Source organism: Aegilops tauschii, chromosome 2, assembly GCF_002575655.3.
Source record: "Aegilops tauschii subsp. strangulata cultivar AL8/78 chromosome 2, Aet v6.0, whole genome shotgun sequence".
Taxonomy (NCBI): domain Eukaryota; kingdom Viridiplantae; phylum Streptophyta; class Magnoliopsida; order Poales; family Poaceae; genus Aegilops; species Aegilops tauschii.
Window position 1 is genome coordinate 324,686,291 of NC_053036.3, and position 72,089 is coordinate 324,758,379.

General features: G+C 46.2%; 2 protein-coding genes and 4 non-coding genes across 6 annotated transcripts; 5 read left to right on the plus strand and 1 right to left on the minus strand.

Annotated features, from left to right (window-relative positions):
- The first annotated feature begins 10,132 nt into the window (after positions 1-10,132).
- Positions 10,133-12,791, plus strand: LOC109762649 (large ribosomal subunit protein uL13w). Its single transcript, XM_020321520.4, has 3 exons — positions 10,133-10,641; positions 10,731-10,818; positions 12,455-12,791. Exons 1-3 carry the CDS (start codon positions 10,253-10,255, stop codon positions 12,596-12,598), a joined length of 621 nt encoding a protein of 206 aa, XP_020177109.1. The 5' UTR covers positions 10,133-10,252; the 3' UTR covers positions 12,599-12,791.
- Positions 11,262-11,344, plus strand: LOC120975088 (small nucleolar RNA R12). Its single transcript, XR_005770926.1, has one exon. It is a non-coding gene; the product is annotated as a small nucleolar RNA R12 (small nucleolar RNA).
- On the plus strand, positions 11,571-11,651 carry LOC120975070 (small nucleolar RNA SNORD24). Its single transcript, XR_005770912.1, has one exon. It is a non-coding gene; the product is annotated as a small nucleolar RNA SNORD24 (small nucleolar RNA).
- On the plus strand, positions 11,805-11,886 carry LOC120975068 (small nucleolar RNA SNORD24). The gene has a single exon (XR_005770910.1). It is a non-coding gene; the product is annotated as a small nucleolar RNA SNORD24 (small nucleolar RNA).
- LOC120975069 (small nucleolar RNA SNORD24) lies at positions 12,070-12,152 on the plus strand. The gene has a single exon (XR_005770911.1). It is a non-coding gene; the product is annotated as a small nucleolar RNA SNORD24 (small nucleolar RNA).
- A 25,955-nt stretch (positions 12,792-38,746) lies between the features above and the next one.
- Positions 38,747-42,302, minus strand: LOC109762650 (uncharacterized). Its single transcript, XM_020321521.4, has 2 exons — positions 40,020-42,302; positions 38,747-39,108 (listed from the first exon to the last, which is right to left on the minus strand). The coding sequence occupies exon 1, from the start codon at positions 42,228-42,230 to the stop codon at positions 40,038-40,040; it is 2,193 nt and encodes a 730-aa protein (XP_020177110.1). The 5' UTR covers positions 42,231-42,302; the 3' UTR covers positions 38,747-39,108; positions 40,020-40,037.
- Between the last annotated feature and the right edge of the window lie 29,787 nt (positions 42,303-72,089).

A 72,089-nucleotide genomic window follows, 5' to 3' on the forward strand; every position in this document is an offset into this window, starting at 1 on the left:
TCTTTGGAAATCGCCGTCCGGCGATGGTTCGACGCGCGGCTGGGCTTGTCCGACTCCTGGGGGTGCGCCGCATCTAGTAGTGCCGTTGGTTGCAGCTAGTGTGGCCAGGAACTACGCCGGCGTCGAGGTTTGGCGGCGGCCGAAGCACGGGTTTGATGGCCGCGGTGCTATGGGGCACAGCAAGAGCAACCGAGGGGATCCACGGGTTCCTGGGAGCACGTTGAGCTCAGGAGTGTTCTCGGACGCGTCGTGCGTAAGCTCTAGCCACGGCGACCTCATGGCCGGCGGCGAGAAGCTTGCGGCCATGGTGGGAGAGGCAGCTAGGGCACGGAAACGGAGGGGATGAGCCAGGGGGAAGGAGTAGGAGCTCACATGGATGCGGCAGGGCAGGTCGGCGGCCTCAGGGACGCTCTGGACGAGGCGAGCCGACGGAGTCGATCTTCGAGCACCGGAGGTGAAGACGACGACGATGGCAGCGTTACGGCGCGTCCCTGGTTGCTTGACTCGTCGAGGACGATGCAGGCGATGAGGCGGAGCTTGTGGGCGGGATGGCTGGCCGTGGGGAGGTCGGTGGTCACGACGAACGGCGACGGTGGCGATGGTGGCGCTCGAGCACGAGGTGCAGAGCGAGAGAGAGGAGGGGCAGAGCACGGGGAGAGTGAGGGAGTGGCCAGGGAGCTGCGTCGCGTCTCGAGGGCGCGAGGGGGGAGGAGAGCTCGCCGGCGCGAAGTAGGAGCTGGCGCAGCCGGCGTCGTGCTCTGGTTTGCCTCTGCCTACTGGCAGAGGTAGAAGACGGTCATGCCCCTGTGGGCTGGGCCTCTACAGTGGTGGGCTGGCCTCTCTGGTGGCTGCACAGGTGAGGCCAGGTAAGCTACAGGTCTTTGGTTCTGTTTTATTTTACTTCTGTTTTTCTATTTCTTTCTTTCTGTTTTGTTTTAGTTAGAGCACTAAAACATTTTAGATAATCTGAAACTTTTTGTGGGCTCACTCTGAAATATTTCAGAGGCCCTCTGCAAGTTTCAAATTATTTGGAGTTGTTTGAAATTATATAGAATTTAAATGGCCCCAATTCAAATAGCATAAGATTTAATCCAATGATCCAAGATATTCCACAAAAATGTTCACAAATTTTGGTTTGGAAACAAAGCCTTGCCAAGATTATGAAACATTGATGAAGGCATTTTGGGTTCATGGAATGCATTTTTTAAGCTGGACCTATTAGGATTCAAAGTGCTAGGGTTTGATCACCCCCATTTCAGGTTTCCAATAAATTTAGACATGATGCATGGATGAATATGCAACTATTAGCAATCAGATTCTAGGGCTGTGACACTTCTAGCAAGATCCGTTCTTACCTACGCATCAAAACCACAACAATTTTTCATCAAGTGTGTTGTTTTAACCTTCAACAAGGACTGGGCGTAGTCAAACTCGATTCAACTAAAGTTGGAGAAACAGACACCCACTAGCCACCTGTGTGCGAAGCACGGCGGTAGAACCAGTCTCATGAACGCGGTCATGTAATGTCGGTCTGGGCCGCTTCATCCAACAATACCGCCGAACTAAAGTATGACATGTTGGTAAGCAGTATGACTATTATCGCCCACAACTCTTTGTGTTCTACTCGTGCATATAACATCTACGCATAGACCTGGCTCTGATATCACTGTAGGGGAACGTAGTATTTCAAAAAAAATCCTACGATCACGCAAGATCTATCTAGGAGAAGCATAGCAATGAGTGGGGAGAGTTTGTCCACGTACCCTCGTAGACCGAAAGTGAAAGCATTTAGTAACACGGTTGATGTAGTCGAACGTCTTCGTGATCCAACTGATCAAGTACCGAACGCACGGCACCTCCGCGATCTGCACACGTTCAGCTCGGTGACGTCCCTCGAACTCTAGATCCAACTAAGGCCAAGGGAGAGTTTTGTCATCACGACGGCGTGGTGACGGTGATGATGAAGTTACCAACGCAGGGCTTCGCCTAAGCACTACGACAATATGACCGAGATGGAAAACTGTGGAGGGGGCACCACACACGGCTAAGAGATGAACTTGTGTGTCTATGGGGTGCCCCCTCCCCCGTATATAAAGGAGGGGAGGAGGGGGCCGGCCAGCCACAAGGGGCGCGCCCAAGGGGGGGAATCCTACTCCTACTAGGAGTAGATTCCCCCCTTTCCTAATCCAACAAGGAGGGGAAGGAAGGAGGAAGGGGAGAGAAGGAAGGAGGGGGGCGCCGCCCCCACCCCTTGTCCAATTCGGACTGGGGGGCGCCACCTCCTGGCCGGCCCTCTCTCCTCTAAGGCCCATGGTGGCCCATTAACTTCACGGGGGGGGTCCGGTAACCCTCCAGCACTCCGGTTTTATCCAGAACTCTCCGGAACACTTTCGGTGTCCGAACAACATTGTCCAATATATCAATCTTTATGTCTCGACCATTTCGAGACTCCTCGTCATGTCCGTGATCTCATCTGGGACTCCGAACAACCTTCGGTACATCAAATCACATAAACTCATAATACCAATCGTCATCGAACGTTAAGCGTGCGGACCCTACGGGTTCGAGAACTATGTAGCCATGACCGAGACACTTCTCCGATCAATAACCAACAGCGGAACCTGGATGCTCATATTGGTTCCTACATATTCTACGAAGATCTTTATCGGTCAAACCGCACAACAACATACGTTGTTCCCTTTGTCATCGGTATGTTAGTTTCTCGAGATTCGATCGTCGGTATCATCATACCTAGTTCAATCTCGTTACCGGCAAGTCTCTTTACTCGTTCCGTAATGCATCATCTCGCAACTAACTCATTAGTCACATTGCTTGCAAGGCTTATAGTGATGAGCATTACCGAGAGGGCCCAGAGATACCTCTCTGACACTCGGAGTGACAAATCCTAATTTTGATCTATGCCAACCCAACAAACACCTTCGGAGACATCTGTAGAGCATCTTTATAATCACCCAGTTACGTTGTGACATTTGATAGCACACAAGGTGTTCCTCCGGTATTCGGGAGTTCATAATCTCATAGTCAGAGGAACATGTATAAGTCATGATGAAAGCAATAGCAATAAACCTAAATGATCATTATGCTAAGCTAACGGATGGGTCTTGTCCATCACATCATTCTCTAACAATGTGATCCCATTCATCAAACGACAACACGTGTCTATGGTCAGGAAACATAACCATCTTTGAAAACGAGCTAGTCAAGTAGAGGCATACTAGGGACACTCTGTTTTGTCTATGTATTCACACATGTACTAAGTTTCCGGTTAATACAATTCTAGCATGAATAATAAACATTTATCATGATATAAGGAAATATAAATAACAACTTTATTATTGCCTCTAGGGCATATTTCCTTCAGAAACTTCCGTGTGCAGCCACAAGCCATTATGGGCTCTGGCATAGTTGAGTATGTTGTGTGACCTCCTTCAGTGGTAGGCTAGCAGATGTAGGGGAAAGTAGGTGGTACTGTCTACCCAGAGTAAAGAGTTAATGCTTCAGAAAGACTGTGTCTCGATCATCCGTTTCTCAAACATCGTGTAGTGCGAGAAATGCAACAGAGGAGATCGAGTCTTGTGGGGAAAAGTGCGCAAACCTCTACAGAGTGTACAAACTAATCATGCTTAGCCGTGTCCCCGGTTATGGACGTCTTGAGTATCTGGTACTTGAATTATTGATTTGATCTCATCACGTTACTTAATTAATATATTGGTTTATTAATAATTTGGGAATCTTGGGATTGAGTTGGAGGAACCTTCTCAATAATGGCTTAAACTTGGTAGTCAAATAAAATTTATTTCTTTGTTGTAGGGAAAAATTAGCTTTATGCAAAATTAAACTTAGAGCCTCCACCAGCCAAATATGCATATAGAGATAGTCATGATTCATCATTGTTCTATGGTGTGAATTTGCCAGTACATTCAATGTACTGACCTATATGGCTGCAACATCTCATGTTGCAGGATTCTTACGACGAGTAAGTGATACGTTAGGGTTACGATGTCTACACTCAACTTTGCCGTTGGCGTTGTTGGGAACTCCACAACTATGTTGTTACTTCCGCTGTATGGATTGAGGTAATAGTATTTATGTTACTTTATACATGTGATTTACCTCTGTTATAAATCCTCGAGTACTGTGTGTGTCAGCATACCGATCTAGGGATGACACTTAAGCACAGAGACTTGATCCATTCGGGTCGGGTCGCTACAACCGGGAGGTTACCGGAACCCCCCCGGGGAAAATAATGGGCCACATGGGCCATAGGAGAGAGGCAAGACAGCCCACAAGGGGGTCATGCCCCCCATGGGGAGTCCGAATTGGACAAGGGGAGGGGGCGCGGCCCCACTTTCCTTCTCCTTCTCCCTCTCCTTTCCCCTTTCCCTCTCCAGTAAGAGGAAGGGGGTCCGAATTGGACTTGGAGTCCTAGTAGGACTCCTTCCCACTTGGGGGCGCGCCTAGGCCGACCTCCTCCCCTCTCCTCCTTTATATACGGGGGCGGGGGGGCACCTCTAAGCACATCAATTGTTTCTTAGCCGTGTGCGGTGCCCCCCTCCACCGTTTACTCCTCCGGTCATATTGTCGTAGTGCTTAGGAGAAGCCCTGCGCGGATCACATCACCATCACCGTCGCCACGCCGCCATGCTGACGAAACTCTCCCTCGACACTTTGCTAGATCAAGAGTTCGAGGGCGTCATCGAGCTGAACGTGTCCTGAACTCGGAGGTGTCGTACGTTCGATACTTGATCGGTTGGATCGCGAAGATGTTCGACTACATCAACCGCGTTAAACTAATGCTTCCACTTTCGTCTCCGAGGGTACGTGGACACACTCTCCCCTCTCGTTGCTATGCATCTCCTAGATAGATCTTGCGTGATCGTAGGAATTTTTTTGAAATTGCATGCTACGTTCCCCAACACAGAATTGTCCTCCCTGGTCGGCGCACCAAGGGGGAAACTCCCCCCCCTTTGGTGGGAGCCCTCCCTCTCCCCTGTATCCTATATAAGCATGAGGATTTGTGCTCTTTTGGATATACAATTTTTTGGAGCCTCCTCTAGTTCTTCTAGTTCTAGTCCTAGTTGGTCCTAGTTGACTAATTAGAGCTAGACTAATCCTCATGTACTCATAATTATAAGCCCTGTGTGGTTCTAATCTCCTCCCTCTAATTCTCCGGCGATGATTAGCTCTGGATGGCGAAGCGCTGCCGAATCTTGAAGGCTGCACGATTGCAATACGATCTACACCGACATCTTCTTCTTCTGCTGCAACTTGGTGACGGTAACGATCGTGATCCCAACCCGTTATGCATCTTCATATTGATCTTGGGTGGTCGTAGGCGCGATTTTTTTTGTTTTCTACTATATTTCCCAACAATGGGTCCAATATGGCAGTGATTTCTATATCCTAGTGACAGAAATGGACAAGACACATCTTTGTATTGTTGCCACTAAGGATAAAATGATGGGGTTTAATCTTATTGCTACTTTTCTTTTTGTCTACATTATGTCATCTTGGTTATTGCATTCATTTGTTTCTTGCAAACTTAATACTTTGAGATGCATGCTGAATAGCTGTCTCCGGGTGGAGTAATAGTAGTACATGCAGTTGAATTAACAGTCTACTTATCAAGAACGTAATGCCTATGTGAGATAATGCCATGAATGTTCGTAGTTATAAATTGCCCCTATTATGTCAATTGCCCAACAGTAATTTGTTTACCATGCCACTACCTATTTTTGAGAGAGATGCCACTAGTGAACCTATGGCCCCAGGTCCATTATCCATTAATACAAAGCTCTTATAAATTTGCTCTTTTAGTTTCCTTTACTTTTAGCGCTGTGCTATTATCACTATGTATTTGCTTTTAATCTTGTAACTAGCAAGATAATGGGATTGATAACCTCCTAGCCAGGCTAGGTGCAAGCATTTGTATTGTGTTTGTGTGCACTTGTTGTTTACATTATTAGCTTGGTGAGTCATACTGGTTCGATAAATCTTGGTTCTTAACAGGGGAAACACTTTCTGTTGTGCTACATCACCTTTCTTTTCAAGGAATCCAACAACTCCTACAGGAGTAGCATTGTAGTACAATTTTTCAGAATGTCCGTCGCACATAGGGGTGATTCAATAGATTAAGATTAGTAAGACAAGTTTGAGGTGGTTTGCTGTTAAGCACACCTACGCAATTTCATCTTACTTTTTTCGATAAAAAATAGAAACTTTGGATTAATTCTTATTGCACATGTTGAGGGATTACCATGATGTTTAACTATGCTAATGATGTTGAGAGTTGACCATAGCGAAAGTATGAACCCTAGGCCTTGTTTCCACGCATTCAAACACTATTTTACTCATTTTTTATACTTGTTACCTTACTGCTTTTTATTTATTCAGATTACAAAAACCAGTTTCTACCATCAATATCACACATCTATCATTATCTCTTCACCAAATTAGTGCACCTATACAACTAACAACTACATTGAGTGTTTTGGGGGCACAAGAGACCACTTGTATTCGATTGTAGGGTTGTTTGAGAGTGACCATCTTCACCTTGCACCTCTTGTGGATTGATAAACCTTAGATCATGAAACTTTGCCGTTGTACTACAAAACTCTGTGCTTGGTGGCCCAACACAGTCTACAATTGTGCCTCCCTTCTTCTTCTTCTTCTTCTTCTTCTTCTTCTTTTCTTCCTATTCCTTCTTTTCTTCCTCTTCCTGGATTTTCTTCATCTTATTATGTCATTTGTGGACTAAAAAGGATAAATTATGTCATAAATAGACTAAATAGGCTAAATAAGAAGAAAAATGCCATTTTTGAGCTTACCGAGCTAATTATGCCATTTTTGACCTAACTAAGCATATTATGAGATATAACTTAGAGCTTACTTCATTTTGGAGAAGAAGAAGAAGAAAACTAGAAGAAGAAGAAGAAGAACTTCTTCTTCTTCTTGTTTTCTTCCTATTCCTTCTTTTCTTCCTCTTCCTTGATTTTCTTCATCTTATTATGTCATTTGTGGACTAAATAGGCTAAATAAGAAGAAAAATGCCATTTTTGAGCTTACCTAGCTAATTATGCCATTTTTTACCTAACTAAGCATATTATGCCATTTTTGATATAACTTAGAGCTAACTTCATTTTGGAGAAGAATAAGAAGAAGAAAACTAGAAGAAGAAGAAGAAGAAGAAGAAGGAGGAGGAGGAGGAGGAGGAGGAGGAGAAGAATGTCTTCTTCTCCTCCTCCTCCTCCTTCTTCTTCTTTTCTTCCTATTCCTTCTTCCTTCCTCTTCCTTGATTTTCTTCATCTTATTATGTCATTTGTGGACTAAATAGGCTAAATTATGTCATAAATGGACTAAACACGCTAATTAAGAAGAAAAATACCGTTATCACGGAGGTGTAGGAATGGTCGGGGCTGCGCCAGTGCCAGACGGAGGTGAAGGACCGGTCGGGGTTCCGGCATTGGCAGAAGGAGTGGTCGATGCTTGTCGGGAGCCATGCTGCACCAAACATCATTTACCATAATGTCTCGTTAGCAGGTTCGCAAACTGAAATGTGAATAGTAGTAAACAACGACCATTCAAATCAAACTCACCGTGGTCGCCGGAGCAATCTGGGGCATCGGCGGAGGGGCCTGACCATTTTTCTCGCACAAGCTCTGCACATTTGGTTCTCACGAGTCAGTCATATTAGATAGTAATGCGAACATTACGTGCATGATTGGGCTAATATGCACGAGAAACGTACCACGATGAGCTCGTATAGGGCCCGGTTAGCGCTGTCGTTCCGGTTCCTCTCCTCCTCCAACAGCTTAGCCGTCTTCTCCTCCATCTCCCTCTCCCTCTCCGCCGCCACCCTTTGTGCCTCCCTTTTTGCCTCCTCCAGAAGCTCCTTCGTCTTCAATCTCTCTTTCTCAACAATAGCCTGCAACACACCACTCCTCGTTAGCATTGTAATCATCGACGGACGCACACACAATGTAATGGAGGAAAGGTGAGAGAGTCCGTATAACTAACCGCCATGGCGATCTCCGCGGGTCATGCCCGAGGCGTTATCTCAGGATCAGAGCTACTCAGGCGCTTCTTGATCTGCGGGAGAGTCTCAGGACAATGTATCAGTCCATCACCAATGGCTAGAGAGCCATGGGACCTCCCGCCACCAGATATCATCACCAGCTCTGTATCAAAAGGATCCTGGCTCAGGTTAAAGTCCTCCCCTTTCCTCGCCTTCCCCTCGTGTCTGTACTTCACAAGCTTGTGGTGGGAGGTCTTGTTGGTGAAGTTCTCTCGATCTTCTTCTTCTTCTTCTTCTTAAACCTAGCACTAATTAAACTAAAACAAAACAGGAAAAAACTACACCTAAACCTAGCTATTCTTCTTCTCCTCCTCTTCTTCTAATTATTCTTAGTTTTTTTCATGACTAAACATAAACCTAAAACTAAACTAAACCTAAGACCAAACTAAAAGTAATCTAAACTAAACTAAATATAAAACCAAACTAAAAGTATTCTAAAATAAACTAAATTTAAAACAAAACTAAAAGAAATCTAACTAAAAAACAGAAAAAACAGAAAAAAAAAGAGGAGAAGAGGGCTCACCTGCGGCAGGGGTGGGACAGCCTGCGGCAGGCCGGCAGGGCCCAGGGCGGCGGGGTTGCTTGGCGGCGGAGGGGCGCTGGCCGGGCGGAGGGAGCGCCGGGCAGTGGTGGCGACGGGGCCGCAGGGCTCCGGGGCGGCGGGGCGGCGCTGGCCGGGCGGAGGGGGCGTCGGGCGGTGGTGGCGACGGGGCCGCAGGGCTCCGGGGTGGCGGGGCGGCGCTGGCCGGCGGAGGGGGCGCCGGGCGGTGGTGGCGACGGGGCCGCAGGGCTCCGGGGCGGCGGGGTGGTGCGGCGGCGGGGTGGGGCGGCGGCGGTGCTCGACGACGGCGGTGCGGGCGCGGGCGCGAGTGAGATGGAGGCGCGGGGTGAGAGAGAGGGGAGAGAGAAGGGGGTGGGGCTGGAGAGACAGAGAGCGTGCATAGGAGGAGGGAGACGACAGTTAGCTGGGCCCTTTCTTTGCCGCCCGCCAGCGGACGGCAAAGGTCTAGAGGGCGGACGACAAAGACTAGGCAGACGGCAAAGAAGCTGACTTAGCCACGCCGTGCCCTATGGGGCCCATCTGGCTCTTTGTCGTCTGCCTTCTAGCTCTTTGCCGTCAGCTGGCTGACAGCAAAGAACCAACTGACGACAAATAAGCCTTTTTGCCATCGGCCCTTTCTTTGCCGTCCGTTTTGTGGAAGCTGACGACAAAGAGCCTCTTTGCCGTCAGCTGGCAGACGTCAAAGACGTGGCAGACGACAAAGAAGTGGATTCCAGTAGTGCAAGAATAAAGTTGTGTAGTAGACATCACCCCCTGCGTCCCTCTGTGCCGACCCATATGGGCAAAGGGACGCCTCCTATTTTACATTTTTTTGCTTTTCTGTTTTCTATTTTATATTTTGCTTCTTGTTTTTTCTTTTATTTTCATACTTCTTTAAATAATTCAAAGTTTCCAAAATCTTCCAATTTCTTTTTTTTAAATGTGAATTTTGATTTTTTTGAGAAATCATAAAATATTCATGAATACAAAAAAGTTTATGGTTTTGAAAAATGTTTGAGAAATCATAAAATGTTCATGGTTTTAAAAAATGCTCATGAATTTGAAAAATGTTTGGGGTTTCATATAGTGTTCATGAATTAAAAAATGTTCACAAAATTCAAAAATGTTTGTAAATTTCAAAAACTGTTTGCAATTGTTTTTAAAAAAAAATCATGGATTCAAAATATGTTCATGCATTCAATAAAATGTCATCAAAACAATGAAAGTTTTCATGTATTTCAAAAATTATTTCTGAATTTCAAGAAAATGTTTGCCTATTCAAAAAAATGTTCAAGAGTTCCAAAAATTGTTCACAACATGCGCATGGGACTGACCCGCTTTTTTTTAGATGAGACTGACCCGCTTTCTAATAGAGACATGACATAGTGTAAGCCTATTAGGACTTTTTGTGGAGTACAGCCCATTAAAATTTTATTAGGCAATGAGGCCTATTGTTCTTTTGAGAGCACTAGCAACCGCCCGGCCCAATCTGCTACCTCCTGGTCGCCTATAAATTCATAAACCCTAACGTCTTCCTGCTCCCTCCTTCGCCGCCGCCAGCCACGACCACCACCGGAGCCGGAGGAAGAGAGGAAGGGAGAAGCCAACAGGTAACGATGGTGTCCGGCTCCGGTGTGTCCGCGCGTCGCGTGGTGGTGGATGCGCGCCACCACATGCTGGGTCGCCTTGCGTCGATCGTGGCCAAGGAGCTGCTCAACGGGCAGCGCGTAGTGGTTGTCCGGTGCGAGGAGATGTGCATCTCCGGCGGACTGGTCCGTCAGAAGATGAAGTACCTCCGCTTCCTCCGCAAGCGGATGAACACCAAGCCCTCGCACGGCCCCATCCACTTCCGCGCCCCCTCGCGCATTTTCTGGCGCACCGTGCGCGGCATGATCCCGCACAAGACGCCCCGCGGCGAGGCCGCGCTCGCCAGGCTCAAGGCTTTCGAGGGCGTCCCGCCGCCTTACGATCGCACCAAGCGTATGGTCATCCCCGACGCGCTCAAGTACGCGCCTTATCTTTCTTGCTTGCTCTCTAATGGCGGATTTAATTAGTTATGTGGTGATGATCTTTGTCTGACTTCTTGTTCGATAGGGTTCTGAGGCTGCAGCCGGGGCACAGGTTCTGTCTGCTCGGCGAGCTTTCCAAGGAGGTCGGATGGAACTACCATGAAACTATCAAGGTACGTTTTGTTACATCGACCACTCTGGTTGTCACCTCTGAACAAAAATGATGATGACGTGATGCATACATATGATTCTTTGGCTCACAGTGTTAGATGTAGTTGTCCTATGGGTTTAGTTTGTAGATGTCAACCAGATTTGTATTGAGAATTTTAGATGATAGCTTCTCACTGTGTGGCTAGGTCAAAATTAATTGCTGTCGAGCTGAAACACAGATTAGGTTATCGGTCGCCATGAAATAAGGTTTTCGATAGTGATAGGGTGAAATGCTGAATTGTGTACGCCTATGTTACTGATTTTGACAAAAAGGCAGTGTTCATGTTTCCTTTTGTTCTCAGCCTAGTAGATTCCATCAGTTCCCTTGTTAAGTGCATTGAGAACTTTTGTTGTGCCATTTGAATTTGTTGATTTTCTGCCATTGTACGTGTGCAAATTTAGCATGACTGGGATGATGCAGAAACTCAGGACTGATGTCCATTGATTTTTCATAAAGATGATGCTCACAACCAGCTACTTCTGACTAGTCATGCTATTTTGTTGACAGCAAAAACTATTTTAATTCTTCTGTTCCCTCGTGTCCAATGATAGACATGTTTTTCTTTTAGCCTGATTCTGATTAATTTTATCGATGATGATTTCTGATTAATCATGGCATTCGTCGCCACATTCCATTGTAAGATTCTCATGTAGTAACATTTGGCTGTGGTTATCATCATGTTCTTTTGTTGGTCTCTCTTGTGTTTTAATGATATGCCTATGATGTTATTATAATAATTGCTACTCTTGATGGGTGCTCCCCAATTGACCCATAACCACCAAGATCGCTGCGGACTATTTATTTTTTATTTAAAATTTCTTGGCTAGTTCGTTTCAATTATTTGAACTCGATATCTAATCATAAAACTTTGGCACCTGTTTCTCATTCAACATCTGGCTGTGGCTTTTAGCCTGCTCTTTTATTTGATTCTCCCGTGCTTCAGTTATAAGCCTATGATGTGAGATTAATATTTGCTACTCTTGATGGGTGCTCCCAGTTGATGACCATAATCACCAAGATCTCTGAGGCCTCTTTTAACAACCAGGGATTGTTTTCTTATTATTGTTTAAATCTGTTATAGTTTGCTTCAATTATGTAGTAAAGATAGCAAATCATAGAACTGGGATTGGGTCTCTTAATGCCTGTTTCTATGTAACATTTGACTTGGCTTTTACCCTGTTCTTTTGTTTGATTCTCCTGTGCTTTAGTTATAAGCCTATGATGTGAGATTTATATTTGCTACTCTTGATGGGTGCTCCCCAGTTGATGATCATAACCACCTAGATCTCTGAGGCCTCCTATGACAGCCATGGCTTGTTTTCTTATTGTTCTAACTTTGTTAGCTAGTTCGTTTTAGAAAAAAATCAAAATCAGTTTGCACATATCGTAATGATGTTAGAAAAATGTGCGCTGCTCTTGTTGCACATTTCAATAGTTAATGGCCATTGACCACCAAGATCTCCAGCGCGATGTTAGGTTCTTGATTGGGGGACTGTTTTTAATTCTTGATTTGAGCGCATGCCTTGAAAACGTATGTATATCTGCAACTAGATGTTATTTGGAAAATGACTCATCACCTCTTTTGTTTAAACTGGCAGGAACTGGAGGAGAAGAGGAAGGAGAAGGCCAAGCTGTCGTACGACAGGAAGAAGCAACTGGCCAAGCTGCGCATCAAGGCTGAGAATGCTGCCGAGGAGAAGCTGGGTTCTCAGTTGGACATCCTGGCACCAATCAAATACTAGTGTGCCGCGCAGTCATGCATCATCTGTTTTGCTGGATAATGGTGGTTATTGTTTACGTTAGTAGCCTGAGAGTGTCGTTGAGATTTGAAACCTCTGAGTATCTATACTATTCCAATCTTTGTAGCAAATGGATTGTTTGGTATTGTTGTTTTCGCCCCATGAGATTTCAAAGATGTTGCTGTTTTCTCCATCATGTTTTTGTTGTCGTCAGGAACTTAGGACGGCTCTCGCACAAGTCAAGCGTGCAAGCGAGTTAAAGCACATTTGATCCGCTGAGTCTCAGCGTGATATAAACTGAAAAAGAGGCAAACTGAGATTATCGAACGTGAAGTAAACATGTCGGAGGTTTGCGCCAAACACAAGAAAAGCTCACACCTCCCCAGCGCTGCTACCCTTCGAGGAGTCCCGGTCAATAGCAACGTTATTGTTTATCTTCACCCATACCGGTTCAGGTGTTTGCCAACAATGCCCAGCACGGCAGTTTAAGCAAAGACGAGGTTTTCTCTGCCCATTTCACTAGTACAGAGGATCGAACACCTCACCATCATGCGATCCAACGGTTTCTGGACATCCAAATCGAGTACATTATGGAGATAATCGTACACAGATCCCTGTCGCTGAACATTTGGGCCATCAGAATATCTTCTATTTCCACGTTGGGATTTTTAGTTTAAACCGATGGCGAGCTGCATTCCAGAAACTCTTCGCATGCGAGCAATGCATCAAGGGCATGCATGGTATGTTGCATCTTTTTTGGGGTCTTTTCATCTGTTGGACCTGACTGAGTAAATGTATGCCAAAAATGCATGCTGTGCACCTTGTTTGATAGCCTACATGTAGGCTGGCTACATCAGGTAACCAATTTTCCCCTGTTGTTTGGTGGCATGCGTTGGGCATGGCATAACTTGTGATCACCCTTTCTCACCAGTGGTGACCTTACCACACACGATCAAAACATCATTTCAGTCCTAGCTAGTACATAAATGGTAGTTCATCATAACTACTAACAAATAGCAGTAGAAGTTAACAGTCATATGGCTCAACAGGGAAAAGTTCACCGATGCCGAACTAGGCGAAAGTCCATCCTCTTCTTAAACACCTACTACTAAAATTGCCTTTCAGCATCTCAAAGAAGCACTTGCTGCGGCTTCAATGCTAGCTCTACCAGACTTCACAAAACATTTTGTTGTAGAAACAGATACTAGCAACAAAGAGATTGGAGTTGTGCTTATGCACGATGGTCACCCTCTCTCTTACCTCGGCAAAGCTCCCTAAGTCTCAGGCCCTATCCACACATGAAAAGGTAGATACATGGAAGTCATACTTACAGCATGCACCTTTCACCATTTCTACTAATCACAAAAGCTTGATACATTTGCTGCTGGAATTTTGTCTATTTTGAGCCTAGCCCAATAGCAGTTTCAGAAATTTCTAATAAATCCTAGAGGCCCACGCAGCCCATTCGTGCAAGGCAAGAGGTGAAACTAAAGTTTAGTCCCACATTGCTAGTTTAGAGGGAGTTGGACCTCTTTATAAGGGAGGCTCTTTCTCCACATGTATGAGGATGAGAACAAGAGGGACATCCACGCGTGCTCCTCCTTAGCCGCCCGCCTCGTCACGCCACGCCGCGCCGCGGGTTGCGGGAACGAGCCGATGTCTAAATTTTTGCCACGCACGACGGGTATATGAAAGGTCACGCGGAAGCTGAAACGTTTTTGCTGTAGTGGAGATTGAATATGAACGGCGCACCTCTTCGCCTGCTGCCTGTTCGTTTCGTCTTCCTCGTTCTCTTCAGCTCCCGGCGCAGCCTCTCGCCTCCTTCTCTTGCGCCTATAAAAGGGAGGTCGCTCCTCTCAGAGAGACGCACCAGAACTACTTCTTCCTCTCGCCATAAGTTCCTGAGCACTGCGCTGCTGCTACGTTCTTCTCCATCCCGGCTTGCGGCGTGCACCGCAGGTCGGGACAGTAGGCCTCCGAAACCGCACCTCTTTGAGTCCTGTTCGGGAGAAGGGTGATAAGGTTTTTGGGGAGCGCTTCGCGCGACTACTGACTTCTTCGTCACGGACGCCCCGGACTCCGACGTCTACTTCCCCGACGATGACTTATTCCCCGACGTCGACAACCTCCTCGACGACATGGCTGGCGAGGACACCGACCCCAAGTCCAGCGCTTCTGCTGCTGCTGTCCCGTACGCGTTCTTCCTCTTTCTATTAGAGGCCCTGCTCCTTGTTCTAGTGTTTGCCCTACATATGTTAGACTCTGTTTCATATATGCAACTTGCTATACTGTCTGCTCTACATATGTTTAGTTACAGTTCATATATGAAGATGATGTTTACCTTCTCTCTGTCAAATCGCATGACTTGTTTTATCACTGCTATAATAGTCGTGCTTTATCTAGTATTTCTGTTAATAAAATTATACGATAAATTGCTCATATTTCCAACAATACAAAAACCTTATTATAGGCAATTTACCCCGAGTGGTTTTGCTGCTTCCATGAGACCTCCTATGTTTGAGGGTATCCACTATAAGAGGTGGCGCGTGAGAGCAGTCTTATGGTTTCAAACCATGAGTTGCTATGACGCCACTCTTGGCAAACCTGAAGGAGAGCTTGATGCTCAACAGGCACAAAGCTTTTCAGAAAAATGGATACTCTGTTTAAGGCTGCTCTCTTGAGTGTTCTTGGTGAGAACATAGTTGATGCTTATGCGTCAATTGATAATGGAAAAGATATGTGGGATGCACTCGAGGCCAAGTTTGGGGTCTTGGATGCTGGCACTGAGCTGTACATCATGGAGCAATTCTATGATTATAGGATGACTGAAGAGCGCTTCGTGGTTGAGCAAGCTCATGAGATACAGTCGTTTGCTAGAGAACTTGAGCACTTCAGTTGTATGCTACCGGACAAGTTTGTTGCCGGAGGTATCATCACTAAGCTTCCTCCTTCGTGGAGGAACTTTGCTACCTTACTGAAGCATAAGAGACAGGAGTTTTCCGTCCTGGATCTCATTGGCACTCTTGATGTGGAAGAAAAGGTGAGAGCAAAGGACACACGTGCTCGAGGTATTGAGGGAGGATCTAGTGCCAATCTGGTACAGAAGAAGAACTTCCAGCCCCACAAGTTCAAGAACAAGGGCAGTTTGATGGTAAAGCAAAGTTTGATGGGAAGAACAAGGCTGTGCAACACACGAACTTCAAGAAGAAGAATGACAAGAAGAAAAGTGTTTGTCATGTGTGTGGGGATCCTGATCATTGGGCTCCTAGTTGCCCTAATCGCTATGACAAGCGTCATCCTGGAAAAGGCGACAAGACCGCTAATGTTGTCATTGGAGACACTGACATGAAGGATGCTGGGTATGGTATATTTCCCACTATTTTTTTAGTATGTCATTCTCCTGATTGGTTGATTGACACGGGTGCCAATGTGCATGTATGCGGTGATATTTCCATGTTTTTGTCTTATCAGACCGCAGGAACTTCAACCGTGCTGATGGGCAACGGTTCAAGTGCTTCTGTTTGTGGTGTTGGCACGGTCGATCTGAAGTTTATTTCGGGGAAGATCGTGCGGCTGAAGAACGTGCATTATGTCCCCTCCGTCAATAAAAATCTTGTTAGCGGATCTCTTCTGTGTAGAGATGGCTATAAGCTTGTCTTTGAGTCGAATAAATTTGTAATATCCAAGTATGGAACCTTTGTTGGTAAAGGCTATGAGTCAGGAGGCCTGTTTCGTTTATCCTTGTCAGACATTTGCAATAAAGTTGTTAATCATGTTTGCAACAATAGTGAATCAAATGTGTGGCATTCACGTCTTTTTCATGTTAACTTTGGTTGCATGTCGCGACTAGCGAAGTTGAACTTAATCCCTAGTTTCACCACTGTCAAGGGATCTAAGTGTCAAGTTTGTGTGCAAGCTAAGCAACCTCGTAAGTCTCACACGATTGCAGAAACAAGAAATCTTGCACCACTAGAGCTCATACATTCAGATCTATGTGAAATGAATGGTGTTTTGACAAAAGATGGAAAGAAATATTTCATGACGTTAATTGACGACTCCACTAGATACTGCTGTGTGTATCTTCTGAAATCTAAGGATGAGGCTTTGAACTTTTTCAAGATCTATAAAGCTGAAGTGAAAAATCAACTTGATCGGAAAATCAAGAGGCTTAGGTCCGACCGTGGTGGAGAGTATTTTTCCAATGAATTTGATGCTTTTTGTGCGGAACATGGTATAATCCATGAGAGGATGCCTCCCTATTCACCTCAGTCTAATGGGGTGGCCGAAAGAAAGAACCATACTCTAACAGATTTGGTTAACGCCATGTTAGACACATTGGGTCTCTCCAAGGCATGGTGGGGGGAGGCGATATTGACTGCATGTCATGTCCTAAACCGAGTTCCCACAAAGAATAAAGAGATAACTCCATTCGAGGAATGGGAGAAGAAAAGATTAAAACTCTCTTATCTACGAACCTGGGGTTGTTTGGCGAAAGTCAATGTGCCAATTCCAAAGAAGCGCAAGCTTGGACCAAAGACCATGGATTGTGTTTTCCTGGGATATGCTTTTCATAGCATTGGTTATAGATTCTTGGTTGTAACATCTGAGGTACCTGACATGCATGTCGGTACGATCATGGAGTCGAATGATGCGACTTTCTTTGAAGATATCTTTCCCATGAAGGATATGGCTACCTCATCTAATCAAGAGATGCCTAGTTCATCGAATCAGGAACCAGTTACAATTACCGAACTTGCCATTTCGATGGAACACTTTGAAAGTCCCGTGGAGGAGAACAATGAAGTTCCTACTAGGAGCAAGATATACAAAGGACTGCAAAGTCCTTTAGTGATGATTTTCTTATGTATCTCATAGATGATACTCCCAGTTCTATTCCAAAGGCCTATGCATCTGAAGATGCTGACTACTGGAAGGAAGCAGTTCGTAGCGAGATGGATTCCATCTTGGCGAATGAAACTTGGGAGATAACTGATCGTCCTTATGGGTGCAAACCTATAGGATGCAAATGGGTATTCAAGAAGAAGCTTAGGCCTGATGGTACTATTGAAAAGTACAAGGCTCGACTCGTGGCTAAGGGTTATACCCAAAAGGAAGGTGAAGACTTCTTTGATACTTACTCACCTGTGGCTCGATTGACCACTATTCGAGTTCTACTTTCACTAGCTGCCTCACATGGTCTTCTCGTTCATCAAATGGATGTTAAGACTGCTTTCCTAAATGGAGAGTTGGACGAGGAAATTTATATGGAACAACCAGATGGGTTTGTACTAGATGGTCAGGAAGGAAAAGTGTGCAAGTTGCTGAAGTCTTTGTATGGACTCAAGCAAGCACCCAAACAGTGGCATGCGAAGTTTGAAAGAACTTTAACAGCTGCAGGTTTTGTTGTAAACGAAGCTGACAAATGTGTGTACTATCGCTATGATGGGGGCGAGGGAGTTATCCTTTGCTTGTATGTTGATGACATACTGATTTTCGTAACAAATATGAATGTTATTAAGGAGGTCAAGGATTTCCTATATCGCTGTTTTGAGATGAAGGATTTAGGAGTGGCTGATGTCATTTTGAACATCAAGTTGTTGAGAGACTGATACGTCCCCGTCGTATCTATAATTTTTGATTATTCCATGCCAATATTATACAACTTTCATATACTTTTGGCAACTTTTTATACTTTTTTGGGACTAACATATTGTTCCAGTGCCCAGTGCCAGTCCGGCAGACATTTTGGGTGATATCCCTGCGATACTTGGTAACTTCGCATTTCCAGTTGATTTTGTTGTCTTGGAGATGTAGGATAAGAGCTTTCCTATTTTTTTGGGGAGACCTTTTCTAGCTACTGCAGGGGCTGTCATCGATGTGAAAGATGCTAAGCTCACGCTTCAATTTGGTGAGGAGAAAGTCTCATTTGACATTAGATATATCTTCCAACTCACCTTCCTCACTGTCCAGACCATAGTAAGCAATATGAAACGAGTCACTTAAGCCCTAGTAAAAGGCTACTCTTTGAATCCCCTCTTTAAGGCATATAAAATTAGTACTCTTCCTGAGCTAGCTTAAGCATATCTCGAGCGAGTGAGTTTCCCTCCATCAAGTTCTAAGCGATCAAATAAGGTCCTTGCTCTTGAGCCAATGCCAATACCAATAGAGAGGGTCTAAACGAAGGATTCAAAGGAGGTTACCGGTTAAGGGCAAATGCAATCTCTGAGCCAGTTGGAGAAAAAAGGTAATCAAAGAAAGTTTCAGTTGGACTTTCCCTGCCAACCCTACCCAAATTTCATACCCTGCGGTTTTCGTTCCTCTATTGATATTTCGTTCCTCGAACCTGTTTGTTGCATGTTTTATGTTTCACAGAAACCCCATATCAAACGGAATAAAAACGGACGGAGAATATTTTTTGAATATTTGGGAAATATGGGAGGAAGAATCAACGCGAGACGGTGCCCGAGGTGGCCACGAGGCAGGGGGCGCGCCCTACCCCCTGGGCGCCCCTGACCCTCGTGGGCCACCCGTAACTCGGTTGCTGCTCTTCTTTGGCCGCAAGAAAGCTAATTTTCGAAAAAAATCTTGGCGGAGGTTTCAATCCAATCGGAGTTACGGATCTCCGGATATATAAGAAACGGCGAAAGGGCAGAATACCAGAACGCAGAAATAGAGAGAGATAGAGAGACAGATCCAATCTCGGAGGGGCTCTCGCCCTCCCATGCCATGGAGGCCAAGGACCAGAGGGGAAACCCTTCTCCCATCTAGGGAGGAGGTCAAGGAAGAAGAAGAAGGGGGCCCCTCTCCCCCTCTCTTCCGGTGGCGCCGGAACGCTGCCGTGGCCACCATCATCATCACCGCGGTCTTCACCAACTATTGGAAATATGCCCTAGAGGCAATAATAAAATGGTTATTATTATATTTCCTTGTTCATGATAATTGTCTATTGTTCATGCTGTAATTGTGTTATCCGGAAATCGAAATACATGTGTGAATACATAGACCACAACATGTCCCTAGTGAGCCTCTAGTTGACTAGCTCGTTGATCAACAGATAGTCATGGTTTCCTGACTATGGACATTGGATGTCATTGATAATGGGATCACATCATTAGGAGAATGATGTGATGGACAAGACCCAATCCTAAGCATAGCACAAGATCGTGTAGTTCGTTTGCTAGAGCTTTTCCAAATGTCAAGTATCATTTCCTTAGACCATGAGATTGTGCAACTCCCGGATACCATAGGAGTGCTTTGGGTGTGCCAAACGTCACAACGTAACTGGGTGGCTATAAAGGTGCACTACGGGTATCTCCGAAAGTGTCTGTTGGGTTGGCACGAATCGAGACTGGGATTTGTCACTCCGTATGACGGAGAGGTATCTCTGGGCCCACTCGGTAATGCATCATCATAATGAGCTCAATGTGACCAAGTGTTTGGTCATGGGATCATGCATTACGGTACGAGTAAAGTGACGTGCCGGTAACGAGATTGAACAAGGTATTGGGATACCGACGATCGAATCTCGGGAAAGTAACGTACCGATTGACAAAGGGAATTGTATACGGGATTGATTGAATCCTCGACATCGTGGTTCATCCGATGAGATCATCGTGGAACATGTGGGAGCCAACATGGGTATCCAGATCCCGCTGTTGGTTATTGACCGGAGAGGCGTCTCGGTCATGTCTGCATGTCTCCCGAACCCGTAGGGTCTACACACTTAAGGTTCGGTGACGCTAGGGTTGTAGAGATACTAGTATGCGGTAACCCAAAAGTTGTTCGGAGTCCCGGATGAGATCTCGGACGTCACGAGGAGTTCCGGAATGGTCCGGAGGTGAAGAATTATATATAGGAAGTCCAGTTTCGGCCACCGGGAAAGTTTCGGGGGTCACCGGTATTGTACTGGGACCACCGGAAGGGTCCCGGGGGTCCACCGGGTGGGGCCACCTATCCCGGAGGGCCCCATGGGCTGAAGTGGGGAAGGGAACCAGCCCCTGGTGGGCTGGTGCGCCCCCCTTGGGCCTCCCCTGCGCCTAGGGTTGGAAACCCTAGGGGTGGGGGGGGGCGCCCCACTTGACTTGGGGGGCAAGTCCCCCCCTTGGCCGCCGCCCCCCCCCCCCCCTTGAGATGGGATCTCTGGGGGCCGGCGCCCCCCTGGACCCCTATATAAAGAGGGGGGAGGGAGGGCAGCCGCACCCAAGCCCCTGGCGCCTCCCTCTCCCTCCCGTGACACCTCTCCTTCTCGCTGAGCTTGGCGAAGCCCTGTCGAGATCCCCGTTGCTTCCACCACCACGCCGTCGTGCTGCTGGATCTCCATCAACCTCTCCCTCCCCCTTGCTGGATCAAGAAGGAGGAGACGTCTTCCCAACCGTACGTGTGTGGAACGCGGAGGTGCCGTCCGTTCGGCGCTCGGTCATCGGTGATTTGGATCACGCCGAGTACGACTCCATCAACCCCATTCTCTTGAACGCTTCCGCTCGCGATCTACAAGGGTATGTAGATGCACTCCTTCCCTATCGTTGCTAGTAAACTCCATAGATTGATCTTGGTGATGCGTAGAAAATTTTAAATTTCTGCTACGATCTCCAACAGCTCCATCACCTTTCCCCCTCTATCTACAGCGGTCCACTCCCGCAACCCGCTGTACCCTCTACTTGAACATGGTGATTTATGCTTCATATTATTATCCAATGATGTGTTGCCATCCTATGATGTCTAAGTAGATTTTCGTTGTCCTATCGGTGGTTGATGAATTGCTATGATTGATTTAATTTGCTTGTGGTTATGTTGCTGTCCTTTGGTGCCCATCATATGAGCGCGCGCGTGGATCACACCATAGGGTTAGTTGTATGTTGATAGGACTATGTATTGGAGGGCAAGAGTGACAGAAGCTTCTACCTAGCATAGAAATTGATGCATACGGGATTGAAGGGGGACCAATATATCTTAATGCTATGGTTGGGTTTTACCTTAATGAACGTTAGTAGTTGCGGATGCTTGCTAATAGTCCCAATCATAAGTGCATAGAATTCCAAGTCAGGGATGACATGCTAGCAGTGGCCTCTCCCACATAAAACTTGCTATCGGTCTAGTAAAGTAGTCAATTGCTTAGGGACAATTTCGCAACTCCTACCACCACTTTTCCACACTCGCTATATTTACTTTATTGTGTCTATATCTAAACAGCCCCTAGTTTTTATTTACGTACTCTTTATTATCTTGCAAACCTATCCAACAACACCTACAAAGTACTTCTAGTTTCATACTTGTTTTAGGTAAAGCGAACGTTAAGCGTGCGTAGAGTTGTATCGGTGGTCGATAGAACTTGAGGGAATATTTGTTCTACCTTTAGCTCCTCGTTGGGTTTGACACTCTTACTTATCGAAAGAGGCTACAATTGATCCCCTATACTTGTGGGTTATCAAGACCTTTTTCTGGCGCCGTTGCCGGGGAGTTATAGCGTGGGGTGAATATTCTCGTGTGTGCTTGTTTGCTTTATCACTAAGTAATTTTTTTTGCTGTTCTTAGTTGTTCTCTATCTTTAGTTATGGATATGGAACACGAAATACCAAAAAAAATAGGTTTACTTGCTACTCATGGAGATGGGGAACCTCCTAAAACCCTCGATGCTCGTTATGTGACAGATATTATGTACTACTTTGATAATCCAGAGAAAACCCCATTCAATCTGGTAATGGGAGACACGTTGGATCAACGTGAATACTTTAGGGATTATCGCTTGACTCAAAAAGGGAAACTTTTATGGGACCAAATTTATATGTTGAAGTGGTATGCTCGGCAAGTATGCTTGAGTTATGATTAAACTTGTTGCTCTAGGATGAAGGCTCCACACCTCCCCTTTTCAGGCAAATTTAATGATAATGAAAGCTTAGCTTCTTATGCTAATGGTATATATGATTACTATGATGTGGAACAAATAGAAGAATTTGTTGCTTTTAGGGGTGCTTTTGAAATTGAATCTGTATTTAAAGAGCGTGAAAATCTTTATGATGCTGTTTATAGACCTGAAAATTTAGCTATCCTTAAATATTGCTATGAGAATTATGAATACAATGCCGATATTGATGCATTTATTGAGAAAGTCTCCGCTGTCCAAGAAGAGACTAATATTTTGCAGGAGTCTATGGAAGAAGAAATTGATGAAACTGTGAGCTCATTGGATGAAAAAGATGAGGAGGAAAGCAAAGAGCAAAATGAGGAAGAACGGATTGATCACCCGTGCCCACCTTCTAATGAGAGTAACTCTTCAACTCATACATTGTTTAATTTCCCTTCGTGCTTACCGAAGGATGATTGCTATGATGACTGTTATGATCCCGTTGATTCTCTTGAAATATCCCTTTTTGATGATGCTTGCTATGCTTGTGGCCAAGATGCCAATATGAATTATGCTTATGGAGATGCACTTGCTATAGTTCCTTATGTTAAACATGAAATTGTTGCTATTGCACCCACGTATGATAGTCCTATTATCTTTTTGAATTCTCCCGACTACACTATATCGGAGAAGTTTGCCCTTATTAAGGATTATATTGATGGGTTGCCTTTTATCGTTGCACATGATGATTTTGATAGATGTAATATGCATGTGCTTGCTGCTCCTACTTGCAATTATTATGAGAGAGGAACTATATCTCCACCTCTCTATGTTTCCCACATGATAAAATTGCAAGAAACTGTTTATACTATGCATTGGCCTTTACTAGGTGTTCATGAATTGTTCTTTTATGACATGCCGATGCATAGGAAGAGAGTTAGACTTCGTCATTACTTGATATATGTTGCTTTGTGCTCACTACTAAATGCCAAATCATTGCTAATTAAAATTGGCTTTGATATACCTTGGGATCCGGGTGGATTCACTACTTGAGCACTTTATGCCTAGCTTAATGGCTTTAAAGAAAGCGCTGTCAGGGAGACAACCCGGAAATTTTAGAGAGTCATTTATTTCTGTTGAGTGCTTTTATAAAGTTTAAAAACAGAAAAATAAAGAGGGGAACCCAAAACTTTTCAAAAAGGAAAGTGGAAGTGAGAGAGACAAGCATTGTTGAAGTGGGAGCTAGCCTTGAACTTTGTTCATGCTCACGGAAACTTTGTGAATCTTGATTACAGAAACTATTCAATAAAAATAATTATCCCCTTGTACAATTCCATTGTATTAAAAAAATAATGTATCAAGGTTTGCCTTTAGGATGTTTACAATGTTTGTTGGTTTGTACGATGCAGGACAGAAACATTGGCTGTACTGCGCGATTTTTAATTTTTTACTGGAACGTCAAACGGTTCTAAAACTTTTTGCACTGTCTTTCTATACAAATTGTTTATTTTTCCTAATTTTGGAAGAATTTTTCAAGTACCAGAAGTATGGTTAATGTTCAGATTGTTACAGACTGTTCTGTTTTAGACAGATTCTGTTTTTGATGCATAGTTTGCTTGTTTTGATGAAACTATCGATTTATATCAGTGGATTTAGCCATGAAAAAGTTATACTACAGTAGAAACAATGCAAAAACAAAATATGAATTGGTTTGCAACAGTACTTAGAGTAGTGATTTGCTTTATTATACTAACGGATCTTACCGAGTTTTCTGTTGAAGTTTTGTGTGGATGAAGTGTTCGATGATCGAGAAGGTCTCGATGTGAGGAGAAGGAAGAGAGGCAAGAGCTCAAGCTTGGGTATGCCCAAGGCACCCCAAGTAAATATTCAAGGAGGCTCAAGCGTCTAAGCTTGGGGATGCCCCGGAAGGCATCCCCTCTTTCTTCAACAAGTATTGGTACGTTTTCGGATTCGTTTCGTTCATGCGATATGTGCAAATCTTGGAGCGTCTTTTGCATTTAGTTTTCATTTTTCTTTTATGCACCATGCTGGTATGAGATAGTCCTTGGTTGATTTATAGAATGCTCATTGCACTTCACTTAAATTCTTTGAGTATGGCTTTATAGAATGCTTCATGTGCTTCACTTATTTCATTTGAAGTTTGGATTGCTTGTTTCTCTTCACATGGAAAACCGCCATTTGTAGAATGCTCTTTTGCTTCACTTATATTTGTTAGAGCGTGGGCATATCTTTTGTAGAAATAATTAAACTCTCTTACTTCACTTATATCTATTTATAGAGATGACAGGAACTGGTCATTCAAATGGTTAGTCATAAAATCCTACATAAAACTTGTAGATCACTGAATATGATATGTTTGATTCCTTGCAATAGTTTTGCGATATAAAGATGGTGATATTAGAGTCATGCTAGTGGGTAGTTGTGTATTAGTAGAAATACTTGTGTTGAGGTTTGTGATTCCCGTAGCATGCACGTATGGTGAACCGTTATGTAACGAAGTCGGAGCATGATTTATTTATTGATTGTCTTCCTTATGAGTGGCGATCGGGGACGAGCGATGGTCTTTTCCTACCAATCTATCCCCCTAGGGGCATGCGTAGTAGTACTTTGCTTCGAGGGCTAATAAACTTTTGCAACAAGTATATGAGTTCTTTATGACTAATGTGAGTCCATGGATTATACGCACTCTCACCCTTCCATCATTGCTAGCCTCTTCGGTACCGTGCATTGCCCTTTCTCACCTCGAGAGTTGGTGCAAAATTCGCCGGTGCATCCAAACCCCCCGATACGATACGCTCTATCACACATAAGCCTCATTATATCTTCCTCAAAACAGCCACCATACCTACCTATCATGGCATTTCCATAGCCATTCTGAGATATATTGCCATGCAACTTCCATCATCATCATATACATGACTTGAGCATTTATTGTCATATTTCTTTGCATGATCGTAAGATAGCTAGCATGATGTTTTCATGGCTTGTCCGTTTTTTATGTCATTGCTATGCTAGATCATTGCACATCCCGGTACACCGCCGGAGGCATTCATATAGAGTCATATCTTTGTTCTAGTATCGAGTTGTAATATTGAGTTGTAAGTAAATAAAAGTGTGATGGTCATCATTATTAGAGCATTGTCCCAGTGAGGAAAGGATGATGGAGACTATGATTCCCCCACAAGTCGGGATGAGACTCCGGACGAAAAAAAGAGAAAGGCCAAAAAAAAGAGAAGGCCCCCCCCCCCCAAAAATGAGAGAAAAAGAGAGAAGGGGCAATGTTACTATCCTTTTACCACACTTGTGCTTCAGAGTAGCACCATGTTCTTCATATAGAGAGTCTTTTGAGTTATCACTTTCATATACTAGTGGGAATTTTCATTATAGAACTTGGCTTGTATATTCCTATGATGGGCTTCCTCAAATGCCTGAGGTCTTCATGAGCAAGCAAGTTGGATGCACACACCCACTTAGTTTCCAGTTTGAGCTTTCATACACTTATAGCTCTTAGTGCATCCGTTGCATGGCAATCCCTACTCCTCACATTGACATCAATTGATGGGCATCTCCATAGCCCATTGATTAGCCGCGTCGGTGTGAGACTTTATTTTTTTTGTCTTCTCCACACAACCTCCATCTTCATATTCTATTCCACCTATAGTGCTATGTCCATGGCTTGCGCTCATGTATTGCGTGAGGGTTGAAAAAGCTGAAGCGTGTTAAAAAGTATGAACCAATTGCTTGGCTTGTCATCGGGGTTGTGCATGATGTGAATATTTTGTGTGGTGAAGATGGAGCATAGCCAGACCATATGATTTTGTAGGGACAACTTTCTTTGGCCATGTTATTTTGAAAAGACACGATTGCTTTATTAATATGTTTGAAGTATTATTGTCTTAATATCAAATGATAGACTATTGCTTTGAATCACTCGTGTCTTAATATTCATGCCATGATTAGATTATGTGATCAAGATTATGCTAGGTAGCATTCCACATCAAAAATTATCTTTTTTATCATTTACCTACTCGAGGACGAGCAGGAATTAAGCTTGGGGATGCTAATACGTCTCCGTCGTATCTATAATTTTTGATTGTTCCATGCCAATATTATACAAATTTCATATACTTTTGGCAACTTTTTATACTATTTTTGGGACTAACATATTGATCCAGTGCCCAGTGCCAGTTCCTGTTTGTTGCATGTTTTATGTTTCACAGAAACCCCATATCAAACGGAATCCAAACGGAATAAAAATGGATGGATAATATATTTGGAATATTGGGAAATATGGGAGGAAGAATCAACGCGAGACGGTGCCCGAGGTGGCCACGAGGCAGGGGGGCGTGCCCTAGCCCCCGGGCGCGCCCCTGACCCTCGTGGGCCACCCGTAAGGCGGTTGCTGCTCTTCTTTGGCCGCAAGAAAGCTTATTTTTGGAAAAAAGATTGGCGAAGGTTTCAATCCAATCGGAGTTACGGATCTCCGGATATATAAGAAACGGCGAAAGGGCAGAATACCAGAACGCAGAAATAGAGAGAGATAGAGAGACAAATCCAATCTCGGAGGGGCTCTCGCCCCTCCCATGCCATGGAGGCCAAGGACCAGAGGGGAAACCCTTCTCCCATCTAGGGAGGAGGTCAAGGAAGAAGAAGAAGAAGGGGGCCCCTCTCCCCTCTCTTCCGGTGGCGCCGGAACGCTGCCGTGGCCACCATCATCATCACCGTGATCTTCACCAACACCTCCGCCATCTTCACCAAAATCTCCATCACCTTCCCCCCTCTATCTACAGCGGTCCACTCTCCCGCAACCCGTTGTACCCTCTACTTGAACATGGTGCTTTATGCTTCATATTATTATCCAATGATGTGTTGCCATCCTATGATGTCTGAGTAGATTTTCGTTGTCCTATCGGTGGTTGATGAATTGCTATGATTGATTTAATTTGCTTGTGGTTATGTTGTTGTCCTTTGGTGCCCATCATATGAGCGCGCGCGTGGATCACACCATAGGGTTAGTTGTATGTTGATAGGACTATGTATTGGAGGGCAAGAGTGACAGAAGCTTCTACCTAGCATAGAAATTGATGCATACGGGATTGAAGGGGGACCAATATATCTTAGTGCTATGGTTGGGTTTTACCTTAAAGAACGTTAGTAGTTGCGGATGCTTGCTAATAGTTCCAATCATAAGTGCATAGAATTCCAAGTCAGGGATGACATGCTAGCAGTGGCCTCTCCCACATAAAACTTGCTATCGGTCTAGTAAAGTAGTCAATTGCTTAGGGACAATTTCGCAACTCCTACCACCACTTTTCCACACTCGCTATATTTACTTTATTGTGTCTATATCTAAACAGCCCCTAGTTTTTATTTACATACTCTTTATTATCTTGCAAACCTATCCAACAACACCTACAAAGTACTTCTAGTTTCATACTTGTTTTAGGTAAAGCGAACGTTAAGCGTGCGTAGAGTTGTATCGGTGGTCGATAGAACTTGAGGGAATATTTGTTCTACCTTTAGCTCCTCGTTGGGTTCGACACTCTTACTTATCGAAAGAGGCTATAATTGACCCCCTATACTTGTGGGTTATCAGAGACGATGATGGTGGGATTACATTACTTCAATCTCACTATGTGGAAAAGATCTTGAGTCGCTTTGGCTATAGTGACTGCAAGCCCTCTCCAACACCATATGATGCAAGTGTGTTACTTTGAAAGAATCGAAGAATTGCTAGAGATCAATTGAAATATTCTCAGATTATTGGCTCGCTTATGTACTTAGCCAGTGCTATAAGACCTGGCATCTCTTTTGCTGTTAGCAAACTGAGTCGGTTTGTCACAAAACCAAGAGATGTGCATTGGAAAGCTCTAGAGAGAGTTTTGCGTTATTTGAAAGGCACTGTGAATTATGGAATTCACTACACCGGGCACCCAAAGGTGCTTGAAGGGTATAGTGACTCAAACTGGATCTCAGATGCTGATGAGATAAAGGCCACGAGCGGATATGTATTCACTCATGGAGGTGGCGCTGTTTCTTGGAAGTCTTGCAAGCAAACCATCTTAACGAGGTCAACAATGGAAGCAGAACTCACAACACTAGATATAGCTACGGTCGAAGCAGATTGGCTTCGTCGGCTCTTTAATGACTTGCCGGTTGTTGAGAAACCTGTACCGGGTATCCTTATGAACTGCGACAATCAAACTGTAATCACGAAAGTGAGCAGCTCAAAGGATAACATGAAGTCATCAAGACACGTTCAGAGAAGGTTAAAGTCTGTCAGGAAAATGAGAAACTCCGGAGTTATTGCATTGGATTATATCCAAACGTCTAAAAATCTAGCAGATCCTTTCACTAAGGGTCTATCACGTAATGTGATAGATAATGCATCGAGGGAGATGGGTATGAGACCCACAACATGAGTTGTTCACAGTGGTAACCTAGTCTATGTGATCGGAGATCCCGTGAATTAGATGTGGAAGACAAGCTGTTGGTCAACTGAGAGGAGAGTATCCTTACTATTAATACCACTCCATGAAGATGCAATACTCTCCTAATCTGCATGGCAGGTTGATGTATATCTTAATGTGTTCTAAGTGGCTCATTGAAGCAGAGATGTCGTCCTGCAGAACATCTCTTGAGGAACGCACTTATATGAGTCTGATTGTTACACGTCGCAATCTATGAGAGTAGAGTTCTCTCTAGTAAACTCATGAAAGGTCTCAGAGTATGACGCATAAGCTCCACCCGCGGGGAAGACCCACGGTAGCCACGTATCGGTCAAGGCTTTATGTGAAGCTAGATTCGCAGAAAACTTGCAGTTCAAGGCCCAGTCCACTGTCCAAGTTGCTCACTAGTGTAGCATAGATTTCTAGGTGGAAGTTCAACTTAACAGTCTTCACTGTAGTACCGGTATATAAAACAGTGTTTTGGAACCAAAGGCAAATTTTGTGTGCCTCTGGGATTTGCTGGGGGATTGCTGGAATTTTGTCTATTTTGGGCCTAGCCCAATAGCAGTTTCAGAAATTCCTAATAAATCCTAGAGGCCCACGCAGCCCATTCGTGCAAGGCAAGAGGTGGAACTAAAGTTTAGTCCCACATTGCTAGTTTAGAGGGAGTTGGACCTCTTTATAAGGGAGGCTCTTTCTCCACATGTATGAGGATGAGAACAAGAGGGACATCCACGCGCGCTCCTCCTCCGCCGCCCGCCACGCCACGACGCGCCGCGGCGCGGCGCGTTGCATTGCGGGTTGCCGATGTCTAAATTTTTTCCACGCACGACGGGTATACGAAAGGTCACGCGAAAGCTGAAACGTTTTTGCTGTAGTGGAGATTGAATACGAACGGCGCACCTCTTCGCCTGCTGCTTGTTCGTTTCGTCTCCCTTGTTCTCTTCAGCTCCCGGCGCAGCCTCTCGCCTCCTTCTCTTGCGCCTATAAAAGGGAGGTCTATCCTCTCAAAGAGACGCACCATAACTACTTCTTCCTCTCGCCACAAGTTCCTGAGCAGTGCGCTGCTGCTATGTTCTTCTCCATCCCGGCTTGCGGCGTGCACCGCAGTTCGGGACAGTAGGCCTCCGAAACCTCACCTCTTTGAGTCCTGTACGGGAGAAGGGTGATAAGGTTTTTGGGGAGCGCTTCGCGCGACTACTGACTTTTTCGTCACGGACGCCCCGGACTCCGACGACTACTTCCCCGACGACGACTTCTTCCCCGACGTCGACAACCTCCTCGACGACATGGCTGGCGAGGACACCGACCCCAAGTCCAGCGCTTCTGCTGCTGCTGTCCCGTACGCATTCTTCCTCTTTCTATTAGAGGCCCTGCTCCTTGTTCTAGTGTTTGCCCTACATATGTTAGACTCTGTTTCATATATGCAACTTGCTATACTGTCTGCTCTACATATGTTTAGTTACAGTTCATATATGAAGATGCTGTTTACCTTCTCTCTGTCAAATCGCATGACTTGTTTTATCACTGCTATAATAGTCGTGTTTTATCTAGTATTTCTGTTAATAAAATCATACAGTAAATTGCTCATATTTCCAACATTTGCAAGATCAGCAGTTAAGTAGCTTTTCTTCTATGCAACATAAGGCATTTCTCAAACTTTTGGGTTCCAATATAACATTGTCCATAGAAAAGGTTTGGATAATGCTGCAGTTGATGCTCTGTTAAGGCCCCCCTACACCTATGGAGTTGGCTGACATTTCCTTTTGCACACCCAAGTGGCTATCTGTGGTAACTAAAAGGCTATCAACAGTACCCTGTATACAAAGAATTGTTGCAGAAATTGGCACTTACAGGAATAAATGACAAAGGCTACTCTCTCTTGTCAATGGGGTCATCAGGTACAAAGACAGAATTTGGCTGAATCATAACAATGAAGCACATCAAGCAATTATGCTCTCTTTACATACTAGTGGTATTGGTGCACATTCAGGTTTTCGAGCCACTTATCAGCACATTAAAGGGTTGTTTGCTTGGCTTGCAATGATACAGGACACACAAGCCCATGTACAGAACTGTACCGTATGCAAACAAGGCAAGTCTGAGCACATCAAGAAACCAGGGTTATTGAGTCCACTTCCCATACCCATAGAGGACTAGAATCTGGTTAGTATGGATTTCATCGGAGGGTTGCCCAAGAGTAAAAACTTTGAAGAAATAGGATTTCCCCCCGCTTTATATTATAAAGCAACCAACACCGATTACATAGCAACTGCCGGGGCGAGCAGCACATCAAGCCCAAAAAAGGGAAAGAAAGAAGAAACAAATGCCAACAACGGCAGCTCAATAAAGGGCGGATGACCCACCGCTGCTACGCCCTCCAGATTCGTCCCACCACAGTCCAGTAACCGCCACGTACCAAGCAGCACCTTCAAGAAGGAATGCGACGTCGACGACGCTGCTGCCCGGACGTGTCCTAAGGTTTCCTTCATCACGCAGAGGGAAGTGGGGAATGGACACCACCGATAGCCTTCAGGAAGGAATGGCGGCACCCGCAAGCGTCACCTCGTCGGTGCAGGATGAACCGACAGGGATTTCTCCCGCACCCAAACTCCACTGCCCAACTGATCCGGAGCCAACTAGCCAACTTGCCGCCCACCAGCATGCGCCATCGCGGTCTTGATGCCACCCACGCCGCCTCATTGAGATCACCACCACGAGGCCTAGGACGAAGAGAGGAGAGCTAGGAATTGGGAGCGGCGGCACCAGAGCTGCGCGGGAGGGAGCCACCTCCACCGCCGTCGTGCGGGAGGCCCGTGCCTCCAGCACCGTCGCGGTCATCGTCCGGATGAGGCAGCAGGGGCATACCAGGCCACCCGGGCCTAGCCAGGCCCAAATTAGGCACGCAAAGGCCCGGCCGCCACGCTGCAGCAGGCCAGTGCCAGTGCCGCCACCACCCACCAGCCAACACCGCTCCTCCGCCTCCCAGAAGCCACGCCATCGACACACCCCGCCGCCGGCCTGCCCAGACCCAGACCCAGTTGGGGCCCCAAGGGCCTGGATTTGGGCCGAGCGGGCACCGTCGGATCGCACTGCGCGCTACCCCGCCATCAACGGCAGTGCCGCCGCCCAGCAGATCATCCGCGACCGCGATAGGCCACCCCGTCGCCGCATCGAACCGCTGCTGCCTAGGTGAACCCCACGGCTCCGCTCTGCCCCGCGTCGGCGCGTCATCGGACGCCAGCAACGACGGCGGGAAGGGAGTAACGGGGGGAGGGCTCGGGGGGGGGGGGGGGGGGCAACTAGACTCCCAATGTTGACAACTAGAGCAAAAACTTTGACACAATCTTAGTTGCCATTGATAAGTTCAGTAAATATTGTGCAAGCTCACTGACACAAAGATGAACATGAGCTCAGCAAGCCATCCTCAAACAAATGGACAGACTGAAAAATTGAGTCAATGCCTCGAGACATTCCTTGGGTATTTTGTTCATTCCACTCCAAAGAAAAGTACTGGTAGAGCACACACTATGATTCAGCTTTGGGAACAACACCCTTCTAGGTTCTCTATGGATATCAGCCTCGGCACTTGGGCATTTCTAACTTACAGTGTTCCTTGTCCAGTGACTTGTCTGGATGGTTAACTGAACGCAATTTGATTCAAGGGCTGATTTGGGAACACCTGTTGCGCGCTTAGCAATGTATGAAATTCCATGAGGATAATACGCGCTCAAACATGCAATTTCAGGTGGGTTACCGGGTATTTCTGAAGCTCCAACCGTTTGTTCAGCAGTCGGTGGTTCGTGGTTCCAATCACAAGTTGGGATTCAAATATTTTGGACCCTACCAGATCACTGCTCGTGTGGGTGAGGTGGCTTATCGCTTGGCATTACCAACTTGAAGCAAGATTCATCGTATGGTACATCCTTACATGTTTCCTTACTCAAACTTGCAGACCCACCGGCTCCTGGTTCAGACATTTCAGATTCTTTGTTCCCCCTTGGTGACAAGGTATCCAAGCCGGCTCAAGTGTTGCTGTCCCTACTGATGCGGGTGGGAGGTAATACTCGCACACAGTGGAAGATAGCTTGGAGCGGATTGCCGCTATCCATGACTACGTGGGAATGGTCCAGTGCTACGGCTGCAGGAACAATGGTCCAGTGCTACGAGGGCGAGTTTTTTTTACTGTTGTTTTTTTTGAGAAACAACGGTGAGGGCGAGCTGTTCTTACGGCCTGGGCCTGGCCCATGGCGTGAGTCCTGGCTGAAGCAGCCCAGTCCATGTGGGCTTGTAACGGTCACCTACTTAAGCGAGTGTGCGAGGATAGGAATGATCATTGTAAACACTACTTTCCCCTAAGCTTCCTTCTCCCTGCCTACTTCCTCTTCCGACCCCTCGAAAAAAACAACTTCTTCCTCTTCCCCACGCCACTTCCGTGAAGTTCGAGTCTCCACATCCCGGCGTGACGCAGGGAAATGCTACTGTCCTGTAGCACAAAGGGCTTCCCACAACTGTTGGTTTGTCGATGAAGCTTCCAATACCGTCCCTTCCTCCAAAGGGCTCTGGAAGTCGACGTCGATCGAGTTGCAAGTGGTGCTGCCCTTAGAATTGGCCCAGTCCAGTCCAGTCCCTGTCTATCTACATGATCATGGCCGCGTCTCTGCTTTCATCGGTCTCTGGCTGGGTCTCCAGTTCTCCACAATGAACACAAGCTGGACTACTCCTACGCGGTGAACGGTGAGCTGTTCGATGATATGCCTCCTCAGCATCGGGTATTTTCCCCAACCCAAGTCTACCTGCTGGTGCACCACTAACCCAAGTCTACGTGCTACCTTCACCTTTTGCAACTTTTTTTGGGGACTAAATCGTTCGTTTCGACCTGGACCCGATCAATTCATTTACCTTTGTTAGAGTAGTCATTATGATATACGACTTCTAGTCTAAGTCAGTTTTGTATCCCTATCCCAAGTCGGTTTATACCCTTTTATATACTCTTGTATGCCGCACCAAATTATCAATAAGCAACAGTTTTATTCAGCTCTCATGGTATCAGATACCGGTCCCAGGGTTTAAGGTATGGCTCCGCCAACGCCACCGCCGTCGCCCGGCTACTTCGAGCGCCGGGCCGCATTCATCGCCAAGGCTGCCAACGCCGCGGCCGCTTCTCTCTGGGCCCTCACCATAGCTCCACAAAACTACCCTGCACCCATCCTCGCCGCACCAATATCTCTTGCTGACACAATCTCCGACGTCATCCCCTACATTCCCATAGTTCTTGATCTCGCCGCCCACAACTACTACCATTGGAGACATCTCTTCGATCTCCACCTCGGCCGCTGCAACCTGCGCTCGCATGTCGCCGCCAACTGTCTTCCCCGCCCCGACGATCCGCAATGGTTGAAAGACGATCTCGCGATCATCCAGTGGTTCTACACCCGCATCACCACCGAGATCTTCAACATGCTCGATCACGACGGCGCCACCGCTGCCAACATCTGGCACTCCCTCCGTCAGCTCTTCCAAAGCAACACCGACGCTCGGAAAAACGCTCTCCACACCGAGCTTCGCAATATGGTGCAAGGAGACGCTCCGGTGAACCTGTTCTGCCAGCGCATTAAGACCATTGGTGATGAGCTCCGCGAACTCGGCGATACAGTTAGCGACTCACAGCTAATCAATATCGTCGTCGTCGGCCTCAGCAAAGACTTTGACAAGCAAGCCTCGTTCATACCGATGATACGGCCCCCTCCTACCTTCGCTGAAGTTCGTTCCTTGCTACAACTCGCGGCGAAAACACAAGCTCGCAAGGACTCTCGCCCCAAGGTCTTTCATGCTGCGGCTCGTCCTCCTCTGTCGTCTACACCAGCGCCGCCTTCCAGGCCGGCTCCTGCCGCCGGGCCGTCCGCATCGTCATCTGTTGAACCGCCCCCAGGCTGGCGTCCTAGTCCGAACTACCGCGACAAAAACCCTATCTACAGGCCGCCCTCGACTCGTTCGGTTCCGCCTACGACATCACCAGCACCGAGTCCTGCACCACCCACCAGTGCTCCATCTGCGGTTGCATGGCGGCCTCCTCATGATCCTTGGACGGGGCTTGTTCAAGCATGGCCCATGCCCTGGTCCGCTCCGTCCACCCTCGGTGCTCCGCCGGCATACTCAGGTGCTTGGCAACCCGGCCTTCGGCCGCCTACTGGTGCTCCCGGGGTTCTCAACCCCCGACAGCCGGCCAATGCCTATCACGCCGCCCCGACGTATGCTCCTTATGGTCATTACAGCACCGACGGCGGCGCCTACTACACACCTCAGCCGGCCCTGCTCCCGACGCCACCCCCACCACAGCCGGCCAATGCCTACTACACTCCCCAGCCGGCCCTACTGCCTTCACCATCGTATCCGCCGGCACCGCTTCCGACGCCACCCTCACCTGCGACGCCGAGCTGGGATCAAGATGCCTTTCTCCAGGCCATGAATAACTTTGCTGCACAAGGAAACTCAGGTACGGATTGGATCTTTGATTCAGGGGCCTCTAGTCATATGTCTGCATCTAGTAATTGGTTATCTTCTTGCACTAAATCTCCTTTCCCTTCCATTATCCTTGGAGATGGATCATCTATTCCTATATATTGTGTTGGTCAGGCTCAACTTCCCTCTTCCACCAAACCTCTTTTACTTCGCGATGTTCTAGTTGCACCCGCCCTCATTAAAAATCTTATCTCTGTTCGCCAATTTACTTGCGACAATCTAGTTTCGGCTGAATTTGACCCTTTTGGTTTATCTGTGAAGGATTACCTGACCAAGGCCGAGATCGCTCGCTTCAATAGCTCCGGTGATCTATATTCTCTTAATGGAGTTCCTGCCGCCACCCCTCCAACATCCATGCTGGCCTCCGTCGATCTCTGGCATCGTCGCTTGGGCCATCCCAACCCCGCCGTCTTAGCTTCTATGCTTAGTGAATTTACCATACCATGTAATAGGGACTCTCATAATTCTGTGTTTTGCGAGTCTTGTCAATTAGGCAAACATGTGCGTCTTCCCTTTAGTTCCTCTAGTTCTTGTAGCACTTATCCCTTTGAATTAATACATTGTGATTTATGGACCTCTCCCATTGCAAGTGTTTCGGATTTTAAATACTACCTTGTTATCCTAGATGATTTCACCCACTTTGTCTGGACTTTTCCTCTACGCAACAAATCCGAGGTCCATTCTCTTTTCCTTAATTTTCAACGCTATGTGTCTGTTCACTTCTTCCTCCCAATTCGCTTTATCCAATGTGACAATGGTCGCGAGTTTGATAACATTAAAAATCATACTTTTTTCTTACAACATGGCATCCTGCTTAGGTTCTCATGTCCCTACACCTCCCCTCAAAATGGTAAAGCAGAACGCTCTCTTCGCACCCTCAATGATATAGTTTGCACTCTCCTCATTCAATCATCTATGCCTCCCAAGTTTTGGGCTGAAGCCCTACACATGGCCACCTTCCTTCTAAATATTCAACCTTCTAAAACTAAACCCAACACTACTCCCTATTATTTCCTCTTTCTTTCCCACCCCGACTACTCCGCAGTTCGTGTTTTCGGTTGTCTCTGTTTTCCCAATGCCTACGCCACTTCCGCAAATAAATTGTCACCACGCTCTATCCCATGTGCTTTTCTCGGCTTCTCTGACGAGCACAAAGGCTATCGCTGTCTCGACCTTCACACCGGACACGTTCATGTCTCTCGTCATGTCACGTTTGCTGAGCACATTTTTCCTTTCTCACAACGCACTACTACACCATCCAACACCCCTAACTCCGCAAACACCCCCTCTCCCCGTCCTTTCCAACTATATACTCCCCTACCTGCCGAACACAACTTATCACCACCACCATTAACACCCACCATAGCCAATCCCAACCATACACTCACCCCACCCGAGACGTCTCCAACACCCCCGACCCCTGCTTCCTCCCCAACACCCCCGGCCCCTACTCCCACTCCACCATCCAGCCCTGCTCCCACTCCACCACCCAGCCCTACTCCTTCGTCCGACTCTTCCGCTGCGCCGGACTCACCAGTACCCACCTTACCCCCTCGTGTTATTCCTACAGCAGCCCCGATTAATGATCATCGCATGCGTACTAGGGCCAAATCAGGATTTCATCAACCCCAAGACCGCCTAAACCTTCATACCTCCGTATCTCTCACTTCTCTTTCAAAGAATTACAAAACTGCTCTACTTGATCCCAATTGGGCCGCTGCCATGCAAGAAGAATATAATGCTTTACTTCAAAACAACACCTGGCAACTTGTTCCTCGTCCTCCCAATACAAATATTGTTTCTGGCAAATGGATTTTTCGCCAAAAGTTCCACTCCGATGGGAGCCTCTCACAATATAAAGCCAGGTGGGTTTGTCGTGGCTTTTCTCAGCAACAAGGAATTGATTACGAAGAAACCTTCTCTCCTGTTGTTAAACCTAGCACCATTCGCACCGTTCTTAGTGTTGTTGTCTCCTCTTCATGGCCCATTCACCAACTTGATGTTGAAAATGCTTTCCTCCATGGTTTCCTTCAAGAAACTGTCTACTGCCAGCAACCTCTGGGTTTTGAAAATCCATCCTTTCCAACTCATGTATGTCTTTTTCAGAAATCTCTCTACGGTCTCAGGCCCCACGAGCTTGGTTTCAACGCTTCTCCTCCTTCATTCAAACAATAGGCTTCGCTCCACATCTCTCCGACACCTCTCTTTTTGTGTATCATCAAACTTCTGACACTGCCTATTTACTTCTCTATGTAGATGATATCATTCTTACCGCCTCCTCTCAAAAGTTCTTAGATCATATTGTCTCTCTTCTTAGATCTGAATTTTCTATGACTGACCTAGGACTCCTTCATCATTTCTTAGGCATTGCTGTTGTTCGAGATTCCTCCAGCCTTTTTCTTTCCCAACGCCAGTATATTCTTGATCTTCTTAATCATGCTGGTATGCTTGACTGTCAATCATCTCGCACTCCTGTCGATACTAGTTTTAAACTTTCGGCTACCGGTGAACCCTTTTCCGATCCTACTCTCTATCGTAGCCTAACAGGTGCTCTCCAATATCTCACCATTACCCGTCCTGAAATCTCTTTTGCTGTTCAACAAGCATGTCTCTATATGCATGATCCCCGGGTTCCTCACTATAATCATGTTAAACGCATTTTTCGGTATTTAAAAGGAACTCTCAATCATGGTCTCCACCTCAATAATTCTTCTCCAAACTCGCGTACCGCATACTCTGATGCAGACTGGCCTGGTTGTCCTGACACTCGAAGGTCCACTTCCGGTTTTTGTGTTTTTCTTGGTAACGATTTGATTTCTTGGTCTTCGAAAAGACAGGTTACAGTCTCACGTTCGTCGGCCGAGGCTGAGTATCGCGCTGTGGCACATGCCGTTGCAGATACCATCTGGATTCGGCAGTTACTCTCCGAGCTACACATGCCTATTGAGCAGGCCACTATTGTCTACTGTGACAACATATCAGCAGTCTACATGACCAGCAATCCAGTTCAACACCGACGCACAAAGCATATTGAGATTGATATTCATTTTGTTCGTGAAAAGGTTGCTCTTGGTCAGGTTCGGGTGCTTCATGTTCCCTCTACGGCTCAGTTTGCTGACATTTTCACCAAGGCACTGCCTACTAAGCCGTTTCAAGATATCTGTTTCAGTCTCAACGTCGTCGAGCCTGCCGTTGATACCGCGGGGGGATGTTAGAGTAGTCATTATGATATACGACTTCTAGGCCAAGTCAGTTTTGTACCCCTACCCCAAGTCGGTTTGTACCCTCTTATATACTCTTGTATGCCGCACCAAATCATCAATAAGCAACAGTTTTATTCAGCTCTCAACCTTGTTCTTCATGTCAACAAGCGTCACTGTCTGAGACTGAGAGAAGACCACCAGAACCCAGACCTTTCATCCCTGCAATAGACATAGAACCTTGGTTGCGGCGCACATTCAACGACCAACAAATTCGATCACAACGGTACCACCGATATCAAGACGGTGTTTGGCGGTGGGGGAGTAAACATGTTTAGACCTCTTCACAAAGAAGACTTATTGTTATCCTGCTAACCATACTAAGGGTGTTCCTATAACACAGAGGATATGTGCATCTTGTCCTCGAATCGCTGCTGTGCGGAACAGACGACCGACCACTGCGCCACAAGCCCTGGTGAACTGCATACAAGAAATGGCACATATCAGTAAGGACGGCATCAGTGTCTAATAAAGGTAACCATGACTCTATCTGGATGCAACATTAATGAAACTAGAGAGACAATTATTTCAGACTTTCCCCCATAAATAGAGCGCACATCTAATGCTGAACCATCAAATGATTTTGACAGCCAGGCATGTTCAGGATCAAAGTGAGATTTCCCTTGAATAACGCGGAAATACCACATCAATGACCAATTATGTGCAGCTTCAAAGATACAACCAAAAAGAGCATTTTTCTTTTCTAGGTGTGACTACCAAAGATGTTCCTTTTTCACCAGTGCCACCACTGACACTTTATTTTGGAAAAATAATTCCTGCATACTAAATTACGCACTAGTCAATCCATCAGTTTTTCTACCAGCCTTTTCTCTCTACCGCATTACCAAGAAGCAACAGGGTACTATGTCAGTTTCTTGCACAGCCATCTGCTTTGAGAAACAAATTCTTGTCATCCAAACTTGCTTCTTTCTCCAGTCAACACATAGGGCAGCCTAAATTTTATTTGCAGAATTCGACAAGGGAAGGTCCTTATAAATATATTGCACAATACTCTAGAAGCCGAAAAGAAAAGAAGACCATAGAGATTATTCACACCTGTACGGGTGATTTTACTAATATAACACATTTATAAAAAATTAGAAGGAAAGATGCTCTATTGTTAAAACTGACATACTAACCATAGGACACTACATACTGGCACATGAATCAACATTGTATGATGGTATAAGAAGGAAATCAGTACTGGAACTTTCCTTTGAGTATTATCACATCAACATAGGTATAAGCATCCAATCTATCCAAAGTAAACTAACTTAATGTCCATGGATAAGAAGTGGATAAAAATAGTCCATGTAATAAGTGCTTCTTACCTCCATTCTTGTTCTTCCCTAGTAAGAAGGCGGACGGAGTTCTCTTAGACGACGAACAACATGCTTCATTTTGGGCCTAGAAGAAAGAGACTCCACAGTGCACAGGACCCCCAGCTTCATAATCTCAACCAGGTCATCATGTGGGGCCTTATTCCACAAGCCCTCAACGAAGAACTCGCAAACTCTACCGCTTTGGATTAGCTTATTAGCCCAGCTAATAATGTTGAAACCATTTCCATATGGAGAGAACGATGGATCCAGCACTTTCTTATCCGAGATCAGTTCAAGAAGCAGAACCCCATAGCTATAAACATCTGCTTTATCAGACACACGGCATGTCATTGCATACTCCGGCGCGACATAACCAAAAGTACCAGCAACACTTGTGGTTGTATGAGTTTGTGAGTTGCGAAGAAGTTTTGCTAATCCAAAATCAGAGAGATATGCATTGAAGTCATTGTCGAGCAATATGTTGCTTGGCTTAACATCTCGGTGCAGAATGCGGGGGGAGCACTCATCATGCATGAAAGCAAGAGCATGAGCAATATCCAGAGCAATTTTGTGGAGCACCCTCCAACCAATTTGCCTCTTAGTTCTCTCCTGTATGAACCTCTCCAAGTTTCCACCTGGCAAATAGTTGTATATCAGGAATGTCTCTTGGTCACTGATATGGTACCCCATGAGAGTGACAAGATTAGGATGGCGACGCCGCCCAAGGGTTTCAACTTCTGCTTGGAACTGCTTGGCACCGTGTTGCCTCCCAATAGAAAGCCTCTTTACTGCCACCAAAACCCCAGGTGCAACCTCAGCTTTATATGTCGCGCCAAAGCCACCAAAGCCGATGCAGTTGCTTGCGTTAAAATTTCCAGTGGCCCGGACAATTGCCTCATAAGTTAGGGAAGCTCCAATGTCAACGCCATCAAAAACCTTCACCTCCCTCTCCCTTCTAGTGCCAGTGCTAGTGCCAGTGCCAGAGCGTCTTGGTTGCCTCGGGGTTCGTCTTCTCCTTTTGAAAACGTATATGGTGGCCACAACTAAAAGCGCAACAATGACGACTAACACCAAAGCTATTGCAACAATCTCCATGGTCTTCAGATGACCAACATTGCCGCTGCCATCAGGCGGGGTGCCTCGGTTTGCCTCGGTAAGTACCCAGGTGCTTTTGTATTGGGGGATGACTGTAAATACTTCAGCAGAGTGCGGTGGTGGACCTACCCCTGAACTATCAGCTGTCACTTGGGAAATCTCAGCCATTTGAGGTGATGGCATAGGAGCGGAAACCTTCGCAGGGAGCAGATCACTGTCAAGGAGTAGAACGGTGTGATCTCTCAGTGCCACGAGATCAATGGGAACCACTCCTGACAGAGAATTTGAGGACAAATTTAGCACCCTGAGCGATCTCAGCTGACCCAGACCGGATGGTATCTCACCACTGAAATTGTTCCCAGCTAATGACAGAAACCTCAACTTCTTGAGCTCCTTGAGAATGGAGGAAGGTACTTGCCCATGGAGTAAATTTCTGCTGAGGCCCATCTTGACCAGGTAACTGCAATGCCGGAGCTCCGGCGGAACGCCACCGGCTAGTCTGTTCCCGGACAATTCCAAGGCCCGCAACTCGGCAAGCCTCCCAATCTGCGGAGGGATGAAACCATCCAGAGAATTGGAAGACATCCGGAGCCGCCGGAGGTGCGAGCAGTCCCCGAGACCAGGAGGGATTCTCCCGGAGAGCTGGTTGCCAGAAAGGTCCAAACTCTGCAGCCCCTTGGGGAAGATGGCCGGAAGGGAGCCGCGGAGGGAGTTGCCCGCGAGGTTGAGGACCTCCAGGTTCCGCAGCCGCCATAACTCACCAGGTATCTCTCCGAGGAGCCCTCGGGAGGGTAGAGAAAGTACTTTGAGGTCGGTGAGGCAGGCCACCGCCGGTGACAACACCCCGGCGAGTCGCCGGCTGGGTTGGGAAGGGAGGGAGATGGCGACGACCCGGGACCGCATGTCGCATCTCACCTCCTTCCAGGAGCAGTGTTGAACGCCTGAGTCCGGTGACCAGTAGCCAGGGACGTCGCCGCAGCCGGAGGAGAGTCCGTTCATGAGTTGGAGGAGCGCCGACTTGTCATGTTCTTGGACTAGCGAGGAGGAAGCGGCGGCGATATGGTGCAGGAGGAATAAGGTGGCAATGGTTGTGAAGCAGAGTGTTCTCTGGCGATGGAAGGCCATCTCCGACTAGTCGCCGGCGAGGCCCTGGCTCTGTGGGAGCAGAGGATGTGGAGTCGGTGTGAAAATGGAATGCGCCGAATAGTGAAGGCTTAGCATCATTAAAGGGACGAAGCCACGACGACTCGGGAGTGATAAGAGAAAACTTAAGGGGCTAGACTGCGAGAATCGGATGGCTTTACTTGATTAATTTTTGATTTCTATTCATAGCCTAGTACCTTTCTTGGCTATATTTTTGGAAGAATACATTTGTTTTGCAAATTTAACTGGTGGTGGCTTTACTGTTAGTTTTATGACCGTTTGTTTCATATTTGATTTTGAAATACCTAACCACATTCACCATGTGGTTTGTTTGGTAACTATACTGTGCTAGGTTTCTACACTGCATTTTCTTAATAGTGGTGCACCTTTTGACGGCAACTTATAGATACATTCATGTTTTCAAAAAAACTTAGGCCCAACCATAAAGGCGAACCGCTTCGGGTGCTGATATCGACACATACTCCTAATGGCCCATCGTATTTGGCGCCTATATTGTTGGGCCGAAAGTTTGAGTTTCGACAATTGAAAGCAGCGCCGACCCATCACAAGGCGTCTCCGCAACCTCATTCTTCACCCCCCTCCTACTCGGCTCTTCTCATGTGGGCTCAAATAACTAAACTATTTTTAAAGTACATGGTAATCAACTACTCAATAATCAAATCTACTCCACAAAAGTAAAAGATCATGAAAACCACTCCTTCAACGCTAGATTATGTTTTGTTTAATAAGATTATGTAAGTTTTATCATGTTAAATGTGTTCACCAGAAAGAATGTGTCCTTATTTAGTTGCCGATGTGTGGCCACCCCATTGGCTCCATGCCAGATTTTGCCGAGCAGCCAACCATATTAAGGTACTGTCTCCAACATGGGAGGACCATGCACATCCCCACAACAATATAGAATCAAGTAAGAAAAAAGTGGAGTGAAAAACGGCGTGACAAGGTGCGCATTAGGTTCTAACATAGCAAGATGAGGCATATATATATGATGGAACGACAGTCGCTTCGCTTGAAGATCCAAAAGCAATAGAGATTGGCGATAGCAAACTCTTGCCTTAGTTAGCGAGTGTGCATTAACATGGTAGTGTGGTTGTATTAGTGTAAAGATGTTCTTTCTTCGATGCATTTTTCCTTTATTTTTCAGTCCCAACTTCACATGTTATGTACTCCCTCCGTCCCACGATATAAGATCGTTTTCCAAGCTAACATAGGTTGAAAAAACGCTGTTATATTGTAGGACGGAGGGAGTAAAAAGGAAGGTAATAAGAAATAGGCATCTGGTGTTTTAAACTTTTGAATGCACTTTTTGGGAAGTAAATATAAGAAGCAGGAGTGCAAATTAAAATCCACTTAATAGTCAAATTAAAATCCACTCCCTGAAGTTTCCAAATATTGTTAATCAACTCAGACTACCCATTACTTGTTACTAATAATTAGGCCTCTACAGTAGACAAAAAAGAAACAAACAGAAGAGTTCACTCATTTATGAAAAAGATATTCAGCAAGAGTGCAAGACTTCTAGTTGGTTAGGCCGTTGGAACCATGTGAATCAGGACATTAAGCTCTGCTTATGGTCATGAATCGGTGGAACCAGAAGGAAGCAACGGAACTCGGATTGGCATGACAACGCATGCCGCGCATAGGTCGTGTGGCCCCACATGACAGGCAAATATGTCACACGATTGTACTTCCCATTTATGTACTTTCTCAACCAGTAGTTATCCATTTTTGTTATTCCCTTTTTGATACTACATTTCCAAATATAATTATATGGATGCCTGTTTTATCAACTACAAACAACTGAGAAGAAAAATACTACTACTACGATAATCTGTATGGTCCGACGATATAAGTTATGATATGTCTGATCACTTCTCTCTCTATGTTTTTTTTGAAAAATTCACTCCACATTGTTACCTTGACGAGTATCTAGAATCAACAACTTTTCTTGGTGTCTGCTTGTCCATCCATTCATAACTCTCATCGTTTCCTTAAAAAAAACTCTCCTAGTATAGTTCCAAACGAAAGGTGAAAAGGAAGTTTCTAGGAAAGGGTCAGTAGCTTTCCAGTGTGGACCACAATATCTTCTCTTCTGTGTGTTGGACGTTTCCATGTTGGGGCCCGCGTGACATGTGAGCGCAGCCCCAAGTGTATATCTTCTATGCATGCCACCACAAAAGAACAAGAGGCCAGCCAAGCGCCCATAAAAAGACAAAATAGGCAAGTGGGTCTTTTCCTTTCTTTTGAGAGTGAGGAATTCAGGCGAGAGTCCGTGCAACGTTTGACAGGTGGGTCCTCAGGTGTCGTCGTACCTCCCATTTGGCGTGTGTCGGGTGACACGTGCTGTGAGGCAGGGCCAGCCTTCCAACCAAGAGAGGTAGCCACTGCTCTGGTCCAAGTCCATGACGCCGTGTCCACCACAAGACCCTTGTCTATCTTCACACACATGTCACTTGAAGATGCTAACAATGGTAATTGGTTCTAGTCGTGATGATGCAGTCATTGGTCTTTCTAGTTGAATGGAGAAATAGAAGTTATAAGATAAGGGTAACTCCAACGCTGATGTGTTCATGCACAACCGGTGGAGTGTCGGACATTCAATCATGGGTATCAAATGTTTGGTTCAGTTTAGGCATTTATTAAATTTTGATATATTTACCATCAAACAGTCAAAATTTCAAAGTATAAACTAATTTTAACCTAAACTAAGCGAGGTACCGGACGGTGACCGCGTAGGCATGGTCGTCTTGGCCACCAGGACCTCTCTCGCCGTTCGCATCGTCGCTTGAGCGTCGTCCGTGCCACCATTGTTGTTGTCCTCGGAGTTGTTATCCCCGTTCTTCCAATGGGCACAAGACCCGCCAGGCATCACAACATCACTGCACAGCCGCCACAACGCGCTCACCGTTCGACTGCCTCCGCTTGGCGCAAACGCTCGGTTGCCTTCGACTGGCATCGACGACTGACCGCGAACTCCTCCTTGTGTCGCCCACCCTTCCCTTGGAGCGAGGAGAAGCAGTCAGACTTGTCCAACCCCACCTGGTGAGCTGGTTGCCGAGCCGGCGTCGATGGCATGCGACGGTCTGCTTGGTGGTTCTGGACTGATCCAGGGCCCAGGCCTCTACAAGCGCGGGGTCCACGAGTACCCCGGTCGGCACGACGTCTGACTTCGCGAATGTCACCCAACACGCCGCATTGCATCGCTCCCGCCGCTCTGCCTCGGCGAGGCATTTGTTGTCCCTGAGGACGCCAGGTAGGAGGGATCCTCCTTCACGGTGACCGAGGGCCACTAGTTGTTCGACTGCCGATGCGACAAGGATAGTGGTGCCTGCTCCTTGTTGGGGAGTTCGATCTAGACGTCAGGCTGCATGGCGCAGATGTCAGCTCCTCCTTCATGTTGTGTCCGATTTGGACGCCGCTGTGGAGCACAGGAGACAGCGACGCCGGGCCACAGTCGATGATTTGCCGCGCTAGCACCAGCTCCATATGCCCCATGAGTTCCTCGTCCATCGCGGCGGCCCAACGAGGAAGGGTAGTTGCTACTTCTCATTGTACGAGGAGACCGACTCCGGCTTGATGAGTGATGGAGCCATGGACGCGGAGGGCCCCAGAGATCATTTGCGCCGGCGGCGCGATACGGAGCTCCCCCCGGATTTGGAGGAGCACGCTGGGAACCACTTGGACACGTCGGACTTGCCCATTACGCCGGCTGATAGTGGAGGTGGCCAGATTTGGGACACGAGAGTTGGTAATGTGGTGTTTTAGGGCCTGGCATCTATGGTCGATCAGCTTAATAGACAGGGAAGCGGACCGGCGTTGCTTCAATGCCAGCAGTGGCCAGAGTAGGCTTCTCGATCACCGTGCCATGTGAATGCCACATTGGTCAGCCAATATCGATGCGGGTACGCTACCGCCCATCCGGTCGCGTCCCATCTGACTAGCATGAATGTAGGGCGGAGAGTTCTAGAGCGGAGGGAGAGAGAAGACTTTTGGATGGTGCCACGTTGTTGGAGTACGACCACGACGCACGTCCAGACTCCCCCAAATCTCCACTCAGTTTGGTTCCGACGGAGGGATTTTGGATGTTGGATCGGTCTGGACAAATTTGGTTACTGACGTTGGATGGCTAAGAATGCCCGCACCATTCAATTAAGACATTTGCACGTGATTTGAGACCCCCCAAGCTTCTATACCACGTACAATTTGCCTTCCCTCCTTTTTTGAGATTTTTTCGCTTCCCGCGTGAATTTTGTAATGGAGATGCAATGTAATTCAGGGGATATTTGCGGATACAATTTGGGTGTGGCTATTAATTTTTTGCGGTTTTCCATATCGAACGTGAGAGATGTGGAGTGGTGGTGAGCACGCGCCTATCATAACTCCCAACACGTCATCATCAGCTACTCCTACCCCAATATCCCATTGCTTTCCATTTCGTATTAAATGCAAACGCCCCTAGAAGCTCTCCTCGACCCATCATTCCTTTGTTCCGGTGCCGCTGCCTGAAGTGTTCTCGCCGCATCCCCCTCTTGCAACCTACCTATCCTCCACCTCCAATTGACACAGGAGCCCGTAGCCATAAACCCTAGACCTATTTCACGTGCACTACATAGACCTCGCTGGTGGCATAGACGTTGCAACAGTGGCGAGACCTCACATCTATGACATCACATCTATGACACCGTCTTCTTCCTCCAACATGATGGCCAATGGAAGAACAACATAGTGGACATAGAACGAGATTTTGCCCCTCCTCTCTCTATCTCGGGTCAAAGGAGGTTGAGGCGTTGCATTGGCGTTGTCAAGCCATCATCTATCTGGTTCCTGCCGTGTTGCCACTAATCGGTACGGTTATGTCGGTTCCGTCAATTTTCTCCGTCGTCCGATGCTCTATGGCCACTGCTGCCTCCTTGTGTCCGATGGGCAGGACTGCACTGGAGTGCATGACAACTGATCTGGTCATCCTCTGTTTACATGTTATATTTTTGTATGTGCACTTTTCACAATTATAGCATGTGTGCCTCTCTATTGAACTACCTCCCTAGTCACTAGGATAACGATCCTCTCTCATCGTTCATTCCCTGCGTGCCTATACTTACGAGGGTAGTTGGGAATCCCTCTATTTGTATCCTCTACATTGTATTCAGTCAATATAGCGGCACAGTGAGTAATTATCCACCTTATCTTGGTATCAGACGCCATGGCCTCCGAGGACATCTTCGGCATGCCTCCTTCTACGATTGCAAACCTGTCCTTTCTCTCATGCTTCTTCTCGATGACCTTTCCTTCTCTCATGTTCTCCACCACTCTGGGTCCCTCCTTCGCCACCCTAGTCATGCTCCATACCTCTGCTACCCCTCCTACTGGCCCCTCTCCCCACAATAGCTACACGATCATATATCCAAGTACATAAAGTTCAAGCTGGATCATGCTGGAAATAACTATGTAAAGTGGGGCATCTTCTTTCATATTTTTCTCCTCCACTACCGCATTGAGGATCACGTAGAACGCCCACCCCTTGCTCATCCCCACGTTGCCTGGCTTGACGTTGATCAATGCCACACCCTTTGGATCTTCTTCACACTCACCCATCCTCTTCTGGACCTCACCATGGGTGGCGATGTCAATGCGTGTATGACGTGGCAGCGTATCAAGGACTACCTCCTCGCCAATTGATATGTCTCCAACGTATCTATAATTTTTGATTGTTCCATGCTATTATATTATCAATCTTGGATGTTTTATATACATTTACAAGCAACTTTATATCATTTTTTGGGAGTAACCTATTAACTTAGTGCCCAGTGCCAGTTGCTGTTTTTGCTTGTTTTTGACTTTGCAGAATATCAGTACCAAACGAATTCCAAATGCCATGAAACATTTTGGAGATTTTTTCCTGGTAATAAGAGACCTTGGAAGCTTCGGGATGGAACGAGAAGACGAAGGAGTGGCCCACTAGGCACCAGGGCGCGCCAGGGGCCTGTGGCGCACCCTGGTACATAGTGGGGCCCACAAGCCTCCGCTTAACCTAACTCCGCCTCTATAAATACTCTAAAATCAGGAAACCTACCAGGGAGACCACGAAATACTTTTTCCGCCGCCGCAAGTTCCAAAACCACGAGATCCCATCTAGAGGCCTTTTCCGGCACTCTGCCGGCGGGGGATTCGATCATGGAGGCGGCTCTTCATCATTCTTGTTGCCCTCCAATGATGTGTGAGTAGTTTACCACGGACCTAAGGGTCCATAGTTAGTAGCTAGATGGCTTCTTATCTCTTTTTGATCTTCAATAACAATGTACTCCTCGGTGTTCTTGGAAATCTATTTGATGTAGTCACTTTTTGTAGTGTGTTTGTTGGGATCCGATGAATTGTGAGTTTATGATCAGATATATCCATGAATATTATTTGAGTTTTCTTTGAATTCTTTTATGCATGAATGGTATAGCCTCGTATTTCTTCTCCAATTTATTGGTACGATTTGGCCAACTAGATTGATTTATCTTGCCATGGGAAGAGGTGCTTTGTGATGGGTTCGATCTTGCGGTGCTCAATCCCAGTGATAGAAAGGGACATGACACGCATGTATTGTTGGGGAACGTAGCAGAAATTCAAAATTTTCTACGCATCACCAAGATCAATCTATGGAGTTTACTAGCAACGAGAGGGAAGGAGTGCATCTACATACCCTTGTAGATCGCGAGCGGAAGCGTTCAAGAGAACGGGGTTGATGGAGTCGTACTCGTCGTGATCCAAATCACCGATGATCCTAGCGCCGAACGGACGGCACCTCCGCGTTCAACACACGTACGGAGCAGCGACGTCTCCTCCTTCTTGATCCAGCAAGGGGGGAGGAGAGGTTGATGGAGATCCAGCAGCACGACGGCGTGGTGGTGGAAGTAGCGGGATCCCGACAGGGCTTCACCAAGCGCAAGCGGGGAGGAAGAGGTGTCACGGGAGGGAGAGGGAGGCGCCAGGGCTTAGGTATTGCTGCCCTCCCTTCCCCCCACTATATATAGAGCCAAGGGAGAGGGGGGGGGGGGCGCAGCCTTGGCCCTTCCTCCAAGGAAGGGTGCGTCCAGGGGGGAGTCCTTCCCCCCCAAGGCACCTCGGAGGTTCCTTCCCCCTTTAGGACTCTCCCTTTTCCTTATCTCTTGGCGCATGGGCCTCTTGGGGCTGGTGCCCTTGGCCCATATAGGACAAGGCGCACCCCCTACAGCCCATGTGCCCCCCCGGGGCTGGTGGACCCCCTTGGTGGACCCCCGGACCCCTTTCGGCACTCCCGGTACAATACCGATAAAGTGCGGAACTTTTCCGGCGACCAAAATAAGACTTCCATATATAAATCTTTACCTCCGGACCATTCCAGAACTCCTCGTGACGTCCGGGATCTCATCCGAGACTCCGAACAACTTTCGGGTTACCGCATACTAATATCTCTATAACCCTAGCGTCACCGAACCTTAAGTGTGTAGACCCTACGGGTTCGGGAGACACGCAGACATGACCGAGACGACTCTCCGGTCAATAACCAACAGCGGGATCTGGATACCCATGTTGGCTCCCACATGCTCCTCGATGATCTCATCGGATGAACCACGATATCGAGGATTATCAATCCCGTATACAATTCCCTTTGTCTATCGATATGTTACTTGCCCGAGATTCGATCGTCGGTATCCTTATACCTTGTTCAATCTCGTTACCGGCAAGTCTCTTTACTCGTTCCGTAACTCACATCATCCCGTGATCAACTCCTTGGTCACATTGTGCACATAATGATGATGTCCTACCGAGTGGGCCCAGAGATACCTCTCCGTTTACACGGAGTGACAAATCCCAGTCTCGATTTGTGCCAACCCAACAGACACTTTCGGAGATACCTGTAGTGCACCTTTATAGCCACCCAGTTACGTTGTGATGTTTGGTACACCCAAAGCATTCCTACGGTATCCGGGAGTTGCACAATCTCATGGTCTAAGGAAATGATACTTGACATTAGAAAAGCTCTAAGCAAACGAACTGCACGATCTGGTGCTAGGCTTAGGATTGGGTCTTGTCCATCACATCATTCTCCTAATGATGTGATCCCGTTATCAACGACATCCACTGTCCATGGTCAGGAAACCGTAACCATCTATTGATCAACGAGCTAGTCTCCTAGAGGCTTACTAGGGATATGGTGTTGTCTATGTATCCACACATGCATCTGAGTTTCCTATCAATACAATTCTAGCATGGATAATAAACGATTATCATGAACAAGGAAATATAATAATAACCTATTTATTATTGCCTCTAGGGCATATTTCCAACATGTATCATTGCTATGAAGGTACCAAGATGGGATTTATTTCATATGTGAGTTTATCTTGTCTACATCATGACATCTTGCTTAAGGTGTTACTCCATTCTTCCATGAACTTAATACACTAGATGCATGTTGGATAGCGGTCGATGTGTGGAGTAATAATAGTAGATGCAAAATCATTTCTGTCTACTTGTCTCGGATGTGATGCATATATACATGATCATTGCCTTGCATATCGTCATGATTATTTGCTTTTCTGTCAATTGCCCAACAGTAATTTGTCTACCCACCGTATGCTATTTTTATGAGAGAAGCCTCTAGTAAAAACTGTGGCCCCCGGGTCTATTTTCTATCATATATTAAAACCAAAAATACCTTACTGCAATTTTCTTTTATTTATTTTATTTTGTATTTTTGTTTGATCTATGTATCAAAAACTACATTGTTTAATCTTGCTCGTAACCGTTGAGGGATTGACAACCCCTCTACGCATTGGGTTGCAAGTATTTGTTTTTTGTTTGCACGTGTTGTTTACATAGTGTTGCTTGGTTCTCCTACTGGATTGATAACATTGGTCATAACTGTGGGAAATACTTATCTCTATTGTACTGCATCATCCTCTCCTCTTTGAGGAAATCCCAACGCAACTCACAAGTAGCACCAACCAAGGGGCTCGTTATCTTCACTTGACGCGTCGGTACCGGAACCTCAAGGAGGGGGTTCTCTTGGTTGCTAAGTATGCACGCCATCTGAATGCACTTGCGGATGGTTTCGCTGACAACGACGCCCCCGTTTCCGGCCCGGACCTGATCATGCAGCTGCTCCATGGGTTGGGAAACCGCTTCGACGCCATTTGTACCATTTTGGGCGACACGTTGTCGTTGACCACCTTCGACATCACTCGCTCCCGCCTGGAAATCGTAGAGTACAACCTCAGCATGCACGCTACTGAGGTGGTCTCCTCCGCCCTCGCCATGTTCGGTGGCTCCGACTCCAACGCTGATCGTGGTGACCGCACTGATATGGTGTTGTCTATGTATCCACACATGCATCTGAGTTTCCTATCAATACAATTCTAGCATGGATAATAAACGATTATCATGAACAAGGAAATATAATAATAATCTATTTATTATTGCCTCTAGGGCATATTTCCAACAGTCTCCCACTTGCACTAGAGTTAATAATCTAGTTCACATCACCATGTGATTAACACTGACAGGTCACATCACCATGTGACCAACATCTAAAGAGTTTACTAGAGTCAACAATCTAGTTCACATCACTATGTGATTAACACTCAATGAGTTCTGGTTTGATCATGTTATGCTTGTGAGAGAGGTTATTAGTCAACGGGTCTGAACCTTTCAGATCCGTGTGTGCTTTTACGAATATCTATGTCATCTTGTGGATGCTACCACGTGCTATTTGGAGCCATTTCAAATAATTGCTCTACTATACGAATCCGGTTTACTACTCAGAGTCATCCGGATTAGTGTCAAAGTTCGCATCGACGTAACCCTTTACGACGAACTCCTTTTCACCTCCATAATCGAGAAAATCCTTAATCCACTGGATACTAAAGATCAGTTCGACCGCTGTCATGTGATCCATTCCCGGATCACTATTGTACCCCTTGACCAACTCATGGCAAGGCACACTTCATGTGCGGTACACAGCATAGCATACTGTAGAACCTATGTCTAAAGCATAGGGGACGACCTTCGTCCTTTCTCTCTCTTCTGCTGTGGTCAGGTCTTGAGTCTTACTCAATACTCACACCTTGTAACACAGCCAAGAACTCCTTCTTTGCTGATCTATTTTGAACTCTTTCAAAATCATGTCAAGGTGTGCGTTCTTTGAAAGTATCATCGGGCCTCTTGATCTATCTCTATGGATCTTGATGCCCAATATGTAAGCAGCTTTATCCAGGTCTTCCTTTGAAAAACTCCTTTCAAACAACCCTTTGTGCTTTCCAGAAATTTTACATCATTTCGGATCAACAATATGTCATTCACATATACTTATCAGAAATGTTGTAGCGCTCCCACTCACTTTATTGTAAATACAAGTTTCTAACAAACTTTGTATAAACCCAAAAACTTTGATCACTCCATCAAAGCGTATATTCTGACTCCGAGATGCTTGCTCTAATCCATGGAAGGATCGCTGGAGCTAGCATACCTTTTAGCATCCTTAGGATCGACAAAACCTTTCTGATTGTATCACATACAACCTTTCCTTACGAAAACTGGTAAGGAAACTTGTTTTGACATCCATCTGCCAGATTTCATAAATGCAGCTAATGCTAACATGATTCCGACGGACTTAAGCATCGCTACGGATGAGAAAATCTCATCGTAGTCAACTCCTTGAACTTGTGAAAATACTCTTTGCCACAAGTCGAGCTTCATAGACGGTAACATTACCGTCCACGTCCGTCTTCTTCTTAAAGATCCATTTATCTTGGATTTCATGGCTTCTAACCATTTTGTCGGAATATGGGCCCACCATCGCTTCTCCATAGCTCATAGGTTCATCGTTGTCCAACAACATGACTTCCAAGATAGGATCACACACTACTCTGAAGTATTACGCATCCTCGTCGTCCTACGAGGTTTGGTAGTGACTTGATCCGAAGTTTCATGATCACTATCATAAGCTTCCACTTCAATTGGTGTAGGTGCCACAGGAACAACTTCCTGTGCCCTGCTACACCCTAGTTGAAGTGACGGTTCAATAACCTTATCAAGTCTCCACCATCCTCCCACTCAATTCTTTCGAGAGAAACTTTTCCTCGAGAAAGGACTCGTTTCTAGAAGCAATTACTTTTGCTTCCAGGTCTGAAATAGGAGGTATAGCCAACTGTTTTTGGGTTTTCTATGAAGATGCATTTATCCGCTTTAGGTTCGAGCTCATCAGCCTGAAACTTTTTCACATAAGCATCGCAGCCCCAAACTTTTAAGAAACGACAACTTAGGTTTCTCTAAACGGTGTCGTCTCAACGGAATTGCGTGGTGCCCTATTTAAAGTGAATGCGGTTGTCTCTAATGCCTAACCCATAAACGATAGTGGTAATTCGATAAGAGACATCATGGCATGCACCATATCCAATAGGGTGCAGTTATGATGTTCGGACACACCATCACACTATGGTGTTCCAGGCGGTATTAATTGTGAAACACTTTCCACAATGTCTTAATTGTGTGCCAAACTCGTAACTCAGATACTCATCTCTATGATCATATCACAGACATCTTATCCTCTTGTCACGACGATCTTCAACTTCACTCTGAAATTACTTGAACCTTTCAATAATTCAGACTTGTGTTTCATCAAGTAAATACACTCAGCATCTACTCAAATCATCTGTGAAGTAAGAACATAACGATATCCACTGCATGCCTCAGCACTCATTGGACTGCATACATCAAAATGTATTACTTCCAATAAGTTGCTCTCTTGTTCCATCTTACTGAAAACGAGGCCTTTCAGTCATCTTGCCCATGTGGTATGTTCTGCATGTCTCAAGTGATTCAAAATCAAGTGAGTCCAAACGATCCATCTGCATGGAGTTTCTTCATGCATATATACCAATAGACATGGTTCGCATGTCTCAATCTTTTCAGAAACGACTGAGTCCAAAGATCCATCTACATGGAGCTTCTTCATGCGTTCTATACCAATATGACTCAAATTGCAGTGCCACAAGTATGTGGTACTATCATTACTATTGGCATGAACATGTGTATCACTACGATCGAGATTCATTTTAGGTGCAAGACCATTGAAGGTATTATTCAAATAAACAGAGTAACCATTATTCTCCTTTAATGAATAACCGTATTGCGATAAACATAATCCAATCATGTCTATGCTCAACGCAAACACCAAATAACAATTATTCAGGTTTAACCCCAATCTCGATGGTAGAGGGAGCATGCGATGCTTGATCACATCAACCTTGGAAAAACTTCCAACACATATCGTCATCTCACCTTTAGCTAGTCTCCGTTTATTCCGCAGCTTTTATTTCGAGTTACTAACACTTAGCAACCGAACCGGCATCTAATACCCTGGTGCTGCTAGGAGTACTAGTAAAGTACACATTCATATAATGTATATCCAATATACTTCTGTCGACCTTGCCTGCCTTCTCATCTACCAAGTATCTAGGGTAGTTCCGCTTCAGTGACCGTTCCCCTCATTACAGAAGCATTTAGTCTCGGGTTTGGGTTCAACCTTGGGATTCTTCACTAGAGCAGCAAATGACTTGCTGTTTCATGAAGTATCCCTTTTGCCCTTGCCCTTCTTAAACTAGTGGTTTTACTAACCATCAACAATTGATGCTCCTTCTTGATTTATACTCTCGCGGTGTCAAACATCGCGAATAGCTCAAGGATCATCATAACTATCCCTGATATGTTATAGTTCATCACGAAGCTCTACTAGCTTGGTGGCAGTGACTATGGAGAACCATCACTATCTCATCTGGAAGATTCACTCCCACTCGATTCAAGTGATTGTAGTACTCAGACAATCTGAGCACATGCTCAACGATTGAGCTTTTCTCCCTTAGTTTGCAGGCTTAAGAAACTTGTCAGAGGTCTCATACCTCTTGACGTGGGCACTAGTCTGAAATCCCAATTTCAGTCTTCGGAACATCTCATATGTTCTGCGACGTTTCAAAACCGTCTTTGGTGCCACAATTCTAAACCGTTAGCATTACGCACTGAACTATCACGTAGTCATCAAAACGTGTATGTCAGATGTTCCGCAACATCTACAGACGACGCTGAGGTTCAGCACACCGAGCGGTGCATTAAGGACATAAGCCTTCTGTGCAACAATGAGGACAATCCTCAGTTTACGGACCCAGTCCGCATAATTGCTGCTATCAACTTTCAACTAAATTTTCTCTAGGAACATATCTTAAACAGTAGAACTAAAGAGCAAGCTATGACATAATTTGCAAAGACCTTTTGACTATGTTCATGATAATTGAGTTCATCTGATTAATGAACTCCCACTCAGATAGACATCCCTCTACTCATCTAAGTGAAACATGATCCGAGTCAAACTAGGCCGTGTCCGATCATCACGTGAGACGGACTAGTCAAGATCGGTGAACATCTCCATGTTGATCGTATCTTCTATACGACTCATGCTCGACCTTTCGGTCCTCCGTGTTCCGAGGCCATGTCTGTACATGCTAGGCTCGTCAAGTCAACCTAAGTGTTTTGCATGTGTTCCGAGGCCATGTCTGTACATGCTAGGCTCGTCAACACCCGTTGTATTCGAACGTTAGAATCTATCACACCCGATCATCACGTGGTGCTTCGAAACAACGAACCTTCGCAACGGTGCATAGTTAGGGGGAACACGTCTCTTGAAATTTTATAAGGGATCATCTTACTTACTACCGTCGTTCTAAGAAAATAAGATGCATAACATGATAAACATCACATGCAATCAAATAGTGACATGATATGGCCAATATCACTTTGCTCCTTTGATCTCCATCTTCGGGGCACCATGATCATCTTTGTCACCGGCATGACACCATGATCTCCATCATCATGATCTCCATCATTGTGTCTTCATGAAGTTGTCACGCCAACGATTACTTCTACTTCTATGGCTAACGCGCTTAGCAATAAAGTAAAGTAATTTACATGGCGTTATTCAATGACACGCAGGTCATACAAAAAATAAAGACAACTCCTATGGCTCCTGCCGGTTGTCATACTCATCGAGATGCAAGTCGTGATTCCTATTACAAGAATATGATCAATCTCATACATCACATATATCATTCATCACATCTTCTGGCCATATCACATCACATAGCACATGCTGCAAAAACAAGTTAGACGTCCTCTAATTGTTGTTGCAAGTTTTTACGTGGCTTGTATAGGTTTCTAGCAAGAACGTTTCTTACCTACGTAAAACCACAACGTGATATGCCAATTTCTATTTACCCTTCATAAGGACCCTTTTCATCGAATCCCTTCCGACTAAAGTGGGAGAGACAGACACCCGCTAGCCACCTTATGCAACTAGTGCATGTCAGTCGGTGGAACCTGTCTCACGTAAGCGTACGTGTAACGTCGGTCCGGGCCGCTTCATCCCACAATGCCGCCGAAACAAGATAAGACTAGTAGCGGCAAGAAGAATTGGCAACATCTACGCCCACAACTACTTTGTGTTCTACTCGTGCATAGAAACTACGCATAGACCTAGCTCATGATGCCACTGTTGGGGAACGTAGCAGAAATTCAAAATTTTCTACGCATCACCAAGATCAATCTATGGAGTTTACTAGCAACGAGAGGGAAGGAGTGCATCTACATACCCTTGTAGATCGCGAGCGGAAGCGTTCAAGAGAACGGGGTTGATGGAGTCGTACTCGTCGTGATCCAAATCACCGATGATCCTAGCGCCGAACGGACGGCACCTCCGCGTTCAACACACGTACGGAGCAGCGACGTCTCCTCCTTCTTGATCCAGCAAGGGGGGAGGAGAGGTTGATGGAGATCCAGCAGCACGACGGCGTGGTGGTGGAAGTAGCGGGATCCCGGCAGGGCTTCACCAAGCGCAAGCGGGGAGGAAGAGGTGTCACGGGAGGGAGAGGGAGGCGCCAGGGCTTAGGTATTGCTGCCCTCCCTTCCCCCCACTATATATAGGGCCAAGGGAGAGGGGGGGGGGGCGCAGCCTTGGCCCTTCATCCAAGGAAGGGTGCGGCCAGGGGGGAGTCCTTCCCCCCCAAGGCACCTCGGAGGTGCCTTCCCCCTTTAGGACTCTCCCTTTTCCTTATCTCTTGGCGCATGGGCCTCTTGGGGCTGGTGCCCTTGGCCCATATAGGCCAAGGCGCACCCCCTACAGCCCATGTGCCCCCCCGAGGCTGGTGGACCCCCTTGGTGGACCCCCGGACCCCTTTCGGCACTCCCGGTACAATACCGATAAAGTGCGGAACTTTTCCGGCGACCAAAATAAGACTTCCCATATATAAATCTTTACCTCCGGACCATTCCGGAACTCCTCGTGACGTCCGGGATCTCATCCGGGACTCCGAAAAACTTTCGGGTTACCGCATACTAATATCTCTATAACCCTAGCGTCATCGAACCTTAAGTGTGTAGACCCTACGGGTTCGGGAGACACGCAGACATGACCGAGACGACTCTCCGGTCAATAACCAACAGCGGGATCTGGATACCCATGTTGGCTCCCACATGCTCCTCGATGATCTCATCGGATGAACCACGATATCGAGGATTATCAATCCCGTATACAATTCCCTTTGTCTATCGATATGTTACTTGCCCGAGATTCGATCGTCGGTATCCTTATACCTTGTTCAATCTCGTTACCGGCAAGTCTCTTTACTTGTTCCGTAACTCACATCATCCCGTGATCAACTCCTTGGTCACATTGTGCACATAATGATGATGTCCTACCGAGTGGGCCCAGAGATACCTCTCCGTTTACACGGAGTGACAAATCCCAGTCTCGATTCGTGCCAACCCAACAGACACTTTCGGAGATACCTGTAGTGCACCTTTATAGCCACCCAGTTACGTTGTGACATTTGGTACACCCAAAGCATTCCTACGGTATCCGGGAGTTGCACAATCTCATGGTCTAAGGAAATGATACTTGACATTAGAAAATCTCTAAGCAAACGAACTGCACGATCTGGTGCTAGGCTTAGGATTGGGTCTTGTCCATCACATCATTCTCCTAATGATGTGATCCCGTTATCAACGACATCCACTGTCCATGGTCAGGAAACCGTAACCATCTATTGATCAACGAGCTAGTCTCCTAGAGGCTTACTAGGGATATGGTGTTGTCTATGTATCCACACATGCATCTGAGTTTCCTATCAATACAATTCTAGCATGGATAATAAACGATTATCATGAACAAGGAAATATAATAATAACCTATTTATTATTGCCTCTAGGGCATATTTCCAACATGTATCATTGCTATGAAGGTACCAAGATGGGATTTATTTCATATGTGAGTTTATCTTGTCTACATCATGACATCTTGCTTAAGGTGTTACTCCATTCTTCCATGAACTTAATACACTAGATGCATGTTGGATAGCGGTCGATGTGTGGAGTAATAATAGTAGATGCAAAATCATTTCTGTCTACTTGTCTCTGATGTGATGCATATATACATGATCATTGCCTTGCATATCGTCATGATTATTTGCTTTTCTGTCAATTGCCCAACAGTAATTTGTCTACCCACCGTATGCTATTTTTATGAGAGAAGCCTCTAGTAAAAACTGTGGCCCCCGGGTCTATTTTCTATCATATATTAAAACCAAAAATACCTTACTGCAATTTTCTTTTATTTATTTTATTTTGTATTTTTGTTTGATCTATGTATCAAAAACTACATTGTTTAATCTTGCTCGTAACCGTTGAGGGATTGACAACCCCTCTACGCATTGGGTTGCAAGTATTTGTTTTTTGTTTGCACGTGTTGTTTACATAGTGTTGCTTGGTTCTCCTACTGGATTGATAACCTTGGTCATAACTGTGGGAAATACTTATCTCTATTGTACTGCATCATCCTCTCCTCTTTGAGGAAATCCCAACGCAACTCACAAGTAGCACCAACCAAGGGGCTCGTTATCTTCACTTGACGCGTCGGTACCGGAACCTCAAGGAGGGGGTTCTCTTGGTTGCTAAGTATGCACGCCATCTGAATGCACTTGCGGATGGTTTCGCTGACAACGACGCCCCCGTTTCCGGCCCGGACCTGATCATGCAGCTGCTCCATGGGTTGGGAAACCGCTTCGACGCCATTTGTACCATTTTGGGCGACACGTTGTCGTTGACCACCTTCGACATCACTCGCTCCCGCCTGGAAATCGTAGAGTACAACCTCAGCATGCACGCTACTGAGGTGGTCTCCTCCGCCCTCGCCATGTTCGGTGGCTCCGACTCCAACGCTGATCGTGGTGACCGCACTGATATGGTGTTGTCTATGTATCCACACATGCATCTGAGTTTCCTATCAATACAATTCTAGCATGGATAATAAACGATTATCATGAACAAGGAAATATAATAATAATCTATTTATTATTGCCTCTAGGGCATATTTCCAACAGTCTCCCACTTGCACTAGAGTTAATAATCTAGTTCACATCACCATGTGATTAACACTGACAGGTCACATCACCATGTGACCAACATCTAAAGAGTTTACTAGAGTCAACAATCTAGTTCACATCACTATGTGATTAACACTCAATGAGTTCTGGTTTGATCATGTTATGCTTGTGAGAGAGGTTATTAGTCAACGGGTCTGAACCTTTCAGATCCGTGTGTGCTTTTACGAATATCTATGTCATCTTGTGGATGCTACCACGTGCTATTTGGAGCCATTTCAAATAATTGCTCTACTATACGAATCCGGTTTACTACTCAGAGTCATCCGGATTAGTGTCAAAGTTCGCATCGACGTAACCCTTTACGACGAACTCCTTTTCACCTCCATAATCGAGAAAATCCTTAATCCACTGGATACTAAAGATCAGTTCGACCGCTGTCATGTGATCCATTCCCGGATCACTATTGTACCCCTTGACCAACTCATGGCAAGGCACACTTCATGTGCGGTACACAGCATAGCATACTGTAGAACCTATGTCTAAAGCATAGGGGACGACCTTCGTCCTTTCTCTCTCTTCTGCTGTGGTCAGGTCTTGAGTCTTACTCAATACTCACACCTTGTAACACAGCCAAGAACTCCTTCTTTGCTGATCTATTTTGAACTCTTTCAAAATCATGTCAAGGTGTGCGTTCTTTGAAAGTATCATCGGGCCTCTTGATCTATCTCTATGGATCTTGATGCCCAATATGTAAGCAGCTTTATCCAGGTCTTCCTTTGAAAAACTCCTTTCAAACAACCCTTTATGCTTTCCAGAAATTTTACATTATTTCGGATCAACAATATGTCATTCACAACATACATATCATCCTGGACAAGCTACTTCTCCACGTGCGACATGGCGCTGCCGGCTCCCCCATCCTGGTTGGGATCCTCTCAACACTGCGGGGGTTCTTGGCCCATGCCCCGGCGCCTGCTCGCAGTCACATTCTGTGATGTTCTATGGTCGGTCGCCGTCCCACCAGCTTTCGACCGCTCCATCACCGTATCCGCTCACCCCTCATCATGGGATCACACTGCCATGTCCCACCACACCTACAATGTTGGAAATATGCCCTAGAGGCAATAATATCTGCATTATTATATTTACATATTCATAACTAAGAGTTTATATTCTATGTTATAACGGTTATGACCCTGGAATGTGCGATTCAATGGAAAACTCATATGCACGCGTGGAATGATAAACAGTCAATAAATGGTTCCTAGTCTCGCCTCTAAGACTAGCTCAAGTGTTGTTGGTGATCACGTTCTTTGGATCTTAGGATATCGTTAAGTGTAACGATGATCCTAAAACGTCATTGAGATTATGATGTTAGGAGAACGATCATATTGAATCGACCCAATCTTGTTTATTATGAATTGAGTTAATATCGTCTGCGTTCAATTGTAATAACACAGAGTGTTAACATGTGAATTTAATCCTCTGATCATGAGAGTATCGCAGTCACTTCTTACCATATGGTGGGCATTGGGGTTGCTCAAACGTCACATGTAACACGGTGATCATATGACAACTTATAGGTTCATCGGAAAGTTTGACAAGGGACTAGATAGCTTGAGAGTGGGATTTGCTCCTCCGATGATGGAGAGATATTCTTAGGGCCCTCTCGGTGTGATGGCATCAACCATCGTTTGGCTAAACACACATGACTTCATCACGGGGATGCCAGAACACAATAACGAGAAAGAAGAACAAAACTGGTAACAAGGATTTCGGTGTATTGAGCATGGTGATGACTCAGGAGGATACAGATGCATCCCGGGTTTTATGAAGTATCGCAAAGCAAAGGGAATATCACATGATAACCCAAGGTTCACTCAAATATTATTCATGTACTCACAAGGACCAATATGGACGTCCACGGTCCAACTATCGGTCATTAAACGAATGGTTTCGTTAGGTTTGTGAGTTACCGAATGATGACCCACAAGTATAAGGGATCAATCATAGTCCTTTCGATAAGTAAGAGTGTCGAACCCAACGAGGAGCAGAAGGAAATGACAAGTGGTTTTCAGCAAGGTAATTTCTGCAAGCACTGAAATTGTCGGTAACAGGTAGTTTGGTAGCAAGATAATTTGTAACAAGCAAGTAACAATAACGGTAAGTGAAGCGCAACAAGGTATCCCAATCCTTTTGCGACAAAGGACAGACCAAAACGGTTTCTTATAATATGCAAAGCGTTCTTGAGGGTACACGGGAATTTCATCTAGTCACTTTCATCATGTTGGTTCGATTCGTGTTCGCTACTTTGATAATTTGATATGTGGGTGGACCGGTGCTTAGGTGTTGTTCTTACTTGAACAAACCTCCTACTTATGATTAACCCCCTCGCAGGCATCCGCAACTACGAGAAAAATATTAAGATAAAGTCTAACCATAGCATTAAACTTTTGGATCCAAATCAGTCCCTTACGAAATAGCGCATAAGCTAGGGTTTAAGCTTCTATCAGTCTAGCAACCCATCATCTAATAGCTACCCCACAATGCATTCCCTTAGGCCCAAATATGGTGAAGTGCCATGTAGTCGACGTTCACATGACACCACTAAGGGAATCACAACATACATATCATCAAAATATCGAACACATATCAAGTTCACATGATTACTTGCAACATGACTTGTCCCGTAACCTTAGGAACAAAAGTAACTACTCACAAATGATAATCATGCTCAAGATCAGAGGGGTATTAAATAGCATAATGGATCTAAACATATAATCTTCCACCAAATAAACCATATAGTAATCAACTACAAGATGTAATCAACACTATAGTCACCCACAGGTACCAATCTGAGGTTGCGGTTCAAAGATTGAACACAAGAGATGAACTAGGGTTTGAGAGGAGATGGTGATGTTGAAGATGTTGATGAAGATTGGCCTCCCAAAGATGAGAGGGTTGTTGGTGATGATGGCGACGATGATTTCCCCCTCCGGGAGGGAAGTTCCCTCGGTGGAATCACTCCACCGGAGGGCAAAAGTGCTCTTGCCCAAATTCCGCCTCGAGACGGCGACACTCCGTCCCGAAAGTCCGCTCCTTATTTTTTCTAGGTCAAAATGACTTACATACCAGAAGAGGGGCATCGGAGGTGGGCCAAGGAGGGCCCTGGTGGGTTGTGCCCACCTGGTGGGCCCCATGTAGTAGTTATTTGCTCCAATATTCTTCATATATTCCAAAACAATTCTCCGTAAATTTTCAGCTCATTTGGACATGTGCAGAATAGTTGACTCTCACATAGCTTTTTCAGATCCATAATTCCAGCTGCCGGCATTCTCCCTCTTTGTGTAAACCTTGCATATTTTGAGAGAAAAGGCATTAGAATTACTCGATAAAGCATTATTATGCATAAAACATGGTAAATAACAGTAGGAAAACATGATGCAAAATGGACGTATCACCGAACCTACGGGGTCACAAGCTTAAGGCAATCACGATCTACTGAGTGTAAGTAGGACGGGAGCCATGAGAATATATATGTGGAATTATTTCATGAATATTCGTAATAGTTCCGAGAGGATCCGTAAGCTTTTCGGGGTCACCGGAAGGGTTTCGGTGAGTATCGGGTAATGACGGGCATTACTGATAAATTATATATAGGTGGAAAAAGTTTTCGGAGATGTTAATATATATATATATATATAATGGTCTAGAAGTATTTAGAACATTTTATAGCTAATTTTTAATAATACATTTTTTATTAATTTGCACAAATATGACGCCCAATAAATAATTCTTAAAAATAATACACCGTCGGCCCGCCGCTGGCCGACTGGACCTAGTCGGCCCACAGCAGGCCGACTGACATCCTATCGGCTTGCTGTTGGCCGAATGGCCTATCGGCCACTAGTGCAGATCCTGTCGGCCAACTGTGGGCCGACTGGACTAATGAGCCATTTGTAGGCCGATAGGCTCTAATTGGCCAACTGTAGGCCGACTGGTGCATGTCACCATTTTTGCCCCGTACGATCCCCGCTTATATCACGGGACCTAGCATGGGACCGCCCCGCCATATTTTCCCACTTTGCTCGTTCCCGCCAAATTTCCCCGCTCTGTACTTATCGCCATATTTTCCCGCTTTGCTCGTTCCCGCCAAAATTTCTCTCTCTACTTCCCGCCATATTTTCCCGCTTTGCTCGTTCCCGCCATATTTTCCCGCTCTCTACTTCCCGCCATATCACTACAAAAAAAGACACATCCGTGACATTTTGGGCCGAACGAATTTTTTTTCTGTCATACTTATGACACTTCTATGACGATAATTGTGACAAAACCCGGTATCATCATAGATGTGGTGGGCTCCTACTTCTATGACAAAAATCATGACATAAAATGGGCTTTTCGTCCTGGGCGGGCTGGAGACGCAGCTGCATGACATTCTTTGGGCCGTCCATGACGGAAAAAACCGTGGTAGAAGCGAGGGCGAGGGAAATATCGGGGTGTTCCCGGTTACGGTGGGTGGTCGGGGCCGAGCGATGCGCGTTTCTCTCGTACACGCACGCGCGTGGGTGCGAAGCGTTGGGCTCTAACAGAACCCGAGCGAGGCATTGGGCTCTAACTGAACCCGAGCGATTGCACTGCAGGCTACGCGTTACTGAACCCGAGCGATCGATCGATGGCTATTAACTGAACCCGATCGAGCGATTCCTTCGCTACTTCTGCTAACTGAAGCCGATCGATGCTGCCTATGGATGAACAGTGAGCGTTGCTGGGGGGGTGGATGAACAGTTTCCGGTGGGGGTGGATGAACAGGACCCCGTGGTGTTGCCTCTGGATGAACAGGACCCCGTTCGATCGAGCCGGTTGGGGCTGGATGAACAGGACCACCCCGTGGAGGGCTGGATGAACAGTAGACGGTGGAGGGCTGGATGAACAGTAGCCCGTGGAGGGGTGGTTGAACAGGAGCCCGTGGAGAGGGCTGGTTGAACAGTAGCCGGTGGAGTAGCGCGCGGTGGAGGCTGGATGAACGGGAGCCCGTGGATGAACAGTCGCAGGTGGAGGCTGGAGGAGGTCGATGGTGGATGAACAGTAGCCCGTGGAGGCTGGAGGGGGTCGACGGTGGAGATGAACAGTATCCCGTGGAGTCCCGTTTTGCGGTACGCCACACCCCACCCGATGAACAGGACCCCCGTTTCGACCATAGCGCTCCAACACAAGTCCGTTTCCTCCGTTTTGCGGTACGCCACACCCCTCCCTATCAACAGGACCCCCGTTTCGACCGTAGGAGATCCGTTTCCTCCGTTTTGCGGTACGCCAGAAACCTCCCGATGAACATGATCCCGTTTCGATCGTGGTCGGTCGAACGCAAGTCCGTTTCCTCCGTTCTGCAGTACGCCAGGCCTCGTTTCCATCGGCTGTTTCGTCCAAGCCGGTTGGCTCCCACGCGTTCCATTGCCTCCCGATGAACACGACGCATTCCGTTGCCTCCCCATGAACACGACGACGACGCAGTTTCTCCGAAACAACCCAGCCATGTACATGAGCACTGGCCGTACGTATGCGCGAGTAGGCATTCGAGACCCCGCCCGTATGTACGTACGTGGCCGTATTTTCTTTCTTGCACACTGGCCGCTGTACGTACGTGTACATGCTACGTGCGCGCCTCTACATCGACCAGTATGTACGTACACATTCGCGACCAAAATGACAACGCTATGTATGCTTCGACCAGGTGGGTCCCGACTGTCAGGCACTTCCTTCCGTGCGAAGATGTAGCTAGTGGGTCCCATCAGTCAGGGGGCGAATCTTTTTTTTTGCCCGGACACACTTCCTTGCGTGCGAAGATGTAGCTGGTGGGTCCCAGTAGTCAGGGGGGAAACGTTTTTTTCACGAAATACGGTGGCCCATCCGGTGGGTCCCTGCTGTCAGGTGGAGGAATAATTATTTTGCGCGTAATAAGGAGGCACTTCCTTGCGGCCGCCGTGGACCCAGCTGTCAGCCTCTCCACGTACAATACTCTTCCGATGGAAGTCGTTCCTTGACCACGTTGACCATGCCGCGCCGAGAGCACCATGGCGGTGGACGACGGCGAGGCCTAGGAAGGGGACGACACGGAGCCGGGGAAGACGCGGCAGTGGAAGCCCGCGCGGAGAGGAGTACGAGGGTTCACTGGTTCGGCTGCGGTGTGAGGCTGCCGTCGCCGCAGGGCCTGGCCAGCGGTGGGAATAGTAGGGGCGGTGAGGCCTCCGTGGCAGCACAGCCGGCCACGGGAGACAGGAGCATGCAGCACGACCGCGCTGCTTTGGGTGGCTGGAGCAAGAAGACCAGAGGTTGAAGAAGCACTACGGCCGTTGGATGGACATCGTACGGTCACTGCAGCTAGAATCGTTTATATTGACTAAGTTGACAAAGCCCTTGGTACGCGTCAAGTTAGTAGGCCCACAGGTCAGCCTCCGAAACGGTGCGCCCCAGATGTCAGGGGGAGGAATCATTTTTTGGGCGGCTGAAGCAAGAATATCCGAGATTGAAGAAGAAGCACGACATCCATTGGATGGACATCCAACGGCCACAGCTGCCAGAACCGTGTGTTGTTGACAAAGCCTTGCATACGCGCTTAGTTGTTTTTAGGGGACGCGTCAACTTAGAAGGCCCACAAGTGTGTGGCAGAGAACATATAGCCCATTTGCGATTTGTAAGAATGTACATCCCATTTTTTAATTCTAATGGAATTTACTACAGCCCGTTTACAGTTTGTTAAAAGTACAAGCCATTTTCTAGCTAGGACAACGATTAATAATTTCAACCAACCGCTCAAAACAGAATTCAAAAAAAAATTCCCACATTTTTATGGGATCCGAAATATTTTTATCCGAAACTTCTAGTCAGATTAAATATAATTTCAAAATAAAGTTGTATTACGTTAAAATCCAACGAAATATTGCGCGAGCAACAAGTAATGAAATTAAAATTTTCAAATTCCAAAAATAATATATTTTTTAAACTAATTACGCGTTTGGTGCATTTTTTATAGTTATTGCCCAGTTATTATAATTACATCCCATTTATTATTTCTTAAAGTCCATTTTCTTGTTAAGCCTAATGCATACCTCCTAGGAAAGTTTGCAGCCCAGCGGGGCGGAGAATAACAAGTTGACCCAGATATTGTGTACAACTGTCGGCCCAGTTGCATTGCTGATGTTGAAAAAAAGGCCTGTGTAGTACAGTACAACCTAACATGGCTACTCAGCCCACATTCAGCGACGCCGGAAAGGCCCAAACAAGGCTTCTGTACAACTTTTTGAAGTCACTAAGCTCAATTAATAACTTGAGAAAAATTTAGATTACAGTGGAACCTAATTAAAAGCTGTCACGAGCAAAAAAATAATTCAACGGGTCCCACTTGTGTGTGTGTGCTTGTGTGCGTGTGTGTATGTGTGAGAGAGAGAGACCCATCGGTCGATGCTCGTAAATACATCTTTCAGCCATATGCATTGCTGATGCTCAGTAAAAACTTATATATTTGACACAATCATATAGAACATCATAGCACAGTGAACTTGCATACAAAAATTTCACGCAGGCGGCACAATCAGGATGGAAGCAGTGGATCGCTACGGGTAGGGCTATGTTGAAACCAACGAAGTCGTACATAACGGTTCATCGTCTCTATCAATGACGGGGAAATATCTTGAATGCTGTGCAAAGAAAACAGACAGACAACACAACAAGTTCTGCTAGCACATTAAGTTGACGTACAACCCTTTCTAAAAAAAGTTCAGGTACAAAATTAGAACATGTCACAATCAAATGTACTGGCACATCAGTGCTTCACACCCATAGCTCGGATTTAACTAGTATCTGACAAGATTCAGTTGTTACCTCAAATTAGAGCACATCCAGGCAGCCAGCCCTACCTCTTCTCCCAAAGAAGCAGTGGCCTCCGCCGCGCGATGGAGTAGGCCCTGTGCCATCCATCGTTCCGAGCAACACGGGGAAAGTCTGACGTTGACTCCTGTAATGGACGTCGTCAACGAACCCTGGCACCAGCGGCGGAGGCAGGACTTCGATTGATGGATTGACCACTTCTTCGACATGCACGAACACTCGATACAGGTACATCCCTAACGTGGTCCACGACGGCCTTGGTGGCGGCGAATAGTACAACCCTGGTTCCTGCACTGGTATCTCAACACCAATCACCTTCGGTATGGTGGACGGCTTCTTCATCCATGCCATAACCGTTAGAGCCCAGCTGTCTGGAGGAACAAACATACTTATGAGCTCACCTCCAAGGTCGTTGATAAGCTCATTCATGGACTCGTTGTTCCAAGCACGTCAAGGCATGCCGTGGAAGGTAAGCTTTGTTAAAAACTCAAGCTCAGAGGGCACCGAGCCCCATCCTGGGTGCCACCGATCAAAGCTCACCAGCTCGCCATCGCAGAACAAACGCCGGGAAGATTCGAACACACGACTGCAGTCGAAAGTTGTTCGGAACCTGACGAAGAAATTAGCCGGTGGCGGACAGACTTCGACGAGCAAGTAACTTATTTGGATGCCGTGCGCAATGCCAAGAGCTTTGACAAGGTCATCCGGCGAGACGGGAGGCCGGTCGCCGTTGATGGTTACCATCAGCACTTTGCCGGCAAACTGGTCGTCAAGCGCCGCCATGCCACTGTTGAGCGACAGCATGCAGCGACCGAAGGCAGGACGGACCTCAGGATCTCCGGCTTGGAGATCTGCGTTGACCGGCGACATGATAGTGAGCTTGAGTACAGGGAGTACAGGAGGGGGATTTGGGGGAACTGGAGTAGGAATCGAGATTCCAGAGGTGGGGGAGGGGCGGGAGATTGGGGATGAAAAGGTAGCTTGAATTTCGAACACGCGCCAATATGCTCTCGGCGCGCAAGCGCACGAAAACACCGGTGGCGCCCACATGTCGGCCTAAGAGTCCTTATTCTTTCTTTTTTGGAGAGCCCGGCCTTTTTTTAGGATCTTTTGAGAGCCTGGCCTGAGAGTCATAATTGATCTGTTTGGCATTGCGTTACTACTCGGCCCATATTCAACGACACCTCACTGGCCCAAACAAGTGTACATCATCGAAAAGACACTGAGCTCAAATTATATAACTTGAAAAAAGGAGATACACTCTGAACACTGGAGAATGGTGATGCCCTCATTTAGCCCACCAGTAGTTCGAGACAATAAACAGTTCGAAACAACGATATATACAACATTCAAACACTGAGTAGTGACTACTACTGACATAAACAGCAAGACATGATAGTTTATAAGAAGTCTTGCTACACCACCAAAACGCACCCATCTGCAGCGCTCAGACTCTCGTGATCCAGACGAGAATGACATTCTAAACAGAAGCAACTATTACATAGTAAGAGTGACATAGACGAGGATGACCAAATGACAAGGAATATGCATAACAAAAGAAGGAACTACCCATCCAGAACAAGCAGCAAAGACAACAAAGTCATTCGAAGAGATGATCGAAAACCATCATAATTTGCAGCCCCGCTTCAGCGACCAATGATCCGGAGACACCAGTACTCCACCCTTTCGACGCAACAGCCCAATTACCTATCAACCTGAAGGTTTGAACCACATCACTGCCTGTCGTAATTGAGACATCCAAGGATCAAACTTAATCCGGATGCCTTTGTCATTCTCACCTTCTTTTGGCTGCAGGCTGTATCGTTGACAATCAGGGGAGTTTGCTCCCGAACTCCTAGGGCTCGCCGTGTAGACACAGTTTTCCATAGCAAACAGAGCCTCTCTGCCATCAAGGTCCTTGCCAACGGTGATCTCCTGGTTAATCGGATAATTGAGTCCGAGAAACAAAGAGTGTGAACCAAGGTTGTTTACCCGCCTCCAACTAAAAAATCCTAAAGGCCCCAACAAGCTGGTATCCTGCTCATAGACGTAATAGCCACTGTCCGGATACTCACGTATTTCACGGTGCTTGTATACAGTGGGGTTTTTGCAATATAACTTTTCCGCCTCATGTGTCCGAATGATCATCAGTATTTTGCCGTCGTCTGATCGAGCGAGGAACCAGTTGTGCTTCCCTGTTTTTGGCAAAGGTGGTGTGATTACAAAGGGCAGTAACTGTAGGGACACTGCATCATATCAAAAAGGACAGGCATTGTTAATGTAAGATCAGCATTGTTCAGAGTATGAGTAGGATAATGCAAGAAACAGCATTGATATGTCCCTATTGGAACTGGGAGGAAAATACAGGGAAATGTATACTGGGTTCGAAAATATAGAAGTGCCATGCATGGTTATACTCATGTTATCTCGCAATCGATTCTTCATAGGAAACTACCATGTCATGCATGTTATGTAATCATGTTCTGTCCTCACAAACAAATTCTTCAAGGTAACTAACAGACCACGCATTGTTATATACTCGTGTTCTGTGGGCAAAATTTTTGTGAGGATATTATTCTAGCCATTGATTGCTGAAGGGCGAATATAGGTATGTACACATGGTAAGCATTACAGGATTTCACTACTTCCAAATATAGAGTTCTCCATATGCACATTTACTTCCCTAATGTATGGTTAGATGAAACCAACAGTGTGGTGCATGTTTCTACATCAAGAAAATGAGGAAACTAACATGGCCATTGATACACACTCATATTTAGTAGTAGTATATAGATTACTGTAAAATAAGGAGAATATCCATATATTCCTAACCGTTTGATTATTCAGGGGTACAAATTGGCTGTAATGACATGGTCACAATCGCATGAATTAACTCATTCCAAATATAGCTAATTTACGGCGTCTCTAATACATCGCCATAGTTCTACTCAAATTCTGCTCAAACAGGGATATGCCAATCATCACAAAAAGTTCAAACAATGTCATGGCGTCATCATTAACATGTGACGGAAACAACTTACACGCGTCGTCCCAGCAATACGTGGTGCCATCTGCTTTGTCAATCGCGTAGATGATGCCATTGTGTTCAATAGCATCAAAGAAGTGTGTATCAGCTTTGACGATGATCCACTGCGAGCTGAGTTGTCTCCAGCTATAGAAGGCACCGGCGTAAAGATAGGCGAGTCCCTTGTCTAACAAGGCAATTAGCTTGAAGTCTGCGTAATCCGCATGTCGTGTGGGCACTTGGCAGATTACAATCTTCTACAAAACAAGGTCCATCCAACTGATGCGGTAATCTAGATGACTAGGACCGCGATGGTAAAACTCTATATAATCCAACGGAGGAAGGATAATATCATGGGAGGTCTGGAAGTTCACGAGTACCAAATTTTTACCGTCTTCTCTGAAGGCAGCCATCCAGTGGGAGTTCATGCCGACCTAGTACATACCTACCAAGAAGTTTCGGGTGATGGTGATCGGATCGAAGTCGAGGGAAATGATGTATGGTGACCCACTACATACCTGCAAAGAAGTTTCGGCTAATGGAGATCGGATTGAAGTCGAGGGGCATCATGTACGCCTCCATATCATGGTGAGCCAATCTCGCAAGACCAGATAGCAGCAAGCAGGGTGTCTTGAAAAGCTTAGGCCTTGCTTAGAAGATGGCCGTGTGCATGTCCCTCGAGCATGCAGCCAGCCGCATGGCGCTCAACATATCCATACACGAACAACAGAGGTCGAGGATGTCACTGGGGAGATTGCTCCAATCGCGGCTCATATGGATGCTGCGCGGTTCGCGGTCGGCCATGGTGGAGTTTGGAAGGTGGGGGTTTTTGGGGGCTTGATTTACGGGGGAGAAGGCTGTAGGTGCTGGAGCGGCTAGCGAGGGAATAGTGGTACTGGGGGAGGCGAGCGAGGCGACGGTACACGGGGCACAGTGAGATGGAGACGGAGATGGAGACGGAGATGGAGTGGTGCTATGGGAGGGGAGAGGGAGACGAGGCGAGGCATGCTAATGTGTTGTACAGCGGCGGTGACAGACTGCACAGTGCACGGGGTGAGGCTGACTTTGGTAACCCGAACACGCCACCTGGACTAGTGTCAGGCGCAGGGTGTTGTCACTTCATTGTGAGGACCAGATGAATAGTATTTTGACCATCAAGTGTACCACAGTTGTACTACTACTACTACTACTACTACTACTACTAGTAGTAGTAGGAACATGAGTACTCCAGTACTGTATAGCGGAAATAGGTCTCTCGTGCTAGCATGCCTGTTCACTTCATCCTCCAGGTATCATCCATATTGTGAGCAGAACCAAATTCTCGTGCATGCAGAAGCACGAAGATGGGCCTTTTCTTTTTTGATGAGGATAACCGTGTATTCCTTAACCAGAGAATGTTGTGTCTCCCACGCACGCGCCAATATCCATCTGAACCAGCTACGACACATTTTTTATCTGTTT

Bases quoted from the DNA above. Each gene is read 5' to 3' on its own strand.
- LOC109762649 (XM_020321520.4), top strand. From the start codon at position 10,253: ATGGTGTCCGGCTCCGGTGTGTCCGCGCGTCGCGTGGTGGTGGATGCG. The intron at 10,642-10,730 runs GTACGCGCCTTA...CTTGTTCGATAG, and splicing joins GTCATCCCCGACGCGCTCAA to GGTTCTGAGGCTGCAGCCGG. The intron at 10,819-12,454 runs GTACGTTTTGTT...TTAAACTGGCAG, and splicing joins ACTACCATGAAACTATCAAG to GAACTGGAGGAGAAGAGGAA.
- LOC109762650 (XM_020321521.4), bottom strand. From the start codon at position 42,230: ATGGCCTTCCATCGCCAGAGAACACTCTGCTTCACAACCATTGCCACC.